This window comes from Schistocerca americana, chromosome 2, assembly GCF_021461395.2.
Source record: "Schistocerca americana isolate TAMUIC-IGC-003095 chromosome 2, iqSchAmer2.1, whole genome shotgun sequence".
Taxonomy (NCBI): domain Eukaryota; kingdom Metazoa; phylum Arthropoda; class Insecta; order Orthoptera; family Acrididae; genus Schistocerca; species Schistocerca americana.
Window position 1 is genome coordinate 526409058 of NC_060120.1, and position 72089 is coordinate 526481146.

Genomic DNA, 72089 nt, shown 5'->3' on the forward strand with positions numbered 1-72089 from the left:
TTGGTAAATAACAGAAATATATCAACCCGCGTGGCAGGAAATTATTGGAACACATTTTGAATGAAATTTAGCTTGATGTATATTACAAATCACTCAGAGCTACAGAGCAGGATGCTTAAATAGTGAAATTGAAATGGCAAAAGACGTAAGATAACAGCCAGGCATCTCCTACCTATCCACGAAAATGTGAAGACCGTGCCTTCTTTTATTTGCACAGATAACGCAAACATTAGCATATCGACTCTTTGGTCACAAGTTTCACACAGATTTTTTTTTTTTTTTTTTTTTTTTTAAGGGGTACTAAATGAGTCATATCACCGTGTTACGATATACTTTTATTTTCAGTGTCTTAATTCATAGTTTTATGACATGGTATTGATGATTTTATATTTCACCTAAAATGATGCTGTGAATACTTTTATGTAAGTACGTGACATTTTATTGTGTGCATGTTTTATTTAACATTTACTTGGTTGACAGATTCGGGACAGTGTAAACCCAAAGGTCAGTCATGTATTATTTTAATTGGTGTACAACAATTTGATGAAGATCAGTCAACAGAAACTTGTAGAGTAAATAATGAATTTTATCAGTGACTCACTGCGGTAACATGACATTTTTCAAACAATTAGGAGCTGTAGTGCACCAGTAGTGTTGCCTTCTTTCCCTTCCTCCTTCTAGCCACATTGCACCTGTGTTACTCTTTCATTTTTCCTAGAGGCCTTTGAAACTTTTCACTTTGCTCTGAACGGTTCGTTTTTTTCTTATTTCTTCCTCCTTATCGGCATTTACCTCGGTTCGGCTTTGACTTATTTGAATTATGTCATCGGGTGTCTGGCAAAAAATTTAAAAAAACCTTTAAGTTATTCTTTTCTTAGCTAACCGTTTTAGTTGACCATAGAATTCAGCTCTTCTCTTCATCATCGTATCTAACAATTTGTTTCATTCTTTCAAAGAATTCTTCATTACTTCTTAATTTATATTTTCCGTTATCATATTTAGGTCCCAAGTTTCCCTATATTCCTTCCCGTTTTTTCTGTTTAGCGTAATTGGTCTGCCTGTACATAACGACGACACTCTAGAGCATGAAGGGAATCTGGTTTAATGTCAGTGTTTTAGTGCAGGAATTTTGGAAATATAGACAAAATCTTCCCTTTATACAAGTTTCTAATTAATTTAGAAGCCACTTCCACATTTATCGTCCTTTCACCTAGATATTTACACTATGTAGCCCTTTTTATGCTGCAGAAATCATTTTCCACGTATTACAGCGCCTCTTTGACGTGGGTCATATAATGCGTTTACTGCAAAGGATGTACATAAGCCTTTTCTTGAACCTGGAGACTTAGCTGCATTACTGCATTTTCCATAGGGGAAACTAGGGATGCAAGACGATCTGCAGAAGCCAAGCAGTCAGTTCTAATAATATCCACGTTTCTCCCCAATTATACATCTTTTTAGTTTCTTCCTTCCCTTCTTCTTCTTCTTCTTCTTCTTCTTATGCATTTTTCCTCCGTTCTCTAATTACCTCTTTTAGTACGTAACTGAACAGCAGTGGAGACAATACTTCTTCTTTTCTTATATCAGTTTTGATCTGAAAAGCTTTGGAGGTTTTACTGCTTCCTGCAGTTTCTTCGAAGTGCAGCAAAACAGCTTACTGTAAAATCTAGTGAAGTTGAAGGTGACCTTCCAAAAAGAGCCCCTGTTTTATTCTCTACTGACGATCTTCAATATATAAAACTCCTTTCAGTTTTCTAATAGATAGTAACCTGCGTAAATGAAACTTCCTTTCTATCTGTGGCAGGATAACACTCTAATCTCCAGGGTGTTCGTCCCAATCTCTTTTGATATAGTTTTGTTTTCTACTTTGTCTCTATTTAATAAGTCTGGTCTCCTTAGCTATTTTAAGTGTATCTACAAGAGAAAAGCCAAAACTTTATAAAAAAAACTGTCCACCGAGACGCTGGATGCCGCCCGGTGGCGTTGCGGCCGCGTGACGCTATAACAAAAGTACGGAAGCACAGCAGACACGAACGGGGGATCATTCTAGCAGGTAGGAGCCACAAATGGGGAAATCCATTGAGATAAGGGACTCTGACAAAGGGCAGATTATTATTACGCAGAGCCTGTGAACAACTATCTCGAAAACTGCGAACTGGTCGAATGTTCACGTGCTACTGTCGGAGCATCTACGAAAAGGACACTGAAGCCACCAGTAGGCGCTAAATGGTTCGACGTCCACCACTCTTCACAGAACTTGGTGTTCGGAGGCTTGTCTGCTCCGAAAAGAAGGAAGGGTGGTCTGTGTGCGGCGCGGCACGTTACTTTTTACCGCCCTGCCAGTGTCCAGCAATGTTCATTCGTCTAGCTAAAAGCTATAGTAGAAAATACTAGACCACTACTGTCTACTGCAGGTCGCAACATACATAGAATTGTCCGGTAAACGGGATGTAACCAGGTACTGAAATAAAAGTTTTAATTCGGCAATGTAAATTTTCAGGTGTATTTTTACGATAAAGATCACAGTTAATACTGCCAAGTCCGTACTAAGTGTCTACACAATGTAAAGTTCCCACGCACACCACAATCACACACGTAGCCAGATTATGGTATTTACACCCGTTACCGAAGTTAATAGAGTTCACTGGATCGTTTAGTTATGAAAATGCTCGCTCAAATGTTGTGCACTCTGCTCTACACGTAATACCTGTTCCAGTCTTAGATCGCACAACACGCCACGCAGTTTTAGCTGACAGTCAAAAGCAATAATTTTGATATTCGGTCTGAAATTCTACACAACATCCACTATACCGTTCACTTAAATACACTTTGTACTACTTCGCGAACTCGTAATTAGCATTTTTCCGCGAGTTTACAGTACTTTCGTCGGAGCTGCTTTCAATCAGACCTTACTAGTTCGAACCCTCAGCCCCGACTGACTTAGATCACACCAAAGGCTTTGTTCCCAGCATAGATTGGCGCGACCCTGCATTTTTCTGACTGGCTGATATCACAAACAGCAAATGAGGTTGCAGTATTACCGCGCGCTAACCCGCGATTTACTTCAATGACCAATCGTAGTAAATCATTTCTTGCTGTGGCAATTGCTAAATAAATAAATTTAGTTAGGTATCAAATATAAAATTACTCCTTCCGAAATTACCGATTAATTTGTGTTCTACTCATGATTTAATAGTACCGTAAACTGACTGCAGATTTAATTATAATAATTATAATTATTTTATTATAATTATAACTGACTGCAGATTTAATTATTTAATTAATCATTAATTTAATTATAACATAACTTTACAACATTGTTTTGACTACGACTGCTAGCACTGTCCGTCAACTGCTGACCTCTGCCGCCTACTAGTACAACTACGTGCAGCTCTGTAACTCAGGTCCACGTCAGCTGGTGACATCTGTCGATGACTCATGCCTATAACGATATCGTCCTAACAAGTGACAGGAGCGATGCGAAGGCGCTACGCCTCATGTGGCATCTCTGCGGAAGAGCACAATGCTGGCGAACGTACAAGTGTTTCAGAGCACACCGTTGATCGTACACTTTTGAACACGAAGCTTCACAGCAGACCACCCCTACGTCCACCCTAACGTGTTTACAGGTTCACTCAGCGACATCGACAATTGCGATCGGAGTGGGCACGAGACCGTCGAAATTCGACCGTCGGGCAATGGGAACGTGTCGGTTCTTCGGGTCATTCTTGCTACAGTAGTCGACGGTCGTCTTCACGAACTCCATAATCGAGGTGAACAGTCGCACGAAACGCGCAACGCGCCACGGACGCTGGCTGGGTGGAGCAGTATTATGCTATGGACGCATTGTCCTGCGCTTGCATGGGACTTGTGATAGTAAATGAAGACACGCTAACAGCTGCGAACCACCTGTATCCGTTGAAGTATGACGTCTTCCCCGACGGCGATGTCTTCTTTCAGCGGTTTAATTGTCCGTGTATCGGAGCCAGAATCATGCTACAGTAGTCTGAGGAGAATGATAGTGAACTCTCGTTGACGTATCGGCAACCACATTCCCCTGATGTAAATCCCGTGGAACCGATCACGGTCGCTATCGAAAGCCGTCAACGCGTACGCAGATCAGTGGCTTATCGTTTAGGATAATTACATAACCTGCCCGTAGACATCAAGTTCCACAGAAATACCAAAAATTTGTCATATGCATGATACGCAAAATCAGTGATCTACATCGTTCCAGAGACGGACAAATAAGTTAGTAAGCAGATGGTCACAATTATCTACCTCATCAGTGTACGTGAACAGTTAAAATGCAAAAATGGCTCTGAGCACTATGGGACTTAACATCTGTGGTCGTGAGTCCCCTAGAACTTATAACTACTTAAACCTAACTAACCTAAGGACATCACACACATCCATACCCGAGGCAGGGTTCGAACCTGCGACCGTGTGAACAGTTAAAATAGTTTTAAATCATTTGTACCAAGTTGTTCAATAATCGAAAGATAAATAAAACAGACTAACGGAAGGTATTCGAATGATGTAATTCTAAGCAAATAAGTAAAAGTGCACCGTACTAAATAAAATGTATAACAGCTTTTGTGACTAACATTTGACAGATGAACACATGTAATGCACACAGAATGATGATGTTTGTGTACTTGCATACATCTTTCTATTCTGATGTGCGAAAACTGGGAATCGCTAATGCAGTGAGCATCTTATTCTATTTAATGCAAATCCGACATAATTTTGTAATGGACACAATATTTATGTCTGAAACTTCACATTTGATAAGCAATCACCTTCTGTTCCAAAGTCCGAATGGTTTTCGATGGAGTCGCAAGGAGTTAGAGTGGAGGAGGTTGTCTCCCAGCAAAGAGTCTTCCTTGCTGACGACTGGTGCCACTTGCTTTCTGACACGGCAGCTTGTTTTATTAGAAGAGCAGCAATCGAAAGGTACCTCACGGAGCCCTGGAAGTAAAAGCGTCACATGTGGACAACATCATAGCATGCACAGAGATTTACTTGATATACAGATTGAAGTATTTAGAAATAAATCAGGTATTCCTTGTGTTGGAGAAAAGAAAGGTCAATGTATCTGAGGATATAAACGTGTCTAATACTGTACGTTAACTTTGCGTGAATATGACTTGTGAATTCAATGAGTAAATAGGTGACATTTGTTCAACTGCGATGAAGAATTGTTTTACACGTCTGCGGATTTCCTAACTTCAACAAAATAACGTAGCTTGTAAAAGAAGGACGATTCGGGTTTAACTTCCTGTCGACATTGGCGTCGTTAGAGGCGGGTGTAGGTTTTAGGTAACTTATTCTTAAGCATTTGAAGAATTATCAGACAACATTCGTTGTAGATCACATCTAACACCATGACAAACTTTGAAACACTTTAAGCAGAATGTGTGCCAGAAACTTATTGCATGATGTGAGAAGAGAATAAAAATGTATAGCAATGTTGGTTGATAGAATCTGAAGGGCTTTTTCAGGTGCCTATCCTAATGCTTTTCTCTTTCCATGCATGACAGTCCCTTTTCACGCTATATACGAGGTTTGTGAAGTATATTTGCGTCTAGGTCACTCTAATGGTTATGCAGTGTATTCAATGATGAAAAGTGAAACCGGGACAAAGCCCATCCCTCTCGAATAGTACCAATGGGAGTGCTGGGTATAAGTCCCTTTTTGACAGCTTAATCAGCCTCGGCAGTGTCACTCTACTAAACTTCATGAGACACTGTGGGTGCAGGGTATTGGTTCAAAATACTTTCAATAAGCAACGCAACCCTTTTTTCCCTCGTTCAATTTAGGATGAAAATAAATGTGGAATTAGTTGTGTGACATCGTGGAACATCCCTGAATCAACACCTACTATACGACGTAGTTGTGATAGGTGGCGGAGCTATACGTTCCCTTCAAAACTGGTGTCTGTAACCGAGATGAATTCCAAGCAAAGAACTTTCATTGAGTTTCTTTTGGGGAAAAACTATAACATCGCAGGTACTCACTGGAGCTTGCAGAATGTCTACGGAGACCTTACAGTGAAGGAAATCACGATGAGTTGTTGGGTGCGGCGTGTGTCATCGTCGAAACGAGAATATGATCTCCTTATGCTGCCAGGCCATACAGAGCTGTGACTCTGCAATATTGAAACGGACGGACACACTCATTCGAGGTGATCAGTGGATCACACTCAAACACCTCGCCGCGCAACTGGACGTCTTCTGTTGGTAGTGCTCAGACATTCGTCCACCATTTGGGTACTCAGAGGTGTCTGCCTTCTGGGTTCTCGCCGCCTAACAGAAGAGTACAAAGAACAGCGAAGTACCATCCGTGCGGAATAGCTTGCACGTTACGAGGCTCATTGTGACAATTTCTTCTCGAACATCGTCACAGGCAGTGATATATGAGTTCATCGCTTCGAACCCCAATAAAACGGCAATCCATGGAGTGACGTCGCATCACCTCTCCTCCAAAGGAAGAGTTCAAAGTTGCCCCTTCAGCTGGTAAAATCACGACGAAGGCCTTCTGGGACTCTTAATGGTAACTCTGTTTGATGCCCTACCTCATACCGAGCGAGGTGGCGCAGTGGTTAGCACACTGGACTCGCATTCGGGAGGACGATGGTTCAATCCCGCGTCCGGCCATCCCGATTTAGGTTTTCCGTGATTTCCCTAAATCGCTCCAGGCAAATGCCGGGATGGTTCCTTTGAAAGGGCACGGCCGACTTCCTTCCCCGTCCTTCCCTAATCCGATGAGACCGATGACCTCGATGTCTGGTCTCCTCCCCCAAACAACCAATCAAACCTACCTCATGGTGCAACGATCAATCCTGAAGTGTATTGTGCTACCCTCAGGGATTTGAGGAAACGACTACAGCGGTTTTTTCTTCGTCATTGCAAGAATGCAAATGAACTTCTCCTTCTCCTTGATAAACAAGGCCTCACACATGTCTGCCCTCCCGAGAGGAGGTCACAAGGCTTCATGGGACGTTTCATCCTCATTGATCTTACAGATCGGATCTTGCACCCTCCGACTTCCACCTATTTGGTCCAATGAAGCATGCATTTCTCGGGAATCTGTACGATAGAAGAGTGTAGCACTCATTTGGCAAAGTGAAGTAAGTGGTCCTGTTTCCGCATCACTCGCTATGCAAGCATTTCGTCTTGATGCGCCCAGTAGTTCCCTCGCTCCCTTACATGCTGGCTAAAGGCAAATGGCGTGTGGTCCTTCCTAGCGTATAAGGAAACACGGCGGTTTGCTACGTCACAGTGGAGTGCAAGGTATAGGTGACGAATAACGTTAAAGCCCACTGCAACTTTGTTACCTATGATAAAGTGAGTGAGATCTGCACGACTCTTTATGCTGCACAGGCACGTGTGTCATTAGGCTAGGTGTTATCGGTCACTTTCGGCAAATTTCACGAAGTTATACGAAGTTTACTCTTTCTCTCTCTCTCGCACACTGAAACCGAGTCAATGTCAGTGGGACCGATTACGCGCTTACCGTGATCGAAACTAGGTGAACCCAAAAATAGATTCCCCCTAGTGACCAATTATCTTAATTTGGAAAGCTGTTTGCATAAGATTTATGGCCAGCACAGTAATTGCGTCATGTGTCATTTCACTCTGTATACCAACATGCTAGGGAAAGAATTCTGCTATCGAGCTACTGCCAAAGTAATGAGGGTAAATCTTATCTGCCTGTGTACTGTGGCGGACGGTGATAGCTACTGAAATGGTGCACAGTCTCCGACTGTGCCTTGGATAAGCGAAGGGTCATTGCAGCAAAATATTTTAGATATACAGCCACATAAAAAGGAAGGTTTGGGTTGAACGTCCCGTCGACATCGAGATCATTAGAGACGGAGCTCGAAATGATTCAAGGATGAGGGAGGAAATGGGTGTGCCCTTTCAAAGGAACTATCCCGGCGTTTGCGTGGATTGACTAAGAAAAATCTCGTAAAACCTAGATCTGGATGAGCAGAAGCGTGTTTCATTCGTAGTCGTCCCGAACCCGAGTGTACTCGGCCAGCCAATGCATCACCTCGCTCGGTTACAGCCCCATGGAGTCACAACCAAACACTAGAGCTGTCTGAATCATTAAGTTCCTATATCTGCAGTTGTTATCAAATAGGACGCAGTGAACATGTCCCACCAATAGTTTGTTCAACTACAATAGTTTCTGGAGTTATCCTATAACCCGAGATCGAAAACAACGTCCCAAATAATCTGTCTAAACTAACTTCATTCAGAGTGGACAGAATGCTACGCTAACGGACTTTTTTTTTTTCAATTGCATACAGAGACTACCTCGAACAGTCACACAACAATCAGCTGAAGTGTAAAAGTAGGCTTCTGCGGCCGTTGTCACAGTCGATAAAATTCGTCTGCGTTTGAGGCCGCATTGTCAACTATAAAATTCCGACGTTTCGGCAACTATTGCAGGACGCCATCCTCAGGGTGTATTGCTAACTGCTGTTAGTTTGCAAGTCACCGAAACGTCGGAATTTTATAGTTGACAATGCGGCCTCAAACCCAGAAGAATTTTACTGAAAATCAGCGGCCGGCCTGAGTGGCCGAGCGCTTCTAGGCGCTTCAGTCTGGAATTGCGCGACCGATACGGTAGCAGGTTCGTATCCTGCCTCGGGCAGGTTAGTTAGGTTTAAGTACTAATTTCTAGCGGACTGATGACCTCTGCTGTTAAGTCCCATAGTGCTCAGAGCCATTTGAACCATTTTTGAAAATCAGCGAAAGTGTCTCTGAGCGATGGAGAACCTAAATCATGGTGGCTGATTGGGACCTGGAATCTCAAGTAAGAGTCTACTCTCTTAACCTGGTGAAATTTAGGTCGGTATGCATTGGAAGATCAGTTTTTACGAGGATCGAATGAAAACTAATGCCTCCACTTTCGTTAATTGGGTTAGGATGGGAATATTTTGATAAATCCATCGCAAGAATAGTTCTTAGAATCTGATCTTTAATTGCCAATATTCACTTTTCCACACAATTACCTGCCAACTGGATACATTTCTGCCAACGGCAATTAAGTTTTCTGAAGCCGTCACGGAGGAACTCGACATTCTGTTTCTCGAATTACAGTTTCACAGTTCTATCAACGTCTTCATGAGAAGCATAATGACGTCGCTACAGATCGTCTTTCGCTATCGGGAACAGACGGAAGTTTAGTCTCCTGTCACAATTGAATGGAGAAAGGCGTCAACTTCATTCTCGTAACGCGAAAAGAGGAGTTTCTGCCAAATTTCAAGCATGTGCACTTTCATTTCAGGAGTCAGCATCCGGGATACCCATTGTACACAGATCTTCCGATAGCCAAGCAAAGCAATAATGTCACCCACACGTTCTTGTGAAATGCCGATTGTGCTTGCAGTTTCTCTCTGAGTGATACGAGGATCGTTCTGAATCAATCTGTCAACATTTTGCTAGTGAAACTCGGTGGTTGCTGTCACAGGACGTACAACTCTTTGTTGACGCAGGTCAGATGTTCCCGCCTCAAAATCTTTAAACCTACTCGCCAACGACGCACAGTAATCACATCAACACAATCACCATAAAATGCTTTCATTCTCTGATGAAACTCCTTTGGGGTGACACCTTCTGCTGTCAAGAATTTAATGATTGCACGTTATTTAAATCGCGTTCACCGACCGTCTGCGCAGGGTTCCATGCTTTACACTGTAACAACACAACCGTTCAATGGTAAGCCTTCCCGCCATTGGAGCTGTAGAGGAGAGGCTACGGAACAAGCCATTACCTGCCGCATACCAATGCTGACAACTGTTGAAGAGTTAAGAAGGTGGAGGCATTACTTTTCAGTCAACCCTCGTACACAAATTAAAATCTCTCTGTAGTCACTTATAAATACATCCATTCGCAGACATCGCTTTCTAAAGAATTTTAATCATAAGCCAAGGAGTACTTCACTTCGTTGCGGTTTTAAGAAATATTGTTGTTATTGGATAACTAAAGGGTATTAGAAATGGCAAAAAACAGTTTTCTTCGGAGACTGTATCGGAACTCCTTTTTAATTTACCTCACTGTATCTGTACTTTTATACAATCTGGTACTACACTAATGTGCAAAACGTAAGGATGAAAGTTACTTTCAGATGATGCGTCACTGCCAAGTAACACAGCTCGATTGAACTTGGACCGTACATTGAAATAACTGCTACTGTATAGTACTGTATATAGCGGAAAGAAATACATAATAAAACTAAAATGACAGTTTTATTTAAAGATAATAATTACACTGTAGGCACTTCTATTTACGATGGTCCGCAAGACATTACAAAATGTCCCCATTATAGCATGCACATGGACGAGTTCTCTGCTCTAAGATCGAGAAGTATCCCTCCACTTAAGCTGTTTCATATTTTTCCTTCTGTTGCAAGTGTAAGCATACGCCAAGCTGTTAGAAACTTCGAGAAGCCACACGCGAGTCCTTCCACATGATACATTTTCCTCTCACGCCAGCATTCCACTGCCCACTGGTAGGCTTCGCCTCTCACCTTTAGGAACTATGACAAACATATCTGCCTTGTAATACCTTTAATTCTGCTGCTACAATATTTTCAAAATTGAACATTTAATCAAACAGTAATTTCGGTTTATATATAGTTCTCATCAACTAACTGGAAGTTTTGCACTGCATACCTCAAAGGCTAGTTAATTGAAATTAATTCTTTACCATAAATTATGTTATTGCATAGTATTACAGTCGATAATCAGCAATAAAATGGAAATGAAATATCGCTGACATTTCTCGGATCGTATCCAAGTTTTGTTTCCTGTTAAGATATTTTATACAAATTCTGGGGTCCCGTCACGTGTTTTCTGAACACTGGCACGAGCTTGTTTCTCAGCTTCCATAAAATTGTACGGGAACCACAGAGGACGGATCTCTCTCACAGTAGAATATTCTGGCAAAACACTATGTATTGCAGTCTTCGTATAAGTCAGGTGGTAAGTGTTTCTCATTAAGTCACAGCGAGATCGTCTTCAGTAATTCTGCACTAAGAACTGATTTTGATCAACAAACTATGAAATCACCATTGCCGGTAACATGAGTCACAGCGAGATCGTCTTCAATAATTCTGCATTAAGAACTGATTTTGATCAACAAACTATGAAATCACCATTGTCGGTAACATGATACCGAAATCAGGAATACTAACTGCAACTGTAAAGTGACTATCAAAACCGCAACGAATGGATAGGTTTTACAGAGCTAATCTTTTACGAATGTAGTAAAATAAATCATTCAATGAAAAACTTGACTATCAAAACCGCAACAAGTGGATACGTTTTACAGAGTTAATCTTTTACGAATGTAGTAAAATAAATCATTCAATGAAAAACTTCAAGTGAAATTTCTGTGGTTTCACAAGATTGTTTTGTTGAAACGCTCACTCAAAAAAAAAGAAAAAAATAATACAACACAAATTCTGTTTGATAATAACAAAGGAGAAATATTAAAGCCATATTAATGCCAAATATTAATAATGCTCTATACAGTCGTTAAAAAATTACTGCAGTAGTGACATGCCTTTTGCAGTCGTTTTGCAAAACACATTGTTCTTATAGTTAACCAAACAATTAAGTCCAGATTGGGTAGAAGGAAAAACTCATCGTTTTTGGGGATACAACGAAGTGTCAGTATTGCATTATTTCTGTAGTGTCCAAAAATTAATGCTGAAAGTTACTTAACTACTAAGTAGCGTACACACATCAAAAAAAGTTTTTCATTACCCCAGTTCCCAAAACTCAGGAAGACAGAGGTTGTCTGATAATCCGTAGGCTCTTACTTTGTTTATCAGGCGACAGTGCGGAACTGTATCGAACGCCTTCCGGAAGTCAAGGAAAATAGCATCTACCTGGGAGCCTGTATCTAATATTTTCTGGGTCTCATGAACAAATAAAGCGAGTTGGGTCTCACACGATCGCTGTTTCCGGAATCCATGTTGATTCCTACATAGTAGATTCTGGGTTTCCAAAAACGTCATGATACTCGAGCAATAAGCATGTTTCGTAGAAAGCGTCAAGAACTTTGGACACAGTACGCTCATCGGTCAACGTTATTGTGACAGTGTACTCCTCTGCCATGTGGGTTTTTTCAGGGGTAAGTTAGGACTTCATTTTTATAGATGACAATGCGCAACCTCACCGAACTGTGTAGGTGAGGAAGATACTGCAACAAAAGGACATTCAGCCAATGGACTGGTCTGCCCGTTCTCCAGACTTAAATCCCGTCGTACACGTTTGGAATGCATTGGGCGGACGTATTCCAGTCCACACACACGTACCACCAGCCATTCAGCATTTATCAACCGCGGTTGTGGAGGAATGGAGCACCCTTCCTAAAGAACACTTTACCAGTCTTGTGATCAGCCTGGGAGCACTACGCAGAGCATGTATTACCGTACTTTGCCGTCACAAATCCCACTAAGAACCCTGTCCTGACATTCTAAATGTTGAGGGGACCAAGACACATCGCGTTGACTTCAGCGTACATGTTCAGTTTCAATAAATTAGTCATTTCTGTTCGTTTAATCGCTTACTTTTTTTAGCTATCTTCTGTCCTATCTGTAGGATTTCTTTGTTTCTATGGCCCAAGTTTCGTGGAGCAATGTCCCTTTGGTGTGATACATCATGTGGAAGTTGCTTTCTTCCACCCGTTTTGTGCACAAGTGTGTTTATGATAACTACTCATGTGTTTTGATTACCTGAACGTCTTGAAAATGACCAAACGGTCGAAACCGCAATAGTGGATATTGCAATACACACATGGTCAATGGCGGACATGAAGTTTTCAAAAACCCCTAGGGGACTGGGAGCCCAGTGGAGCATAACACTAGTAAGTGGACTCCTCTTAAGCTTAACTGATAAAGTTAACACGAAAATTGGTGTCATTTCCGTAATTGTTTTAGAAAATCGTTACATGCAGATTGACTGTAAAGAATGAAAATACGTGTTTTGTAGATAATGTCAGATCTTGTAAACTTTTGTAGATCGTTTCTAATTTCAAGTCAAGCACCGTCTCTTTTCCAGATTAATATATTCAGGGAATATGTGACATGTTGTGTAAACAGGACAACAATGTGAGTGGCGTGCCAACTTCCGTTTTTCATATCAAATCAGCTACATAAAAATGAAGTAACTGAGATGTTCAGTTGTGGCATGAACAGTAGATGCAACAGTTACAGATAATTATGGGGAATGTTCAAATGTGTGTGAAACCTTATGAGACGTAACTGCTAAGGTCATCAGTCCCTAAGCTAACATACTACTCAACCTAAATTATCCTAAGGACAAACACACACACCCATGCCCGAGGAAGGACTCGAACCTCCGCGGGACCGGCTGCATAGTCCATGACTGAACTATGGGGAATGACACTTCCAGGTAAGACCTGACTTGTTTTATTATTTCTAAAATTTTTCAACGATTCTCATTACAAGAGAATGGCACAATATGATAAAAACTGTAGGTTTATACTTTCGGTTCATACACACCGACAGGAGCTCAAAATAGCAAATCCACGTACTTAGATCAGGCACTTATGAATTTCAAATGGTTGATGATTACATATGTTAAGGTAATTACAGTTGGAATAAAATGTCATACTAAACTAGGCTACTGGCGTATATTTTTAATTGCCTACATATAGCATACAGCATGGATGTTGGCACCTACCTCAAATATGTCAGAAGTGATCGTCGTCTTCATTTGTCTGCCATTCACATTTGCTTTAACTGTCCGAAACCGCTGAAGAAGATCTCGTGTACTGTGTAACATCGCTATGTGAATGTTTCCCCGTTTCAGTACAACATCAATTATCTTCCAAATAAACGTCAAATAACTGTTTGGAAAAGAGTAGAATGTGCGATTGGGAGAAATAATAGTTGCTCATATTGTTAGGGTTAAGAATGCGTTAGTAAAAAATCTGAGTTACCAAGCAAATGTTACTCATTGTCTCAAAATAGTTACTTACTTTATTTCCTTGCTTTATGAAGGTGAAAACTCGTATTTTATCAAATATTAAAGCGAGTACTGACAGTTGCAGCCATCACCATATACAAGGTGATAATGGAGAAGTGTAAATTTGAAAGTAAATACTTTAAACCACGTCCATGATGTTTGCAAGTCACCACTTCACTATATATCGAAAAGTTGTAGATTCTAAACCAGCTTTAAAGCCACCTTGAGGAAAGGTCTGAAAACAATTGCACAGACACCGTCCGCAAATCGTCACACATTCCGGGCTGTAAAACCGAAAAATCTGGCACTTTTGACCTACTTTCGCGCCCAGACTTATGCAGAGCCGCTCCTTTACAGTTGCAGGCCGCAGTTCGTGAACAGGCAAATTTAATGTAAAATATATACGAATAACGTTTTTTGGTCTGCAATGCTCGCTCATATGTGTAAACAAGTCTATTTCTTCTTATTTTACAACCTCATGTTTATCGTATTTCCACGATTAACATTCCTGGAGGTACCTCATAATGGTCTTCAACTGTTTTCAGACCTTTCTCGCGGTGGCTTTAAAGCGGGTTTGCCGGCCGAAGTGGCCGTGCGGTTAAAGGCGTTGCAGTCTGGAACCGCAAGACCGCTACGGTCGCAGGTTCGAATCCTGCCTCGGGCATGGATGTTTGTGATGTCCTTAGGTTAGTTAGGTTTAACTAGTTCTAAGTTCTAGGGGACTAATGACCTCAGCAGTTGAGTCCCATAGTGCTCAGAGCCATTTGAACCATTTTTTTAAAGCGGGTTTAGAATCTTTCGAGCCAAGTAAGCAGCAGGAAAATCTCTCAGCTGTTATAAGAGCTCAGCGTGTAGACCTATTGATTCACATTCAATATGTGGCATACTGTTGTGCGTGTTGTCAGAGTGTTTAATTATTTACTTTTATTAATTAATTGATTAAGGTAACAAAACTTCGTGTCTGCTTGTCACATAAATATGTATTGATTTGTTCTGTTAGAGAATTCAGTGAGCTATTCATTGATGCCCCACAGTGTCTTGCATGAGATTGTGTGTAAGAGGTATTATTTTCATACATTTATCATATTTATGTAACTTTACCCTGAGGTATTTTTTAAAGCACTGGTTGTTTCGACGTAAAATTTTCTTTTTAAAAGTGTGTCTGGAGTTATTATGTAACTACTGGCTGCATGTGTCTCCTTTATGCTGATAAACATTCGCGGCGGTATTTCACCATTTTTGGCTCCTCATGCAGAGTTAAAAATTAGACTAATCCTCCACTAGCCAGGTGTCCGACAGCTTCCTAACAAGCCACGAACCTAATCAATACTGGATATGTGGTGGGTGTTAGAAAGATATTAAAGTGTTGTAAACAAAATGTTCGTACACACATCCACATCGGTATTTTTCAAACCACTTTTCTTGTTTCATCCGAGACTGGAGCACAGGAGGAATGTTTTCAGTAAGTCTCCACGTAAACTTGAATTTGTTCAAGTATATTTTAATGGAGGTTGTATGACGTATCGTCTTTTAATGGAGATTATGCGAGGTATACTAGATGGGAGGAAATACAGTGTCGCTTGGATCCCAGGAGATTTAACAACAAGTAGATTTAACAGAAAACCTCCCCATGATGAGCAACGGCACTCTTGTAGCGTATGATACAATCATATGAGTGAATATTTTTTTGGCACTCGTACTTACTAAATAAATCCACGACAATGAAACCACTTGTCATCAGACATCAATTTTCTCTGTTAATCCTTCTGGCAAGTGCCTCATCGAGACGACAAAAACTCAAGAATTAATCAGTGAATCGAGTGTGAGGTACAGTAAGCTATATTCTATCAGTGAATCTCAGTTTGCCTTTCCGACAGCTACTTCAGTGTCGTCACTAAGCTGCATATCACTCTAGACACATAGATCTAGGTGTGATATGATTGTGACTGTTTCCATTGGCTAAGCACTAATCTGCCATTTCGAAATTCATGCAACGAGTGAAAGACGGTACCACTGCTCAATCTTAGGCACTGAAATGATTTCATCATTCTACCTTTCTGTGCAGTGTAACAACTAGATGATTTTACATATGAATTTGATGCGTATTTCATTTTGTGTACGACTGTACCATCCTAGTTCTGTAATCAGATCGTTATAAGCCATTCTCATTCAAACAAAGGAGGGAATATACCAAATTTCTAAGTTCGTTGCTTGAGATAAGTAAACTAATAATGGATAGAAGCGTTATAATGTTATTTAGTACGTACAGAGCTTTGTTAGTGATCAAATAATAATAAAAATGTATTAAGGTAACAATGGACAAATAAGTGCCCTTAAATGTATGAAACTAAGGCCAGCTGCAACTGTAAGATTACATCACATTCAAAAACCGTGGACAGAAATGTATTCAGGGTAGAAGATGTCCCACGAGAGTGCCACCTTATCCCTCAACACACAAAATTAGAGAGGTTCAATTTCACATGCAGGCATACCAGCTATCGTTCTTCTTGTGAACCACACATGACACGAATAGAAAAAGTGAGAAGTGAGACTGGAACACGAAGTACCCTCAGCCACTCAGCGGACGTTAGCTTGTTCTTTATGGATGTAAATGTAGATGTAGATATTGCTTTCAGGTAAAGTTCCACATTATACCGTAAAGCTAATGCACTGTACCACCACACCTTGATATCATATTCTTGTACAGCACCATACAATACCACCCAGCTAATGCACAGCTCTATTCTGTCTGTGTGTCACATTCAGGCACAGTGTCATACATACAGTATTATCCTGTATGTAAGGATGCTACTCGCAAAGGTCAGCCTCCGTCCATGTCACAAAAATCTTCTAAAGTTCACCTGTTCACTTTTAATTCCAAACTTTTCGATGCGTGTAACTCCAGCCATTCACGATTATTTTGTGTCTTGTCACAAGGTGTAGGGTATATGTCAGGTGAACGGCCGCTGTGGCCGAGCGGTTCTAGGCACTTGTGTCCAAAACCGCGCTGCTGCTACTGTCGCAGGTTCGAATCCTGCCTCGGGTATGGCTGTGTGTGATGTCCTTAGGTTAGTTAGGTTTATGTCCTTACGTTGTTAGGTTTAAGTAGTTCTAAGTGTAGGGGACTGGTTACCTACGGTGTTAAGTCCCATAGTGCTCAGAGCCACTTGAACCGTATGTCAGGTGAGTGTACATAGGATCAACTATCTGTCAGATGAGGTGTTCCCTGCTGAAATTTTGGAATTTGTATAAGAAGCCTTAAATCATGAATACACATTTCGCTTTGTTGAACAGGAAGAAGGAAGCACGCTGAATATAAAAATTATATTCGTCACTTCACAATAAAACTGCAAGGATTTGACCTCTTGTGCTGCATGTATTGCCCTTGAAAACCAGTGGCCTATGATCGTAGTCATCTCCGAAGACGTGTCAGATACCTCTGCAAAATTTTGTCTCCTGTGTTGGATCCATACTACAGAAGTTATCTGTGGAGGAAATATCAAGAAAGAATATTTTATGGATACTATATGTCAGAACAAATACCTATTAATTACAGTAAAGGATGCAGCTCGCATCAAACCACAGGAAGAAGTAACTGTTGTTTACCCCAGAGCATCAAGTGAATCGTCATTATAGCAGTGTATGTCTATGAATGCTTACGAAAATTTTAACCCGTGTTTAATTTGATTCCTTCAAAAGTTGGAAGTGCTATTTATTTTAATGAAGACAAGATTCTCGTTTTATATGTTTGCCATGGAATATATATATATATATATATATATATATATATATATATATATATATATATATATATTATTTGCTTACATCATCCCTATTCTTTAGGCTGCTAAGTTTTCCAAATGATTGTCTTCTATATGCTTTAACTCCAGGTTCGATTGCACACATATCAATTGGAGCATTCATAAACTTATATACGCCATCCATAATCTCCACTTGTCAAGAGTTTATATTTATGGTAGTAATACTAGAAGACAAACGTATATCACACATACATGCACTTCTATACTCCTCATCCTCATCAAGGATACATGCTTGACAACACCATCAAACAGTGGTTAAATATGCATTCACCATAGATTGAGTCTGTTCATGGCGGTCTGAAATGCAATGTACAGGCCACACAGAGTAATGGGAAATGATAGAAAAAATTCTGCCTCCTGCTAAAATACACGAGACGCTGAATCAGGGAGCTAGTCTCCATGCTTAATGGTGGTGGTGGGGGCTTTAGTGGAAACCTAAAATCTGGAAACTGTTCTGCAAGCTGCCTCGATTTCCACTCCAACATCTTAGGAGATGAGTCACAAAACATATCGCCATACTGATTTTATTTCTGCTGCTGCTCGGGTGTGTCATCTGCATCAAGATAGATTTATGCTGACGGAGAAATAAAACTAAACGAAGGACGTGCAATACACATACAAACACAATAGAGGTAATGGCTTAGTATTTGCATCTGACTGAGTCAGTCAGTTATTTATTTCAGAAGTGGTAGGTCTCTGATAATGTTTCGTGATGGTGATCAAGGTTTCACTATGGTGTGCAGTGCACAAGTGGTGTTCATCATGGTGGTTGGTGTGCCTGGATGCTAGGGATGAGTAATGGAGGGTAGGTAATTCCAGAGCAACGGAAACTGGAACAACTAATTTCGACTGGCAATGTTACAGTCTATGCTAATGTACACAGATGAGAAATTTAGAATTGCAATCTTTCGTTTTGGACGTCATAAGCGATCTCATTGATAGCAATCCTGGATTGTGACATTGTAGGTCTGCTATCTTGGACTGCCAACTTGAACTTTAAGCTTAGTGGCTACCTTGGATTTTGTATGTAGCACAAGAAAAATACTTGCACTGTGACATCAGGGAAATATGACGTAGGATACAGATGTGTTGAAGCTGAGTAGTTTTTGGTAGCAAAATGGAACATTTCTCAAGGCTGTGACATTGCTTCTATTAATAGCCTGCGTATTAGCAAACTCTATATGCGAGTGTTGTAGAACATGTACTGTTACGTTAAGTTTGTGGTCTGGCCTAAAGCACTCGTGAAACTCAACTGCTTGATTTTTACTTGGTGTACTAGGCGACTTGTCATAATTTTTGCTGTTTGTTTAGACTTTTGTTACGATTTCACCGTAAAGTGGAGCAGTTTGTTTTAGTTTCACTAAAACCTGGGTATTTTGTTCTAGCGGTACTGCAGCAGGGGCTTTCTGTTGGAATTTTACTGTAACATTTTGACGAAAAGATTAAAGCTTTATGTAATTTCTACTGATCAATAAAGTAATTGTTCAGTTTCCCACCATACACTAGTTTACATAAAAGTTTGAATTTAATCCAAAACATGTCAGAGTACCTGCCATAAAAAAATTCCCTGAATCTTGAACGGCTCTAAATTTTACATTGTCAGAAATATTTCACAACAGTGCATCATATTTCAGTGTCCCAGAAAGCAGATGAAGTACCCCCACTTCCCATGCACTGTGTTTTACTACTCATCTCCATGCAGATGCAAGCCCGCACATGTGCAGCTGTTTGTCAGAAAGGGACTTAGAAATGCTATGGAAGCTTGGAAGCCTGTAAATAGAATTTCACTACCCCAACAACTGGTTATGATTCTGAAAACTTTTTCATATTGCTCACATTTTCAGAATCCTTAATTTCACTGTGTGTAAATCCGCTGAATATGTTGGACATCTTTTGTGTGACGTAAGAAAACATACATTTTGTGTGACGTAAGAAAACTTACATTTTATTAGAGGAAACGCTTTGAGCCAGCGTGAACACTAGATCGTTTTCCGTTTATAGTGCGGAGAGTTCGGTGTATGACATACGTTGATATCAAGTTTCCAGCACATCAAGGCCTATCTACAGATAAACGCTATGTTACTTAACGGACAATACCAACAGTTATCAAAGAACGCCTGTTGTCATTGCGATACAGGTAGTTGAGAATCTGTGACATGACAACAACAACAACTAGTACTACTACGACTACTATTACATCTAGATGGAAAACTGTTTGAATAGTTAGTATGAATCCTACTACCTTACTAAATTCGCAGTGGGACCAACTGTATGAAGCTACCGAATGAATGCACCACTACAGAAACCACTAGCACTCCACCAATTCCATCACACTAAGTATCTATCTTCATGACCTATTAGAGTGCGTTTTCCTGTACGACAATTGACAGTGGTATAAGGCTTAAATCATGCTATAGTCATTTGAGGAGCAGTCAAAATGGTATCTTGTTAGTCATAGAATTTGTCTGATGTATATGTATCTGTGACAGCTTTAGATGTCAAATCTGTAGCTGCTCTTTAAAGGAATTGAGTAAACATAGCCGGCCGGGGTAGCCGAGCGGTTCTAGGCGCTACAGTCTGGAACCGCCCGACCGCTACGGTCGCAGGTTCGAATCCTGCCTCGGACGTGGATGTGCGTGATGTCCTTAAGTTAGTTAGGTTTAAGTAGTTCTAAGTTCTAGGGGGCTGATGACCACTGCAGTTAAGTCCCATAGTGCTCAGAACCATTTGAACCATTTGAGTAAACAGGTAATGCCACATGCGTCATTAAGCTATGGAGAATCTGCTGTGGTACTGTTTCGCCTGCCAACAATCATGAGCCTGTATGTAGAATGCAGTGTGAATATTAATAGCATATCACGCTATCATGAGCATCTCAACTTTGCCCGCAAAAGATTTCCTATGCAAGCAACTTGCTGAAGGGAGCACACACGGACATGTATCAGAAATGATTTGAAAATTTAGTGGAAAGGTGTAATGTCTATACCATTGTGATAGAAGTATATCCAGCAGATCAAAGCAACTAACATCATTATTTGTGGAATTTTCTGCTTCCTACTTACGACGATTTTGAGTCTGTCATAAAACAATGGATAGTACTGCCTCCTGGAAGAAAGACATCTACAGATTTCCTTCTCTTCTACTAGCTGTGTTGTTCTCAAGAAGTACATATCACTGACGTCCATTGTTCAACTTTTGAAGGATTATATGAACCGTCTCTCAATGATTCAAAACTTTAATTGCTGAACAGAAATATGATGACTATTTCATGAAAATTTGATGTTATATACCTTCAGGAAACTACCATGGGTTTGTGTCATGAATAATTCTCGCTTTGTCTGACGTAAAAGGCATACCAACACAGTATAAAACACATGATCATACTATTTTGGCTTATCATTTTTTATACTCTTGAAATGTGTACTTCGATTGTGGCTGAAAGTTAATCAGCCAGACCTTTAGATTCCTTAAATGCCTTCTACGTTGGCTCACTATGGGATAAACTTAGGTTTTATACTAGACGGACACAGGAAATGTTTCACCAGAAGATGCAGAAACTGAGCAACCTTTGTTGTATGTGACTGTTGAGACGGTAGAGTTCACATCACACTATGTTTACACCACAGTGGCGCAGAAAACTTAAGTGTGAACCATCATGTTTTATCAATAGATGGTTCAAATGGCTCTGTGCACTATGGGACTTAACTTCTGAGGTCATCAGTCCCCTACAACTTAGAACCACTTAAACCTAACTAACCTAAGGACATCACACACATCCATGCCCGAGGCAGGATTCGAACCTTCGACCGTAGTGGTCGCGCGGTTCGAGAGGAGGAGGAGATTACTGTTTAACGTCCGGTCGACAACGAGGTCATTAGAGACGGAGCACAAGCTCGGATTAGGGAAGGGCGGGGAAGGAAATCGGCCGTGCCCTTTCTAGGGAATCATCCCGGCATTTGCCTGAAACGATTTAGGGAAATCACGGAAAACCTAAATCAGGATGGCCGAACGCGGGATTGAACCGCGGTTCCAGACTGCAGCGCCTAGAATCGCTCGGCCACTCCGGCTGGCCATCATGTTTTATCATTTCCTGCTTCAATTTCCAGGAACTTTCACTGCAAAAGACTGTTTATATGTATAAAATGAATTGTTCTGAGTGACTGACTGACGGACTCATGATCACCCACCTAAAACAACTAATAATAGACACATGAAGAGAGTGCTGGTCCTATTCTGTAGGCATCGTTTAAGAAGTTATTTTCTTTAAAATTCCACCTCAAAGAGGATGAAATAGAAAATTAGATGTTTCTTTTTTTTCAAATATGTCCCTAATAAGGCAATTTTGAAGACAAAACTACGGAAAATGATCTGTGTTTTTTGGTCAGAAATATAGAAACACGTGCATCTTCATGATTTCGCTGCGTAAAGAGTGTTCCACAAAATTTCGGGTGTGGAGCAGCATAAATTCGGTTTCTTCTTCTAATATTTTGGCTGAATACCGTCCAGCCATCTTCAGAATGAGCCGAGGTGACTAACGCTCCAGCACTTGCTCCGTCCTTTTAAACTCGAGTTCTGAACCACTGCGTATGCTACCAAAGCTACACAAGGTGCCAGACACGTTGATAGGCGGCAAAGAGGTGTAACATACGTATGGAAATTAAATCTGTGGCTGCGCAGTCGATCCACACGGTGATGTCGATGTGTCACAGAGAGCTGCACCGACGCCACGTCTTTGCGGTTTAATTACAGAAATTGCCGGATTCCATGATTTGTCCAAGCTGAAATCTCTAACTCTATTAATTAAATTCGTCGCATATCGAATTTCAATTGCTTCTTTCACTACTCAGTTGGCGACGAATTTGATTAATAGAGATAGCGGCTTCATTTTGGACAAATCATGGAATCCGGCAGTTTCTGTAAATAAATCACAAAGACGTCGCTATGGTGCAGATCTCCGTGACACATCGATATCACTGTGTGGATAGACTCCGCAGCCATAGATTTAATTTACATGCATATGTTACACCTCCTTGCCGCCTATCAACATCTCCGGCGCCTTGTGTCTTTGGCTGCATACGCAGAAACTCGGTCCTCGAGTTTAAATGGACGGAGCAAGCTCTGAAGCATTAGTCATCTCGGCTCGGTATGAAGATGGCTGGACGGTATTCAGCCGAAATATTAGAAGAAAAATCTGAATTTATGCGGCTGCACGCCAGAAATTTTATGGAACAGAAATAAGTGTTTCAGTATTTTTGAAAATTCGCCCCCAAAGAGGTGAAATTGTGATGAAATTTTTTTAAAAATAAATCCTTATCAAAGAATTACTAAAGCATTTTTAAAGCTATATCTATGTTAGTGGAGCTTGATTTGTCACTAAGAAATGAAAACTAATGGCTTTCAGCGTTTTAGGATAATTCGGCCCCTAAAAGGGTGAAATAGAGGATGAAGATTTTTATGGAAATAATACATAATGAAAGCATTTTTGAACATAATTCGATAAAAATTTGTATTTGGCTTCTTGGGTAGAAATAAAAAAAAATATGTCTTTCTATGCTTTTGGAAAATCAAGCCCGAAGGGGATGAAATAGGAACTGGGTGCTCCACTGGCTCAGCATTGTCCAGCTGAAGTCGCTATGCATAGGAACTTGAAATCTGAAGAGGGTGTTGATCTTGTATTGCTGGCATCATTTAGGAAGCTATTATTCCGAGATTTGACGGCTAAGGGGGTGAAGTTCGGGACAAAACGTGTTTTGAAAATATGTCGCTACTATGCCAATTTTGAACTTAAACTACGAAAATTGGCATTTGGTTTCTCCATCAGAAATAATGAAAATAAAGCGTGCTTCTGCACTTTTAGATAGTCAAAAGACCATGATTCTGCCAGCTTCACTGTCACGAGAAGTTTACAAGATCTTACAGTTCGTGGACAACATAAAAGTTCGACTAAACAAAAAGAGTGTGCACAGACCACACGGTCTACGCGAGCGAAACATTGGGCGCTAAGTAATTTCATTATATCGCAGCAAGTATCTTAGAATGTGTTTGAGAGTTTATATGAGATTTTTAGAGTCTTTATTGTAAGGTTTAACTACCAAGATCCAGCAGTATGGAGGTATTGCTTCTGTCATCTAACTGGGTGGATGCGCCGCTATACAGAACGATCCGGAAGAGGCATGAACTTGCATTGCACAGTACCTCTCGCAGCCAGCTGATGCTGGTCAATATCTGAGCACAATGTGTTTATGAATGTGCCGCTCTTTCCTGGGCCGCAGGCAGCAGAACAGATCACACTCAATTCTGTACCACTGGACTGTATGTTCAACATGTCTTCACTAGACGGCGAAGCGCTCAGTTGCTGATGGCTGTGGCAGTGCCTGTGGCTCTTGTGATTACTGCTTAGGATAAGTGTGCTTGGTGATAAATGAGCTGATGGCAGAAATGTGAATTGGCTTCGGCAAAGTCACGTTAGTGCATGATTTTATAGTTGCCATATTTTGTGACGAATTTTATAAATATAGTAAATAAATCCGTTTTGTTTGGCTCTTGAGCCACTGCACTGGTCTTCCACAAGGAGAACGCATTTGCTTGTTTATTTCCCTTCAACGTGATGGCGTGGCTTGCAGCTGGCAGTGGCGCAGCATTCCCAACGGTTAGTGACAGGGCTCCAGAGAGTGGCATTCGGTGCTCTGCAGTGGTTGTAGTAGTGATGGTGGCAGTGGCAATGGCAGTGATGGTGGTGGTGACAGTCCAGGTGGTACTAGTGGTGGCAGCTTTATTGGCCGTGGTAGTTATTGCAGTTGAGGTGTATCTAAACAGACTGCAAGAGATTCAATGGGAGATCAAGGGGCCGGGCCGGACTGTAGTGGCTCCATATTTGTTTAAGTGAACATATAAACAGTACATGCGATCTGACAACTGGCATGGAAGGAGATTTGTATAAGCGCAGCACAAGTGCACAGACATAAACTTAGAGCAAGTTAGATTTAGGGTAACAGTTGTTGAAACTGTGATGTCAGAGGGATGGAGGGGAAATTGCATAAACACGCAGACAGCGGTGTTTTAAACTTCAGCCTTGTAGGAAAACCACGCTACGGATCGGAAGAGATTATCTTTGGTTTCCGGTGGCTATGTGAGTTGGTGAAAACTGCCAGTCTTGCTAGCGAGATGAAGGCAGAGCTCCCAGACAGCAGCATCGTCGACAGGACCGATTGCGGACCTTTGGTACAGAGCCGAGTCGAGGGTCTTAGTCAGAGGCTCAGAAGATTCTGCGACCGTATAGGCTGCAGGTTCCTCGACTTGCGCCACAGGGTGGTGGGGTTTCGGGTTCCGCTAAATAGGTCCACTACACACAGAGGGCGGCTACACGGGTAAAAGGGGCTGTGTGGCGTAAACTGGGTGGTTTTTGTTAGGTTAGACAGTCTTGGGAAAGATCAAAAAGGGCTCCAGTCTCAAAGAAACGAGGAGAATCGACCAAACAACAGTCGGTATTGTAGCTGTAAATTTTCGTAGCTGTATTGGCAAATTACGAGAGCTTCAAGCGCTGATTGAAAGCAATGAAGCTGAAATCGTTATAGGAACAGAAAGCTGGCTAAAGCCGGAGATAAATATTGCCGAAATTTTTACATAGGAGCAAACCGTGTACAGAAACGATAGATTAAATAAAGTAGGTGGTGGTGTGTTTGTGTCTGTTGGTAGTAGTGTATCTTGTAGCGAAGTTGAAATAGATAGTTCCTTCGAATTACTATGGGTAGAGGTTACATTCAACAGCCGTACCAAAATAATATTTGGCTCCTTCTATCGATTCCCGACTCAGTAAACTTGAATCTCATCACAACTAAGTACCACACTCATACGGTTATAATTGGTGGAGACTTCAATCTACCCTCGATTTGTTGGCGAAAATACATGTTCAAAGCCTGTGGTAGACAGAAAACATATTCCGAAATTGTACTAAATGCTTTCTCTGAAAATTACTTTGAACAATTAGTTCATGAACCCACACGAATTGTAAATGGTTGCGAAAACACACTTGACGTCTTAGCCACAAATAATCCTGATCTAATAGACAGCATCACGACGGATACAGGGATTAGTGAAGGTCATTTTAGCGAGGCTCAAAATCATATCAACCAAAAGCACTAAAAATTAACGCAAAATATATATATTTAAAACAGCAGATAAAAATTCGCTTGATGCCTTCCTAAGAGAGTGCCTCCATTCCTTCCAAGCTAATTATGTAAGTGTAGACCAAATATGGCTGAAATTCAATCATACAGTATCGAAAGCAATAAATAGATTCATACCTCATTAGTTAACAAGAGACGGGACTGATCTACCATGGTACACAACACACGTCAGAAAACTGTTGCAGAAGTAACGAAAAAAGCATGCCAAATTCAGAATAACGCAAAATCCTCAAGACTGTCTAAGTTTCGAGGAGGCTCAAAATTTGGTGCGGACGTAAATGCGAGATGCTTTTAATAGTTTCCACAATAAAATATTGTCTCAAACTACGGTAGAAAACACAAAGAGATTCTGGTTGTACATAAAGTACACCAGTGGCAAAAAACAGTCAATACCGTCACTGGGCGATAGCGATGGAAATGTTACCGATGACGGCGCCACTAAAGCGGAGTTACTAAATACAGTTTTTCGTAATTCCTTCACGAGAGAGGACGAAGAAAATATTCCAGAATTCGAAACCAGAACAGCTGTTAGCATGAGTGACATAAAAATTGATATCTTAGGTGTTGCGAAACAACTCAAATCAATTAACAAAGGCAAGTCTTCCGGTCCAAATGGTATACCAATCAGGTTCCTCTCAGAGTATGCCGACACAATAGCGCCTTTCTTAGCAATCGTATACAGCCGCTCACCTGACGAAAAGTCTGTTCCTAAACACTGGAAAGTAGCCCATGTCACACCCATGTTCATAAAAGGAAATAGGAGTAACCCACTGAATTACAGACCCATATCACTGACCTCAATTTTCAGTAGGATTTTGGATCATATACTGTACTCGAACATTATGAATCACCTTGAAGAAAATGACTTATTGATACATAACCGACACGGATTCAAAAAATATCGTTCTTGTGCAACACAGCTAGCTCTTTATTCCCATGAAGTAATGAGTGCGGTCGACAAGGGATCTCAGATCGATTCCATATTCCTAAATTTCCAGAAGGCTTTTGATACCGTTCCTCACAAGTCTCAGTGGTGTGGCTGGATTCGTAATTTCTTCTCAGAGAGATCACAGTTCACAGTGATAGACGGCAAATGATCGATTAGAACAAAAGTGATATCTGCCGTTCCGCAAGGTGGTGTCATAGGCCTTTTGCTGTTCCTCATTTATATAAATGATCTAGTTCAATATCTGGGCACTCCCTTTTTGCAGATGATGCTGTAATTTACCGTCTAGTAAAATCATCAGACGATTAATTCCAATTACAAAATTATCTAGATAGAATTTCTGCATGGTGCGAAATGTGGCAATTAGTACTAAACAAAGAAAAGTGCTAGGTCGTCCACATGGATACTAAAAGAAATCCAATAAATTTTGGGTATACGATAGATCGCACAAATCTAAGGGCTGTCAGTTCGACTAAATACCTAGGAATTGCCATTTCGAGCAACTTAAATCGGGAAGACCACATAGACAATATTGTGGGAGGGCGAAACAAAGACTGCGCTTTGTTGGCAGAACACTTAGAAAATGCGATAAACTCACTAAAGAGGCAGCCTACATTACACTTGTCCGTCCTCTGCTGGAATATTGCTGCGCCGGATGGGGTAGGATTGACGGAGGACATCAAAAAAGTGCAAAGAAGGACAGCTCGTTTCGTGTTATCGCGCAATAGGGGTGAGAGTGTCACTGGTATGATACGCGAGTTGGGGCGGCGGTCACTGAAACAAAGGCGATTTTCTTTTCGGCGAGATCTATTTACCAAATTTTAACCACCAACTTTCTCTTCCGAATGTATAAATATTTCGTTAACACCCACGTACGTAGGGAGAAATTATCATAAAAATAAAGCAAGATAAATCAGAGCTCGAACGGAAAGATTTCAGTGTTCCTTTTTCCCACGCGCCATTCGAAAGTGGAATGGTAGAGAAGTGGTATGAACCCACTGCCAGGCAATTAAGTATGAATTGCAGAGTAATCAAGTAGATGTAGATGTAGATGTAGATGTGGAAAATTTACCATGAGGATGGGATTCCAACGATAGAACAAAGATGATGTGAAAGCCTTACTTTCCACAAGGGATCTGGCAAACTTGGAAGCTATGGCAGTATCGAAGAAGTTCACCATCTTGGATTCTTGTGTCATAGACTTGTGCCAGTAATCCGAGGTCAACTATTTTGAATCGTTACCTTGGTTTCTGGCGTCATAGGGCTCAGATTAGACGCCACAGGGCTGTGCAAATATCCCCAGATCCAACATACTGGATTTTCGAGCTGTAGGATAATTCCTCTTCCTGGGCGTTTGAATTTGCCACCAATTTACACTAAGCCTAACCACCCTACTTCTACAGGAGTGGAGGAAAACCTACTTCATAAGAGTGGAAGAAAACCCTGCTATTTCGAATGTCCCACCAATTTGTCAATTTCCTACAGTTTTACAGTTAGACAATTTGGGGGAGAGGAAAATCTGGCAATGATGGGTGAATTCATAAATAATGTCACAGGGACAAGGGGAAGAGGGAGGGGGAGGGGGAATGGGATGGGGAGGAGGCAATCTGGTGGCAGAAACTCTACGAGAAGTGGCTTAACCACTCTACTTCTAAGTGACCCAACTCGATGGTAAGCACAAGCACTGCATTTGTCTCTTTACAGCCCTGGCAGCAAAGGGGCGCAGATCGTTTCTGTAGAAGAGCGTTCTGCTTCTAGTGAATTCCTTGCTTACCAACACTGTATTTGCTAGTTATTACATTACGAAGAGTATATTTTACAATAAGTATTATGTTGTGAATGTTTTTAGTCCTATATTTGCGATTTATTAGCCACAAGTTTTATAATTTTATATAGTGAAGCGTAAACACTAGTTTTACCAATTCGAGTTCAGATATATTTTCATTGTAAGCTCGAGTGGTGTCGCCATAATATCGTAATTCAGCTTTCAGTGAAAGAAGGTGCACTCGTTATCATCTATCTCAACATACTGCAGTAAAATTTATCAGTTTCTCTGGAGAAACTTTATCGTTGCACTCCTTTTTTACTATTCGATCGTATTTGTACGCCTACAACGCTTCCACATCTCATTGGTAATTCATGCCCTGATACAGTTGAGATGTGCAATTGTTGTGATGTGTTTTACCTGATGTAAGACTGCCGCTACTTACAACTAAAGTTGATGTGAATGGAAAGACGAAATGTAGCTAATGACATGGCTCTACTGATGTCCAGAGTGAATGTTCAGACAGAGTTCATTGCTGCATTACTCATTTATTAGCAGCGAGACAGAAGCATTTACATATCCAGTGTATTGCTTCAGTATCTGTAATCCTCCGGTCTGCTGGCTTTCTTCCTGAGTGAGTTGCGTTGCAAATGGGCTTGGTCCAGCGAGTCAGCGGCGGCGGACTGCGAGTCGCCGTCGCTGCTTTCGTCGCTCTGTGACTGGTCCTGGTCGCTGGCGACTTCCTCACCGGCGACCTCGTCGCTTGCGACCCTCAGAGGGCAACCGGGATAGTCGTTGCGACACTTGTTGGCAGACACTTCCTCCAGCCCTGCAACACAAGGTAATTCCGCTCACTGTCGGCACCACTGCACACATCAGCAGGAAGCTACAGAGGAATGAAGATCGATCAGGAGGGTCAGAGTACCAGGTCCGTGACCACAGATGGGGAAGGAACTCTGGACTCTACACATGGATAGTAACGATAACAGCGGTGTCGCGATGTGATTTACGGAATGTGCTAGTTGTGGACGCGAATTTCGCTCCACTACAGCTCACTGAAACATTCTATGGTTGTCATTTACTGTGCAAAACTGAAGCTTTTATGCTGTAAATATCAGAGACAATTACTTCTGAAGCAAAGTGGCAAAAATTGCCCTTATGAAGAATGCAGAAGTAAAGAAAAACTTAAATAGTGGCAGTTACATTGACGGAAAAAAAAATCGCAATACTAGAAGGGAGTTGTGTGACATAAGCGGAAGATGGGAGGCATGTTTATACTTCTTAAAGATGAAGTTCATTCAAATTTCGCGCCAGCTGTATAAAAGTGTTACTAGAAGCGGCACTATGAAAATGCATTTCAGGTTTGCTTTAAATACAAGCTGTAACGGTATTGAGCGTTAGTTAAATTGAGAATGGTCGTAGTGGATTGATGTTAGTCAAGAATGCTTTAAGGCGATAAAGATGCCATTATTAACACCTAAGTTTGAACGACGTCGTGCTATAAGGTTACGAGAAGCTGGATGTTTCTTCTGCGATACTCCAGAAAAACTTGGCAGGAATGAAGCCAATGTGTATCATCCCGGCAGCGTTGGTCACCAGACTGTGCGATCGCAAGAATACCGTGTTCCAGACGGTCATGTGGTACCACTGGGAGCAATGACCATTTTGTTTGGCGTGTGGGTTTGGTGCATGGTACTGCATCTGCAGCAGTAATCTGAGCAGCTGCTGTCACCACAGTGACATAAAAAACTGGTACAAAACTCTTATTTGAAGAACAGTTCCGAGCCAGACGCCCTATGGCGTGTATCCCATTGACCCCAAATCACCACCGTCTGCATCTTTATTGGCGTCAAGCGAGAGTGCATTGGAGGGCAGAGTGGAGGCCTGTTGTGTTGACTAATGAAGGCCGGTTCTGTCCCGGTCCCAGTGATGGCCGTGTGTTGGTTGGGAGGAGGCCAGTTGAGGACCAGCAACCAGGCTCTCTGCGTGCTACACACGTTGGTCCTAAATATAGGGTTATGGTCAGGGGTGCGGTTCCGCATGTCAGCAGGAACTCTCATGGTTATACTAACCACGCTGACTGCAAAACTGTACATCAATCTGATGATTCGACCTGTTGTGCTGCCATTCATGAACAGCATTCTAGGGCGTGTTTTCCAACATGATAACGCTATGTGACATTCCGTCTTTGAAATCAGACATGTCCTACAAAGTGACAACATATTGCCTTGACCTGATCGATCACAAGATTTGCCTCCAATCGTGCAAAAATGAGACATCATCGGATAACTATCCTAGTGTCATCCACAAACAGCATTAACCGTCCCTGTTTTCACCAACCGAGTGCAACAGGCATGGAAATCCATGCTTGAATTCAACATTGTGGTTACTAATGTAGCACCGTTTCATATTTTCAATCGCTTATCTCTCGCATACATTAATCTATGATTCTTCAACCTTAATCACTTTAGAATCTTACCTAGACAAATATATTCCCGAAACTTTATTTCTCAGCATTAAATATCTTTTGCTGTTGCGATCTTTTTCCGTCAGAGCGTTAATGAGGAAGTAAACCAATTATAATCCGAGGATGACAGAAAGAAAAGGTAAAGCTGTCACTAAACTAAAAGTTTTTTTGAACACCATAGTGTTTACCAAGACATGGTCCTATTGGTGACGGTATGTCCCAGCCTTCTTCCAACTTCTTAACAGATTCAGCCAGCCAATTAACGGGAGACTTAGAGCTTAATGTGAACTGCGAACTACGGTACACCTACAAAAATCTAAATACCGACCAGGGAAAGAAACCATCACATTTTGGTCAGTTGTCCGGAACGCCACACCCGAGCCATCATCCACACGTTACGTAGATTATAGACACAATAAGTCAAATAAGGTCTAAGATACCTTTTATTTTGCGAAATGTTCCACATATCGAAACGTAGTTTCCAGAAAATGTTAGAGCTTTGAGGGAAGTTCAAATGGTTCAAATGGCTCTCAGCACTTTGGGACTTAACTTCTGAGGTCATCAGTCCCCTAGAACTTAGAACTACTTAAACCTAACTAACCTAAGGACATCACACACATCCATGCCCGAGGCAGGATTCGAACCTGCGACCGTAGCAGTCCCGCGGTTCCGGACTGAGCGCCTAGAACCGCTAGACCACCGCGGCCGGCTTTCCCGCAAGTATTTGGATGTTACACTTAGTAATGTGTGATTTATGCTACAATACTTACACATTTTACAAGCGCACATCCGCATGTGGCAGTGGTTGGTGAACTTGTAGATGTTACCCTGCTTGTCCTTGGCGCATACGAACCTCGGCGACGGCGGGCAGTGGCTGGGACACGGCATCAGAGTCGATGTGCGGTACGCCTCCGCGAAGGCGAGGGCGCCCAGAGCTGCAGCAAATCAACACCTCACAACACCTCGGTGGCGACTGCTGGCACGGAGGCTAGCACGTGTTCCGTGCCACAGGCGTCGGCAATTCATGCGGCAACGAACACAGTAAAACAAACGACGCACTACGAAGTAATCATCCGAATGCGGCGGAAATCGACAAATTTAATGCACATGTACAGACAAACTAATGATTACAAATGCTGAATATCTGGAGCTTTATCCAAGAGGCAGAGAGTCACCATCTGAGCAATGACCCGCTGGTCCAGTTCTGGTCCTTAGATTCTCAAAATCCCTAAGAGGTTGGAAAGCCCTGTGCTTAATGCTCCAAATGTCCTCAATTCATAAGGTATCCGGCGACCGTTGTGGCTGAGGTAGAGCTTGAAAAGCAAGACGACCAGCAGTAAAAAATTCCCCGGTATGAGAGCGGGCCATATCTTGCTGAAATATCAGCCCAGGATGACTTGTAATGGTGGGAAACAATACGGAACGTAGAATATGATCGTCGTCCACCTTTGCACAGTCACGACGTTTAAATACCTGGGTGTAACGTTCCTAACCGGTATGATATGGAACGAGGAAGTGAGGACGGCTTGTAAGGCGAGTGGTCGACTTCGGTTTAGTGGGAGAATTTTAGGAGAGAGTGGTTCAACTGTAAAGGAGACAGCAGGTAGGAAGCTGGTGCGACCTGTTCTTGAACACTGCTCGAGTGTTTGGGATCGGTACCGGGGCGGACTGAGGAAAGACGTCGAAGCAATTAAGAGGAGGGCCGGTAGACTTGTTACCGGTGGGTTCGAACAACACGTAAGTGTTGATGCTTCGTGAACACAAATGGGAATTCCAGGAGAGAAGGCGACGTTCTTTTTGAGAAACACTACTGAGAAAATTTACAGAGGGCATTCAAAGCTGATTGCCGAACGTTTCTACTGTCCCCTACACACATTGCGACTAAGGATCACGAACATGGAGTACGAGACGTTAGGGCTCATAGGGAGGCATATAGGCAGTCGTTTTTCCCTCGTTCTGTTTGCGAGTGGAACAGTAAAGGAAATTAGCAGTGGCACAAGATACCCTCCGTCATCCTCAGTACGGTGGCTTGCGGAGTATCTATGTAGATGTAGATGTAGATGTAGATGTCGATGTAGATGTAGATGTAGACGTACCATTGTGGTTTAAGTGCGCCGCAGTTGACAATCAAAGGCGTCCTGCTATGAAAAGGAATGGCACCCCAGACCATTACTCTTAGAGAGCGACAGTCATGTCAGTATCCCAGTTAGAACACATCACTCAAGACAGTCCTACCCAACTCAAGAGGTCGCAGGCCGAAGACATGTCTGGAGACGCCTCGGGCAGCGGCAGAACGACATTACCGTAGTCCGCCATATGGCCCTACACCCCCAAGTGATGGTCTGGGGTTCCATTTCTTTTCGCACCTCGACCAATTAGGTTGCCATCCGCGGTACCCTTACAGGACATCGACTTTGTTCTAGGCCCCGTTTTGTTGCCCTTAATGGTGAGCTACCCTTGGCTGACATTTCAGCTTGATAATGCCCTCCCGCACACGACGAGAGTTTCTACTGCTTGTCTTTCTGCTTGCCAAGCGCTGCCTCGGTCAGCAATGTCGCCGGAACTTGTGTTGAGGACCCATTCGCGCGTAGTATGGTACGATATTCCTCAGGAGGACATCAAGCAACACTCTCAACCAGTGTGAAGGCGAATAACTGTTTGCGTAATGGTCAGAGGTAGACCAACGCCTTATTGACTTCTTCAATTTGTGAAGCTCTTTCTCGTGAATAAATGAGAGAGATTTTTTTTTTCTGGAGTTGTAATTATTTGTTTGGCTGTGCATGTATATTACATCTACCGATTTCCATCACATTCGGTTAATACATCCGTGTTACGCGTTTCTTTCTGTCTTACAGAGTATTGCCTCATTTCTCGAACATACCACCGTGTCGTGATTCTTGACGTAACATCCATCCCTGAAACCCCGCGCTCCCTTGCGTCGAATTGTCAGTGGCGCCCGAAATATCACGTGGCACTCCAGTTGGAAAATTTGTGAAGCCTTCCAAAAAAATTATGGTTAACAGAATTTTGGCATTTGAAGTGCATTCGATTTCGCGCAAAAAACTTTTTTCGTACTCTAACCCTTTTAATTCAAATTACGAGAAAAAATGTGAAATATTGTGTTTCTAACATCGTGATTGTTCTGAGAATATGAAGACATATCCAGTGAACGGTGGTAAGGAGTACTGGATGAGGAACACAGATCTTGCGGGTCTTTGGTGTGACGTCATAAGCGCGTGACTGCGTGAGAGATCGCTCTCTAAGTTTTCATCTATTTTTAGGTTTCAGATATATATTTTAACTGTTTTTGTGATAATATTTACTATATAAGTGACTTATTAGTGGTTTCTTCATTCACCTCTGCATTTCTTGTGTTGTGGCCTGATATTTGAGAGTGTTTCGTATCGAGCAACTTAACCTCTTACCCGTGTTTACATTCCGCGCTGACCAGTTGCAGATGTAGCGGCGCATCGAAAGCTAAGTACTAATTAATTGTTTGTGTATAGTAGTTTATTTAGGAACTTTAGTAGTCTTCAACCGGTGTTCTTGGTGTTTTCCGGTGAAATAACTTCAGAAGAAATTTTTGCGAACTGCTTTCAGTTTCGTTACTGTCATTAGACGTTTGATTTTCTTTCTGTGTTAGTATTTTGTTATATTCTCATTTGTTGTTGATTAATACTGTCAATAATAGTAGTTACTTCCCTTGTAGAGCAAGTTTGTGATAATTGTAGTCAGTTTTTAACATCTTCTTATTGTAGTAGCGGAACTTAGATAAAGTTGTTTTCTTGTTTCAATAATTGTAAAATTTTACCATGAGTGAGAAGTGTGGGCTTTGCCGTAGGTTCGTGAGTAGTGGATTGCGGTGTGAGACTTGTTCGAAGTATTTTCACTGGGGGGAATGCAGTGGGGAAGCCAGTGGGCATTCTGGTGAGATCCTCTCCTGGAACTGCAGGTTATGTAGCAAGAGTAAGTTGATAGAGGAGCAGGAGCGTAAGATCTGTGCCCTTCAGGTGCAGTTGAAAAACGCACAGGAGGAGGTAGATAGGATGAGGAGGGAGAAGGGGGTTGGGGAATGGGAGCTGGCTGTTGGCAAGAGATCTGCTAGGAGAAGGAGATTTTCAGATAGTTTTACTATTGGTGTTTGTAATAGATATGACCAACTGTCAGAGTCTAGTGGAGAGGAATCTATAGTAGCTGTAGATGTAGGAAGTATGCAGCAGACCTCAGCAGTTACGGTGGCTAGGACAGTTGCAAAGTCTAAGAGAAAGAAGAAGGTTCTGCTGTTAGGTAGTTCTCATGGTAGAGGTGTAGGCCAGCTGTTGCAGGAAGTTTTGGGGAGTGAGTACCAGGTCACCAGCATTGTGAAGCATAATGCAGGATTGGCTCAGGTGACTTTTAACATAGGGGGGTTATGCAGGGATTTTACTTAAGAGGATCAGGTAGTGATTGTGGGTGGGGCTGGTAATAGTATTGATAGGGATGGGGAGTATGACATAGATGGTGACCTGGAAAAGATAGCCACTCAGACTGGCAACACGAATATGCATTTCGTGGAACTGTTTCAGCGTCACGATCGGCCTCATCTTAATACAGCCGTCAGGCGTAATAACATGAGACTTGGGGGTGCGCTGATGACAGAAGGCATGAGTCACATTTCAGTGGTGTCGGTGGAGTCTATCAGTAGGACGGGTTTCACTAGACATGGCCTGCACCTCAACAGGTATGGGAAGGGGAGGTTGGCAAAGCTTATAGGTGACAGCATAGGTGGGGTTGGTGGGATCACTCATGGGAAAATTCCGGTAGTTGTGGGTGTTAGAGCTGTACCTTTTTTAGATTGAAGTCAGCTGATAGGTATTCCTGCTTAAGGGAAGTCACTAACAAAGAAACCACTTTCTACAAAGCTTGGGTATCCGATTAATGAGGGAATTAGTATATTTCATCAAAATATACAAGGTATTAGAGATAAAGTTAGTGAACTGCTTATAGATGTTGACTCTGAAATTATTGGTATATCTGAACACTTCTTAAATAAGGAGATAATTCAGAGGCTTCCTTTACCAGGATACAGGTTGGCTGGCAGCTTTTCTAGGAGCTCTTTGCGGTGTGGGGGAGTAGCCATGTATGTGAAAAACGGTATCCCATTTGAGTCAATTGATGTTTCAAAGTACTGCACTGAAAAGGTGTTTGAATGTTGTGCAGGTGTGGTTAAATTTAGTGGAGCTAAACTTCTTACTGTTGTTATTTATAGATCCCCAGACTCCGATTTCACAACATTTTTGCTAAAGCTAGAGGAGGTTCTTGGTTCACTTTATAGGAAATACAAAAAGTTAGTTATATGTGGTGACTTCAATATTAATTGTATAAGTGATTGTGCAAGGAAAAGGATGCTGGTAGACCTCCTTAATTCATATAATCTTATGCAAACCGTATTCTTTCCAACGAGAGTGCAAGGGAACAGTAGAACTACCATAGACAATAATTTTGTTCATTCCTCATTATTAGAAGGGCATTCTGTTAGCAAAAAGGTGAATGGCCTTTCAGATCATGATGCACAAATTTTAAGTCTAAAAGATTTTTGTGCTGCAACACATGTTCAATATAGTTACCAACTTTTTAGGAAAGCTGATCCAGTTGCTGTACAGACTTTTGTAAACCTTATCAAGGAACAAGAGTGGCAAGATGTTTATAGTGCTGATACAGTAGACAATAAATATAACGCTTTCCTCAAGACTTTTCTCGTGCTCTTTGAAAGTCGCTTTCCGTTAGAACGTTCAAAACAGGGTACTAGCACAAACAGGCAGCCTGGGTGGCTGACTAAAGGGATAAGAATATCTTGTAGAACAAAGTGGCAATTATATCAAAACGTTAGAAACAGTCAAAATCTAAATGCAGCAGCCCATTACAAACAGTATTGTAAGGTGCTTAAAAAAGTTATTAGGAAGGCAAAAAGTATGTGGTATGCAGATAGAATAGCTAAGTCTCAGGATAAAATTAAAACCATATGGTCAGTCGTAAAGGAAGTGGCTGGTCTGCAGAGACAGGTCGAGAATATAGAATCAGTGCGTAGTGGGGATGTCCGTGTTACTGATAAGTCGCAAATATGTACAGTACTTAATAATCACTTTCTGAATATAGCAGGTGAACTAAATAGAAACCTAGTCCCAACAGGGAATCATATAGCGCTCTTAGAAAAAAGTGTTCCGAGACTGTTACCTGAAATGCTCCTCAATGATACTGACAAGAGGGAGATTGAGTTAATAATTAAATCACTAAAGACCAAGAACTCTCATGGATATGACGGGGTATCTAGCAGAATACTGAAGTATTGTTCCACGTATGTTAGCTCAGTACTTAGCCATATCTGTAACTTTTCCTTTAGGAGTGGTCGGTTTCCTGACCGATTAAAGTACTCGGTAGTGAAGCTACTTTATAAAAAGGGAGACAGGGATAATGTTGACAATTATAGACCTATTTCTATGCCACCGGTGTTTGCTAAAGTTATCGAGAGGGTTGTATATACAAGGTTACTGCAGCATTTAAATTCACATAATTTGCTGTCAAATGTACAGTTTGGTTTTAGAAATGGCTTAACAACTGAAAATGCTATAGTCTCTTTTCTCTGTGAGGTTTTGGACGGATTTAATAAAAGGTTGCGAACGTTAGGTGTTTTCTTTGATTTAACGGAGGCTTTTGACTGTGTTGACCACAAAATATTACTGCAGAAGTTGGAACATTATGGAGTAAGGGGTGTAGCTTACAACTGGTTCGCCTCCTACTTCAAGAACAGACAGCAGAAGGTAATCCTCCGCAATATTGAGAGTGGTAATGATGTTCAGTCCCAATGGGGCACTGTTAAATGGCGCGATCCCCAGGGGTCGGTGCTGGGGCCACTGCTGTTTCTTATTTATGTAAATGATATGCCTTGTAGTATTACAGGTGATTCAAAAATATTTCTGTTTGCTGATGACACCACCTTGGTAGTGAAGGAACTTGTGTGTAATATTGAAACATTATCAAATAATGTAGTTCATGATATAAGTTCATGGCTTGTGGAAAATAATTTGATGCTAAATCACAGTAAGACTCAGTTTTTACAGTTTCTAACCCACAATTCAACAAGAACTGACATTTTAATCAGACAGAATGGGCATGTTATAAGCGAGACGGAACAGTTCAAGTTCCTAGGCGTACGGATAGATAGTAAGCTGTTGTGGAAAGCCCATGTTCAGGATCTTGTTCAGAAACTAAATGCCGCTTTATTTACCATTAGAACAGTATCTGAAATAAGTGACATTTCAACACGAAAAGTAGTATACTTCGCATATTTTCATACGCTTATGTCATATGGTATTATTTTTGGGGTAATTCTTCTTATTCAAAAAGGGTATTTTTGGCTCAAAAACGGGCTGTTCGAGCTATGTATGGTGTAAGTTCGAAAACCTCTTCTCGATCCCTATTCAATAGTCTGGGAATTTTGACATTGCCCTCACAGTATGTATTTTCTTTAATGTTGTTTGTTGTTAGCAATATTAGCTTATTCCCAAGAGTTAGCAGCTTTCACTCAGTTAATACTAGGCAGAAATCAAATCTGCATGTGGAATGCACTTCCTTGCCTCTTGTGCAGAAAGGAGTGCAGTATTCTGCTGCATCCATTTTCAATAAGCTACCACAAGAACTCAAAAATCTTAACAGTAGCCCAAACACTTTTAAGTCTAAACTGAAGAGTTTACTCATGGCTCATTCCTTCTATTCTGTCGAGGAGCTCCTGGAAGAGCTAAAAAATTAAGCAAATTCCAGTGTTACATTCTTGATTTTCTTTATTTAAACTAACGACTTGTCGCCTGAATATGTTTCTTATATTTCATTTTATCTATTTCTACAATCGTGTTATAATTTCATGTAATGACTCGTTCCATGACCATGGAGTCTTCTCCCAAATGTGGTCCCACGGAACAATAAATAAATAAAAAAAAACAACCGTGTTACGTGTTGTGAGTCATTCATATTCATCTATGTTGTGTCTAGACAAGACAGCCTAGACACAATGAGAGGAAGCCGAAAGGCACGTGCTAAGTTAAAGCAGGATTGCGTGAGGTCTGAAACAGGATACGTAATGAATGCTATAAAGAAAAGTACGTAGCTTCTGGAATACTTAACTTTAATCCATCCTTTTGGTATATCTGGAGATTGTGGCGATACAAGTGAGACTCTTTAGATACATGCAATGTTACTAATGGCGCCTTGCTAGGTCGTAGCCATTGACTTAGCTGAAGGTATTCTAACTATTGGCTCGGCTAATGAGCAATGCTTTATGCATGTAGTCGCTAGCAAAGTCGTCCGTACAACTGGGGCGAGTGCTAGTCCTTATCTCGAGACCTGCCTTGTGGTGGCGCTCGGTCTGCGATCACACAGTGGCGACACACGGGTCCGACATGTACTAATGGACCGCGGCCGATTTAAAGCTACCACCTAGCAAGTGTGGTGTCTGGCGGTGACACCACAATCTACATCTACAACCACATCAATACTCCGCAAGCCACCTGACGGTGTGTGGCGGAGGGTACCTTGAGTACCTCTATCGGTTCTCCCTTCTATTCCAGTCTCGTATTGTTCGTGGAAAGAAGGACTGTCGGTATGCTTCTGTGTGGGCTCTAATCTCTCTGATTTTATCCTCATGGTCTCTTCGCAAGATATACGTAGGAGGGAACAATATACTGCTTGACTCTTCGGTGTTCTCCAAACCTGAACTAAACCCCGTACCGAGCTACTGAACGTCTCTGCTGCAGAGTCTTCCACTGGAGTTTATCTACCATCTCCGTAACGCTTTCGTGATTACTAAATGATCCTGTAACGAAGCGCGCTGCTCTCCGTTGGATCTTCTCTATCTCTTCTGTCAACCCTATATGGTACGGATCCCACACTGCTGAGCACTATTCAAGCAGTGGGCGAACAAGCGTACTGTAACGTACTTCCTTTGTTTTCGGATTGCATTTGATTAGGATTCTTCCAATGAATCTCAGTCTGGCATCTGTTTTACCGACGATCAACTTTATATGATCATTCCATTTTAAATCACTCCTAATGCGTACTCCCAGATAATTTATGGAGTTAACTGCTTCCACTTGCTGACCTGCTATTTTGTAGCTAAATGATAAGGGATCTATCTTTCCGTGTATTCACAGCACATTACACTTGTCTACATTGAGATTCAATTGCCATTCCCTGCACCATGCGTCAATTCGCTGCAGATCCTCCTGTATTTCAGTACAATTTTCCATTGTTACAACCTCTCGATATACCACAGCATCATCCACAAAACGCCTCAGTGAACTTCCGATGTCATCCAAAAGGTCATTTATGTATATTGTGAATAGCAACGGTTCTACGACACACCCCTGCGGAACACCTGAAATCACTCGTACTTCGGAAGAGTTCTCTCCATTGAGAATAACATGCTGCGTTCTGTTATCTAGGAAGTCTTCAATCCAATCACACAAATGGTCTGACAGTCCATATGCTCTTTCTTTGTTCGTTAAACGACTGTGGGGAACTGTATCGAATGCCTTGCGGAAGTCTAGAAACACGGCATCTACCTGTGAACCCGTGTCTATGGCCCTCTAAGTCTCGTGGGCGAATAGCGCGAGCTGGGTTTCACACGTTCGTCTTTTTCGAAACCCATGCTGATTCCTACAGAGTAGATTTCCAGTCTCCAGAAAAGTCATTACACTCAAACATAATATGTGTTCCAAAATTCTACAACTGATCGACGTTAGAGATATAGGTCTATAGTTCTGCACATCTGTTCGACGTCCTTTCTTGAAGACGGGGATGACCTGTGCCCTTTTTCAATCCTTTGGAACGCTACGCTCTTCTAGAGACCTACGGTACACCGCTGCAAGAACGGGGGCAAGTTCCTTCGCGTACTCTGTGTAAAATTGAACTGGTATCCCATCAGGTCCAGCAGCCTTTCCTCTTTTGAGCGATTTTAATTGTTTGTCTATCGCTCTGTCGTCTATTTCGATATCTACCATTTTCTCATTAGTGCGACAATCTAGAGAAGGAACTACAGTGCAGTTTTCCTCTGTGAAACAGCTTTGGAAAAAGACATTTAGTTCTGTTTCAGTACCATTTTGGTCACAGAGTGTCCTGACATTTTGTTTTGATTCACCTACCGCTTTGATATAAGACCAAAATTTCTTAGGATTTTCTGCCAAATCAGTACATAGAACTTTACTTTCGAATTCATTGAACGCCACTCGCATAGCCCTCTTCATACTACATTTCTCTTCGCGTAATTTTTGTTCGTCTGCAAGGCTTTTGCTATGGTTATGTTAGCTGTGAAGTTCCCTTTGCTTTGGCAGAACTTTTCTAACTCGGTTGTTGTACCACGGTGGCTCTTTTCCATCTCTTACGAACTTGCTTGTCACATACTCATCTATCGCATATTGTACGATGATTTTGAACTTTGTCCACTGATCCTCAACACTATCTGTACTTGAGACAAAAGCCGTCAGGTACTCTGTAATCTGCTTTTTGTCACTTTCGCTAAACAGAAAAATCTTCCTACCTTTTTTAATATTTCTATTTACGGCTGAAATCATCGATGCAGTAACCGCTTTATGATCGCTCATTCCCTCTTCTGCGTTAACTGTTTCAAATAGTTCGGGTCTGTTTGTCACGAGAAGGTTTAATATGTTATCGCCACGAGTCGGTTCTCTGTTTAACTGCTCAAGGTAGTTTTCATATAAAGCACTTTAAAAAATTTCACTGCATTCCTTGTCCCTGCCACCCGTTATGAACGTTTGAGTCTCTCATTCTATTTTTATTAGTGGCTCTACGATAAACTGAGAAACTGCAGCTTTATCTCTAATTTCAGATTTTGACTAATGACGTCATAGTCAGGACGTGTATTTGTAAACCGTGGTAACGTCAAAAATACGGTTGCTAGTAGTAGTAACGTGTGCAGTGTCCGTGCCAGTAAAATGCTTTCCTGTGAAGATTTGTACAAATCTGAGGATGATACGGGTAAGTACGTCTCAGACAGGGATCCTAAATATGTTCCCGAACGCAAATATGCTCAAAAATTATTCTTAATGAGGCAAATAGGAAAAGATCTTTAAGCAAGTAAACAATTTTGTGTTCATTAGAATTGTTGACGTGAATTTATTTGACATTGTGTGGCAGAAATGTTAAGGACCAGCTATAAAATTGGGCTGAATAGTGGATTAATTTTTGAGGCTGTTATACCTCATTATTTGTGGAATTGGTAATGCAAATATTAGTATCATAAACTGAAACAATGAGAACCCTAAAATTTGTATTTTTCAGAAGTTTCACAATAGAGGTTTGTTAATTCGCCCAGAAAGTAAACAGTGGCAAGTCAGAGCTCCCAGCGTGCCAGAAAATAATGTTAAGGGATAACTAACATAGTTTCAAGTATAAAACTTTGAACGGAATTCACGATTTTAAAAATATTCTAGAAATATTTGCAAAAAGAAATGGCTTATCTTAAATATAAGAGAACACTGGAGTATACTTGAAGTATTTTATTCATGAGAATTTGTTGTGAAACTCTACTGTGCTGCCAGCCGGGGTGGCCGTGCGGTTCTAGGCGCTACAGCCTGGAACCGCGCGACCGCTACGGTCGCAGGTTTGAATCCTCCCTCGGGCATGGATGTGTGTGCTGTCCTTAGGTTAGTTAGGTTTAAGTAGTTCTAAGTTCTAGGGAACTGATGACCTCAGTAGTTAAGATACATAGTGCTCAGAGCCATTTGAACCATTTTTTGAAGCACTCGCGGCACTGTTTCGGCCTTTGGACCTACAGATCCTAAATGAGGCACTAGTCGGCCACCAAATGACATCCCACTCTAATCGCAGTAAAAGTATAATGTAAACGGATACATCCAGCGATGGCTTGGATCAGCATCTGGCACTGAATCTTGATACATCACAGTTTCTTAACAATTCCTTCACAGACTGTAATATAAATAGTTTTATCACATACATTTATTCCTTTCGCAAATATCTTTCCTGGTTTATGATATTACTGAACAATAAATTATGAGGAATAGGTAAATCGTAGTAATTAAATTTAATTAAATTGGAATTTATTGTAGTTGCAAAGGAAAAACACGAAATCTCAAATAGGAAAAATAGCTTCACGGAATTGATATTGTTGTGCCACGTAGCAGAGGCTTTCTTCAGCAGGCAGTGAGAGTGAATACAGGAACTGGGTGGAAGCGTATGGTAGTATTGTCACGGTTCCATACAGGGTCAGCTGAGACAGTTCTCACGATCCATAAAACCACCATGATGCTCAAACGATCCCCGCTGTGGTGCCTCAGAGGTAAAGTCTCGTACGCTTGCCACGTTTGTTTAAACAGTCTTTCCCACGCCTGAATAGCTCGACAGTTGACATAATTTCGTCTACACAAGACATACTCTGTACCAGTTAAGGTTGTGCACTCAAAAGAAAGCCGTGTTTTTGTGAACAAGAATTTCTCTGAAGTTCTCATTGACATTTGTTGTAACTTTGATGACCTTATGAGCACCTAAATGCCTCTTTTATTAAAATAGATGGTCTGCTATTGTTGGCTGTTATTAAATTTCAAGAAATAATTTCCCTAGTGCAGTGTCGACCAGAGCATTGTGTTGCCCGTCCGCGATCACACGACATTACGACTCGTAAGTTTTTTTTTTCTTGCTTGCTACGATACACTGTTTGGCTACTTAGACATAATTACTTATTCTAATTTACTGTTTCGACCAGTTCTAAGGCACTCCTATTCGTATATTCAATTTTTATTTACTTGTTATTTAGAACCGTCCCGCCAGTTTCTTACGTTTAATTGTCGTGGAGTTGCATAAACGTTTGGACAGTGATGGCTAAAGTAGTACAATTTATGAGCTAACTTAAGCAGCTGCATAGCAAACTGTCATTGTCTAACAAGACGCATCACACTCTTAGATTCAACAGCTAGGAGAAAAAATGTGGAATGGTAAAGCAACAAAGATTTCAGAAGACTGCTACGTATCTTACACATCGATCACAGACTTTGGGATGTGCTGTATGTTTTCCAAAACTCAAAATCTGCAAACATAAGGGAAGTTGTACAACGTATCGTGTCTTTGCATCTTCCTAGAGGTAGTTCATGAAGATGAACTGTTGCGTAAGCTGTGAGATGATACTAAGGCGCGCCTGGCAGTCAAGGCTTGTCAATAACTTCATTCTTCACGTCTGCGTTAGTCTTATTCCTTAGCATAATTATAATCGCCAGTTTGGGATGGTTTCAGTCTTCAGCGATCAAAAGTTTGTACGGATCAAATGTTACCTCAACATGTTATAGCTACTTCAATAGCTACATTGATCGGCCGCATAACTTTCAAACTCTCGTTAATAATGACCAACACGTTTCTGACAAAACGTAAATATTGTATTAACTACAGATCCTTTTTGATGACGTGCCCAATAAATTACGAGACATAATAAATTAATACTTCTTCAAATTCTCTTTAAAGTTGAAATGTTCGCTTGGTGGCCTCGGTTAACTTTCTGCTTTTTCTGCAGTGTCTTTCGAAATGTGTAGAGATACCGTACAACAGACTGCTTTACCCACATTAGCAATTGCTTTACTCGGTGATACAGTGAAAATGAATTAGAACGCGAAGCAAATAAATAGTCTTCTTAGAACTTTACTTTCATGACACGCTGGTGTAAAACAATAACTTTTGCAACAGCTGTATCCATACACGCTTCAGCAAGTAATTTGGAAAACTAGCGTGGAACAGAAGGATATCCTTGTAACTTAGCGAAAGCTTAAAACTAAATTCCAGAGTTGGACAAAAACTAAAATTCAGACCCTTGTATTCTCTGTCCGGTCTAACAGCTTTCATCAGCCAGTACTTCTTCTTCTCAGAAGCTCATCTGGAAAACTTGATGGTCTAGAATATCTGACAGAAAGTACACTGTGAAGAGATTACCTATCTACAGATCTGTATCTGTACCCAAAATGAATTTGTCATTGTGCAGAAGAGCGTAATTAGTTCTGCAAGTCACGGTGGTTAACAAGGAGCGTAAAAAGAGCTCCTTTCTAGTCAAGTACGATGGACATGAATAATTACAGAGGAATTTCAATTCTAAACGGGAGTTCAGAAATCTCTCCTAGTAACGATGAATATATGGGCGGTGTTGGTACATTTGTGTTGAGACTTCACTGTTGAATTTTTTAAGAGATCTTCAGAGAAAATATGTTCACTGGATGTGTTAGGCCCTAAAATCATACACAGCACAGCACAAAGAACCAGTAACATAGCCATAAATAATTTCTTCACAGATCGTTCCTTACGTGAGAGGCACACTGTGATAACTTGTTAACGCCCTGTGAGACATGAAGAAAAATATTTTAAAATTGAAGGAACTGAAGTAACAGTCATATTACGAAGAAAAGAAAGATTTATAACTGTCGTTCTAACTGCAGTACAAGCATGTAAGGCGTTCCTTAAAGAAGCACAGCAAATAACTTCGTTAGCTTCTGTTTTTGTTCTTGTATCTCAAAATATGTAAGCGGTACCACTAACTATATACGAATCACCACCGAAATATCAAACATGATAAAATTTGACCTGTATGATAATATGAAGAACAGGATACCTCTTTGTTGAATTTCATGTTGCAAAGTAATGAAGAATGTCGTCAGACATGCTGATAGATCACGGTACAGAAGACAATGTGCTACAAATTGTTCAAAACTATACCATCCTTTTTGAATTGTGTATAAAGGCAGAAGATAGGTGTTCAAGACGTGTCTCGCGAGTGCGAATGTAACCGTTATCCAGAAACCGATCTGTAGCACTTACGTGATCTGATGCTCCAAGAAATTTTGTACGATACAACCACAGGAACTCAGAATCTGTTATTCGATAATAGAAGTATTAAGACTTATTGAATATCATGTAAACTGCAGGCCCCGATACGTGAGTGGTCAGCGTGACGGAGTGCCGTCTTACAGGCCCGCGTTAGATTCCCGGCTGGGTCGGGGATTTTCTCCGCTCAGTAACTGGGTTTTGTGCTGTCTTCATCATCATTTCATCCCCATCTGGCGCGCAGGTCGCCCAATCTGGCGTCGAATGTAACAAGACCTGCACCAAGGTGGCCGGACTTGCCTCGCAAGGGGCCTCCCGGCCAATGACGCCAAAGTCTCATTTCCAATTCCATGTAAATTTACGAAGATCAGTGCACCACGTATTATTGTTGTTCTTAGTCAACTGTAATTTTTAAACGATCTGTTTTCAGTAAGAAGTTTATAATACATGGTACTACACAAGTGCGTAAAAAGGGAAGAAAATGTTGTGTCATCAATCACACGCCGAGTCGCATACTATCAAATCGTTTCGAACTTGTTTAAAAAGGCTGTAGACAAAAATGTATCCAAATGGTTTTGATACATAGGCTGCTTGTAGTAATTATCAAGAGAGAGACAGTTCCTCTTTTCGCGTATGAAGCAATTTATATCAATGTGTACCACTGAATGTGACAAATAATTCAATATCTTTTTCCTTTCTTCTGATTCACGCGTGTCATTGTGAAAGACGTGGAATATACTTAAATAGTTCAGATTTTTCTATTGTAGCTGAAGGAAAGGTAGTGTGCGTTACGTAAACGGTGGCATATTAAGCTTTGGCTCAAACACTACAGTGTTATGCTGTACGAACCCTTGACAGTGCTGATGATGCTAACGTCGAGTGCGAACGTTAAGTTCTGCGATACTCTTGTAGCAATTTGATGAGGATATGTACAGAAACCCTCATCAACAAGAATGCTGAACGATGCATCAACATCATAGTCTGTTTCACTGGACAGTTATGCTTCAAACGCGTGCCGCTCAGGTGTTGTTATTTAGATCTTTCATCAGATCGTGTGCCACAAGAGTAAATAAAGTGCAAAAGAAAGTGTTAAGTTTTCTGCACTTAAATGTTGAGAGGTACATCCATTGTCAAATGTAAATAGACAGACTGCCTTTCATCATATACCTATTATGATGAGCATCAATTAACTGTCGTTTTGGGAATTTAGTTATTTCTATATCCTGTAGTAAATTGTTTCCTTTTTAGGATTCCGTGCCTCAGCAGGTAAGAAGGGAAACATTATAGCATCACTTTATTCTACGTCTGCCTGTCTGTCTGGCCGAGTGTTCAAAATATTTTTTCTCAGGAACGAGTAGAAGTACCAAGCTGAAACGTCTGTCACATATGTGTACGGTCCCGTCGAGATGGAAAATCGTGAAGCTTCTAAGCCAGTACCATCAAAAGATGTATGCCACATGTTTTGATACCTGTAGACTTGGTCATCAAAACCTACACGGTACTTCTCGCTCACCTTGAATTATGAAATTTGGGAAGAAAGAAAGTTTCACACTTAAAGGAAAAGAAAAAGTACAGAAACTATTAATTTGTAATTATATAAACGAAGAAAATTTTGGAATTTGTTACCCGTCTGTCTGTCCGTTCGTCTAACTGTTAAGGCACATTTCTCTCAAGGAGGGGTGGATGAATGTTGTTGAATATTATGTCCCATACTAAGGTGTACTTTCCCTTGACGGTGCTAAAATCCTCAGCTACTAAATAAAAGAAATCAAAAGGTGCAGTCACTTGCGTCACAGATTTTGATACTCGCCAACTTGCTCTTAAAACGTATGAGGTACTTCCCTTTGGTCCATAATTCAGAAATTTGGCAAGAATAAAGCTTTGACACTGGAAGTAAAACAAAATAATCATAAAATTATTAATTTCTGTTTTTTTTTTTTAATGCGACTAAATTTTTCTTTTGTCATTATCTGCCTTCGAATTTCATGGAAGCATTCTCGAAAGTCTCCGGTCGATTGTTGCCAATATCGATAACACGAAAAGAACTTCGAAATCTTCGATTGCCAAAAGGGATAAATTGTCTGAATACATCATTAAATTTGTACAGTAGATTCAGTGCGCAAGTGCTGCTCGCACCTTGCCGACTGTTTTATACGCATTCTGTAAATTATGGGGTAATTCACTCCTTAAAGAAACAGCTTCGACTCACATCTTCCGCGTGATCTCAGACACCATGACATTAAATGTTGTACTGATGACAAACATAGGAATGAAAGTCATTCTGGGCTGACCGTCTCTGTAGGTGTGTTGCGTGTGTGTCATTGACGTTAAGCTCTTCTAATTCTTAATAATCCTGACAAGATAATGTTTTACTTACACAAACGGTACTGAATGAGAGAATACTGTAGAAGAATTCGAATATGAAAGGTTAGTGTAGTTCATGAGACGAATCAGTAACATACAGAGCTCTTACTGAAAGTATTTACGTTCTGAAGAAGGGCTGATGTATGTAATATTGTTTAAAATATGACCAAGTAAAGGAGGCTGGAGATAGTGATGTCTCATAGAGAATGGCTCGAACTATAGGGAACATAATACAAAAGGAGCTTGAAAACTTGTATACAGAACCTACGAAGGAGGACATACAGAGCTCGTTCAGAAAGTACTTACATTCTGAAGAAAGGCCGATGTATGTAAAGTTGTTTAAAGTATGATGAAGTGTTGGAGGCTGGAGACATTCATGTCTCATTGAAAATGGTTCAAAGTAAAGGAAATTAAAAGCGAAAGGAGATTGAAAATTTGTATACAGATTCTGTTAAGAAGGACAGCTCCCAAAAATGGTCTTATTTGATAAGAAAGAAAACCGGCCTATTAACCTTTTCTTGTAGTGTGCAATATTATGAGTTATCACAAATTTCATGTGGTGTATGTGTGCGTGTGTGTGTGTGTGTGTGAGGGGAGAGAGAGAGAGAGAGAGAGAGAGAGAGAGAGAGAGAGGCGGGGGGGGGGGGGGGGCTAGAGAGACAAGGGCAGGGGAGTAAAAGGTAGCAAGAATACGGAAAAACATAATATTTAATTCCACAGTCATCTAACATAAGTTACATTGCAAAATTACGGAATTTTCACTTAGTTAATGAAACAGGAAAGTGCTTAGTAGAAAGTACAACAGAAACATCACATCAAAAAAGGGACCAACTCACGAGACTTTTCAAGACTTTGTAACAGTTTAACGTGATTAAGTAAAATTTAATGCACTGGTGACCCGTTTGGTGTTATGAACATAAGATTTTAACTTACCGGCGAAAAGCACCAACGCAACTTTCATTTTGTGAGCTGTATCCGCGGAATGCTACTCCACGTGCTGCCTTTATATAGCTATTCTCGGTATCAGTTCTGCTTAGTGTTAGAAACGTTATCGGCGAGAGCTTCCGTCGGGTCATGTTTCTGTCTGAGACAGCGGATTGTGACTCAAGAAATGTACGTCGACAAGGAAACTAGAGAATGCCGGTATTGATCGGAACATGTGACGATGTTAAATAAGAAAGGTAACGTATGATCTACGACGTAAGTTTATACCTGTACGTTGTTTGTACTGAACCAGTTACGAAGACATTTAGTACCTGGTCCTTTAAAATAAATAAATAAATAAAAATAAAAAAACTGCTGTTGTCTCTGGCCAAACACTTTCGATTCATCGTGCATTATTGTTTCCGATAATCTTAAGTAAATAAGTTGCATAATCAGTGCTTCTGCTCATAACTACATTTGTAACGCCCGAGCGTTCTAAGGCGCTGCAGTCATGGACGGTGCGGCTGGTCCCGGCGGAGGTTCGGGTCCTCCCTCGGGCGAGGGTGTGTGTGTTTGTCCTTAGGATAATTTAGGTTAAGTAGTGTGTAAGCTTAGGGACTGATGACCTTAGTAGTTAAGTCCCATCAGATTTCACACACTTTTGAAATTTTTTTTTATTTTTGTAACGCGAGCACGTTGTTTCACAAGACGGAGCTACATCAAGGCAGAAAGTTGGTGCTTAGGATGCATCATGACGTTTCAATACATACCTGCGTTGTAACCACTTGAATTACATAGGAATCACGTCTGCAGTGAGCAGAAGGTTTTGTTGCAGCGAAAATCACGAAGGATGTGAGCTCGACATGGCTGACATACTGTACGTTCCTTAGTACCCATCCCCCATAACATCCCATGTTGCTCAACGTTGTTTGAATTGCGCGCCAAAAAGAAGGCAACCAATCAGAGACTGTGCTCGACATCTATTGAGCCCAGAGAGCATCCCAGAGAGCATCCCAGAGTGCCCCAGAGTGCCCCAGAGAGCTAAAACACCAAGAAGAATCGCTTCTCGGCTTTTGGCAAGATCAATGTGTAGTATTCGTGGCCCTTAAAGGGGCCGATTTTGAGAACTGCTTTCAATGATTATATAAAGTACAATCACCCACAATGCGACAATCTTCCAAAGAAGAAGGACCACTAGCCTTCACCCATAAGTGAATACTACAATCGGAATTTATCTTACAACGTCTACGACAAGACAAAGACAAACTCCCTAGCGGTAAAAGGTAGGAACCCTCACTAGCAATAATAATCTCAGAAACAGGTATAGTACGGTAAGCAAAGATTTCACGAGTTGCAAAGGATTCCAAACCGGCTCTCCCTGCATTGTTACAAGCAACGAAAGCAACTGTTATCCATCCGTTACCCAAAGTGGAAGAAGAAGAAACTTTCATTAAAGAAAATTTTAACTTCGCACCACAAAATAAAGTAGGTCCATGAATAAGAACAAATTGAGTAGCTTTACCTACTCCCCTTACTTCGTTCTTTTTACCCTTAGCAGAAGATGTCGAAGCACCAAGAGTGCCGTCCACATTGACAAGTGATTTGTAAACCAGCATTCGCCGGCGGTGTCATTTTTCATTGGTCGCGTGTGAATCTTCATGTTCCGTCTCAGTGCTACAGCGCATTATCTTCGTGTTTTAGAAGTTACGTTTTACAATAAGCTCAGTGAATGGTAGTAGCGAGCAACTAGGAGTGGAAGTGTCAGGCATCCAAATAAACATCATTAACATTAAGAAAAATATTAAATTAAGCAAACCATTATATAATTCAAATAAGTGCCAGAATTGTACAATAAAATGAGGAAAGAAACAATCATGTCCTTTAGAATTAAGTGATAATACACTCAACAAAATTTCGCCTCCGGCCATCAGTCCTGGAGGCGTCGTCCCACACAATCTGTGTTTAGGTTCACGCAGCCGCTGGCCTTACTGAAACATCCTGAAATGCACTCATTACATTACAGACAACAATTTTAACTGAGAACCAGGGCCAAGACCACAATTTATTAACAAGTATAAACATCCAGAGACAATGAATACAGAAAGAGCTCTACAATGTCACACCTACGCCAGCAAAGCGAAGTAATTCAACTTAAAATATGTTAATAAAAACAGTAAAAAGTTATTTACGTCTAAATAGGGCAAGTAGTTCCTTTTAATGATCAGAAAACTTTGCAAAACAGTTAAGACGTTTGAGCTAAATTCAAAATAATTAGCTAGCGAAGATCCTGAGAGCTCAAAATGATGATAACAATAAATTAAAATTTTGCTATGGAGCCGACAGTCTTACAAGGGGAACACCATATCTGTTATTCACGTTTCTTGATAACTCGTAAGTATGTTGTAGAGCAGTGGTTCCCAAACGAGGGTAATTAATTAACCCTGAGGGGTAGAATGAAATTTTGTGAGGGGAGAAACTGAAAGATTTGGTTCTGTTTCAGTCACGAAACCAAATTACATTTAAAGGGTCAATACTGTTATCACAATATTGTACTACTCTAATAGTGATTATACAAGTTATCAAGAAACACTTTTTTTCAATTAGTAGCGTTAATGCGGTGAAGGTTACAGGTTCCTCACATAGTCCATCCATTACACAGGTATGACGTGCTTCCTGCCTACATCGCAGATGATAAGAGTGTGACATATATGTAACAAATGCTAAATATCCCAAGAAAATATCTTCTCCCAGTACCTTCAATGGGCCACAATTCGTTTCCTTATCCGCTTCTAAGCACAGCAGTATCTACATAAGGGACTATTATCGTGCAGTACACAGTCTTATTACTATTATTACTACTACTGTTACTAATAGTGGCTGTGCTCAGACGCAAAGCATGAGCAGCCTGATTGATGTCTACCAGTTTCTGCCAGTTCAGAAATAAGGAGTGGAACAATCAATTAATTTATTAACAGTAAGTACAGAGGACATATTTCAACTTCTCTGATTTTAAATGAGGTGCAGGTCAAGCAAGTGCGGTAATGGAGAGGAAATGCAGGGGAAATTTGTTTTGTTACAAATGTGTACCCTCACTGTGGATAGTTAACTTTCTCATATGAGAAGAAGTTGTGAGTAGGACTTACGATGCATCACACACGCACACACACACACACACACACACACACACACACACACACACACACACACACACACGTCATTCATCTTTCCGTCATCATTTAAAAAATAAAAGTGTTCCAAGTAAAGTATTTCATTCCACGGTTTAGTTACGTGCTAAATTTGATCAAATGTGCTAGAGGGGGAGCAACAGACAACAGGGAAGAGGGAGGGGGTAAGGCGGGGCTGCTAGCTAATGTCTCATAGCACTCAGGGTAATGGCCTAAGAAAGATTAGGAACCACTGCTGCAGAGGGACGTGTCCTCAGTACCTGGCTGACGGCTTTTCATGCGATCGACCCCAGTTCGAAAGAAAACTGATGTTTACGTTTTACACATACCGCCTACACCCATGTTTCGACCTAAGACAGTGTAGCTCAAAAGCAGCTCTAAGCACTATGGAACTTAACATCTGAGGTCATCAGTCCCCTAGACTTAGAACTACTTAAACCTAACTAACCTAAAGACATCACTTATAACCATGCCCGAGGCAGGATTAGAACCGTAGCAGCAGTGCGGTTCCGGACTGAAGTGCCTAGAACCGCTCGGCCACAGCGGCCGGCAGACAGTGTAGCGCAGCTGCCAATGTTCACGACTGCCATGCTCAAGGTACAGCTTCAAGTCCTGTCTGAGAACGTTTTTTAAATTTTGTCAGATATAATGTCATTTAATAGTATATGCCATGCAAATTGATCCAAGAACAGTCATTTCCGCCATAGCAATTTCGTTAAAAAAATCAATCACTACAGCACACTTTCTTCATATGTGTTTCTCCGAAGAGATCGCAACGATGGGAAGCTGCGGAAGGATTCCATATACAGACGAAAGTTCTGATCCCTAATTTTCAGTTCTACTACTAAATTAGCACAGATCAAATCTACTTCCAGTACCAATCGACGTACAAATAATGCCTTGCGCAGAAAGGAGCGAAAATCGTCACTGTGCAGAGAAGAGATTGGAACAAGATAACTCATTCCTTCACAGCACACTATACACTGTATCAGGAAAGCCATACCGTTGTGTTTGGTTACAAAACGATCTGGGGAATGTGGACGGGTTGTTCAAAAAACGGTTGACGCGCTGACTCACAAATTTAAAAATGTAATTGTGACCTGCGCTAAATAAGGTTACTTCACAAAAGTGCTGTACGAAGCGGTTTTAAGACCCTTCATTTTTCAGTCCCTGGAACACGGAGAATTTCATTACATTATTGATTCTTGGGGAGAGCGGACTGATCAGGTACTTTAAGATCCAATCTACACTCCTGGAAATTGAAATAAGAACACCGTGAATTCATTGTCCCAGGAAGGGGAAACTTTATTGACACATTCCTGGGGTCAGATACATCACATGATCACACTGACAGAACCACAGGCACATAGACACAGGCAACAGAGCATGCACAATGTCGGCACTAGTACAGTGTATATCCACCTTTCGCAGCAATGCAAGCTGCTATTCTCCCATGGAGACGATCGTAGAGATGCTGGATGTAGTCCTGTGGAACGGCTTGCCATGCCATTTCCACCTGGCGCCTCAGTTGGACTAGCGTTCGTGCTGGACGTGCAGACCGCGTGAGACGACGCTTCATCCAGTCCCAAACATGCTCAATGGGGGACAGATCCGGAGATCTTGCTGGCCAGGGTAGTTGACTTACACCTTCTAGAGCACGTTGGGTGGCACGGGATACATGCGGACGCGCATTGTCCTGTTGGAACAGCAAGTTCCCTTGCCGGTCTAGGAATGGTAGAACGATGGATTCGATGACGGTTTGGATGTACCGTGCACTATTCAGTGTCCCCTCGACGATCACCAGTGGTGTACGGCCAGTGTAGGAAATCGCTCCCCACACCATGATGCCGGGTGTTGGCCCTGTGTGCCTCGGTCGTATGCAGTCCTGATTGTGGCGCTCACCTGCACGGCGCCAAACACGCATACGACCATCATTGGCACCAAGGCAGAAGCGACTCTCATCGCTGAAGACGACACGTCTCCATTCGTCCCTCCATTCACGCCTGTCGCGACACCACTGGAGGCGGGCTGCACGATGTTGGGGCGTGAGCGGAAGACGGCCTAACGGTGTGCGGGACCGTAGCCCAGCTTCATGGAGACGGTTGCGAATGGTCCTCGCCGATACCCCAGGAGCAACAGTGTCCCTAATTTGCTGGGAAGTGGCGGTGCGGTCCCCTACGGCACTGCGTAGGATCCTACGGTCTTGGCGTGCATCCGTGCGTCGCTGCGGTCCGGTCCCAGGTCGACGGGCACGTGCACCTTCCGCCGACCACTGGCGACAACATCGATGTACTGTGGAGACCTCACGCCCCACGTGTTGAGCAATTCGGCGGTACGTCCACCCGGCCTCCCGCATGCCCACTATACGCCCTCGCTCAAAGTCCGTCAACAGCACATACGGTTCACGTCCACGCTGTCGCGGCATGCTACCAGTGTTAAAGACTGCGATGGAGCTCCGTATGCCACGGCAAACTGGCTGACACTGACGGCGGCGGTGCACAAATGCTGCGCAGCTAGCGCCATTCGACGGCCAACACCGCGGTTCCTGGTGTGTCCGCTGTGCCGTGCGTGTGATCATTGCTTGTACAGCCCTCTCGCAGTGTCCGGTGCAAGTATGGTGGGTCTGACACACCGGTGTCAATGTGTTCTTTTTTCCATTTCCAGGAGTGTATGTAGATGAAAGTAAAGCGTGCACTTGGCTCGTAAAAAGTATGCCATCCAAATGTACTCCTGTTTGCTAACACTGTGATGTTTATTTTTAGACGTACGCTAGAACAGCTACGAAAAAAATTCAAAATGCTTCCAAGTTTCTATAGGCTAATACAGAAATCGCTTCGAGTGATGATTCCATAAAAATACTTTCTTTAATTCTGCATCAATTTAGTGAACCTGACTTCACAGGAATGATCAAATACGCGTATTTCGCGATGACGTTGATCGAAGAAAGAACAATTGAATTCAGACGAACTATGTTGTCCGGCTTTGCTTCTGAAAATCTGTGGGGCTGAAAGGTAGTAACTTTCGTAAAATGTGCGTGGTGCTTCACGAATTCGTGTGTCGGTAGCTTCTGCGATAAATACCATATGGAATTCTTTTCTCGCTCGAAACAGGCGATGGGGAGTAAGACGATTCTGTAATCCACTCTTTAACAAACACATTTTAGAAAATTTTGCTGTAATGACTGAGTTATTAATAAAATTTCTGCAGCGGAAACGACTATTTCGGAATCATTTTGCTTGACAAATACTATTTAAATATACTGTGAATGATGAAATTAAAAAAAAGACGGTACACAGGCAGGATTTGAACCTGTCCTACCAGCATGGTCGCTGCCTCGGCGTTACAATCACTAGATCGAAACAAAGCTATCGTTACGTTATAGGAGCTACGCACGAAGATTTAACAACGATTCTGTTGGAAACTAGGAGCTGTCGCATGGGGATCTGCTAACTAGGTATGAGGACAGATCCCTCTAAAGCGTATCCAAGACTCATTAAAAAACGTGATTAACAAGTCTGATGCTCCCCTTTGAGACACATAAACTCACATTCTAAGCTAGAAATAATTAAAAGAAATCTTTAAACATGCAAGTATATAGTTTAACACGTAAAAGTCTTAGGTGGAAAAACAAGCCGATAAAAAATTCCAGCTCCCAGACTTACTCTGTCACATAAGAAGCGTAAAAATTTCTGCAAAGATACTCGTCTAAACTTTCTGTAAAACGAAGTCAAACAAACTCGTACAGCCAGAGGTATGCTTCCTACAAAAGGCAAACATTATGGGTGAGTGTTCAGATAGCCCACCAAATTCACTTGCTCCTTGTACCGGTCAGGCTCAGACAAGAGAGCCCCTGTACGTTTCCACAGCCAGACCACTAGTGCTTCGAAAGACTGCTTGCGACCGGTTGTGCCACTTAGTCCACTGCATACTGTGACAGAAAATTCCCTAGCTAGAACGCCCACTTCTATTTGCAACACGATACTGCTCCAGTACTCAGCTCTCGGCTAGTGCACGACCAGTGTTGACTTTTCCAAAGCGCTCCGCTGTGATGCAAAATAGAGATTGAATGCATCCGACACGACTGCCGCATTCAAGCTTCATGGGCGGAAAGGCCGCGCTCCCTCGGGAGACGCTTCTGAAACAGTTTCTGGGCAACCAGCATAAATATCTTGCATGGAAGCAGTATCGAATATGAGGTGGTACGGCTCACTTACAACAGAACTTTACGCTCTCAGAAATTCAGTTTGAGATAAGACTCCTCAGTTTACTAGTTGATCTCAAGGGTCTCCACCCACAAAAGTTGTGAAGCGGACTAACCAGAGGATTCCGAGCAAAGGGGCTCAAAGCAATAAATGCAGCTCATATACAGGGCATTTTTGACACTGAGGCAACACAGCGAAGTGGCTGCGCCTGTAGTAGACATCCAAAATTAAAGTGATTCCTCTAAAATGTACTCCCCTTCTACAAAATTGTGAAGTCTATTTTCAAAGACAGGTAAAAAAATCTAATTACATAAGTACAAAATTGCGCTTATCTGATTGAAAATAACAGAGAAATAAATTCGCGTGTACACTCTATAAAAATACAGTCAATAGTGCATTTTCAACGGTCGTCGACAGTTTCAATGAAATGATCCGTTATACCTTATACCCTTCCAAAATTTCTGCTAAAAGAGAAGTTTTTGTGAATGTTAACGAACTCTGTTTTTCAACATATCTTTTAAAACAAAGTTGTTCGTGGAAACAACATTGTGCAAAACGTCGAAGGTATTTAGACACCTTGCACAATTTATGAAATACCCACTTACCACACGGGCGATCCGGGCTCAAATCTACCTTTACTTACGTTTTATTTTGGTTCTTAATTGTTATAGAAACGACAACAATTGTAAGTAACGTTAATGACCTAAGACATTATCAATTAAATTACGAAAAAGTATTTTTTTGTTTCAATGTTTGTATGATAATTATTCTTCTGGTGCTAGTCTGAAAGACATGAAATTGACAAATAAAAGTTATACGGTAAAAAATCTTATACACACTTTAGAAAATGAATATTGTTTGTAACTGAGATTTTTATGTTAATTAGTCGTAACATTCATTTCATATATAATTCTCCTTATTATTTAATTGATGACGTTTTACTGCATTAACTTTATTTAAAAATTTTAATCATTTTTAAAACAATTACAAAACTAAATATAACGTAAGTAAACGTAGGATCGAACCCAGGTCGCCAGAGTGGCAAGTGAAACCGCTAAAAGCACAGCAGTTTTACTGTGCTGCCACACCATAAAACTTTAGTTTCGTCTTCCTCCTGTCTAGCTAGTGCGCTTTACAACTTTCATGAGTGAACACCTTTGAGGTTCCTGTTAAGCTACGAATTCTTATACAGAAGTGAATTTGCGAGACCATAAGGTCCTCTTGATAATAGGAAAAGATCTCAGCAGAAAGGATGGCAACAAACGGAGACACCGATGAAATGCGACTCGCATCAGTTTAGTGTGTGTGATAATCCGTAAAATATTAGATGCAGAGGGACTGAAAAACTGCATATCAGAAGCTGGCAATCTGAATGTACTGATTGCCGGAAAGTAATAGGTGAATGGTCACAAATTAATCTACTGAATTGGGTACACGTGAAGAAGGAAGATCGACTTCGAACTTTCATCTAAATATCGAAACTAGTTTACAATTACAATATATCTGGATGCTACACTTCTGACAATGTGCTACACAACATTAAAACAAATTTTCCAACTTCCCAGACAGAAATCGCATACGTTATTCATGAAATTCGAGTAAGAACAACAACTTTTTTACAACAGTACCTGAGAGAGGATGGCTCAAAATGGCTCTGAGCCCTATGGGACTCAACTGCTGTGGTCATCAGTCCCCTAGAACTTAGAACTACTTAAACCTAACTAACCTAAGGACATCACACACATCCATGCCCGAGGCAGGATTCGAACCTGCGACCGTAGCAGTCGCACGGTTCCGGACTGCGCGCCTAGAACCTCGAGACCACCGCGGCCGGCTGAGAGAGTATGCCTAAGAGCCAAACTGACATGGTCATACTATTTCCCAGACTACGCAGCCAATCTTCAAGAGTATACTAAGGTTCAGTTTTGAACAGACCAAGTTACTTATCGTTTCTGTGAAAGAGTGCTCAAGCTGTAGTTCCTAACATTACTGGTTAGTACGCTACGTACTTACGTATCGTCTATAAGGTTCTTGATGATTATATGGGTAGGACTGTAGGTAAAAGGTGTTTTGTATTACATAAGCGAAGAGAAGACAGGACAGTTCACATGTTGAAGACCATTATTAGGAACTGATTAAGTCATGCAACCATTCCAATCATTCACACATCGTGTTCTGCAAATACGGTAATGTAGCAGGGCTCTCATGGATTCGGAAAGGGTCCAGCTATGTGTAACTTTCATTACCACGGTAGAATACATACCCAGATGATTGGCATATGCAACAGATGTCGAATCACTGATTTGTCATTTCGGAATATGATCTCATGGAAGGTGACTCCTGACGTACAGAAGAGCAACGATATATACATAAACAGGCTACATCTGTAAAATGTCGATAGTAGTTCTGTATAAGGCCTACACTCTCCCAAATTTTTTAAAAGTTCGGAGGTGTCAGTTATTTCACTTTCCTAAATATGATGTGCTACTAACAGACCTTGATATTGGCTAATGAATAGCGGAAGTACACAAGCTTTCTGTCTAACCATTTGTGTTAGCAGTGGTGTGGAAAGGCGTTCAGACACAAAAAGTAGGGCCCTGCCTCACGTTCTCGGTAATGCTGCTACAGACAGTGTTACAGTACATAGAGAACAGACATATTCGTAATTCCCACTTTTAAAGAACACTTTTACATGATGGATAAAGTGGAAGGAACTTCTGGAAATGGAGGAATGCAGGATTAAGTTTCTCATGAACGATCAATGTCTTTGACTTTCAATTCTGATGAGATTTGATATTTATCAAACTTCAAGTTCATTGAGAATTTCAGGAGTCCAAGAATAAAAGCAAATTAGTAGTGTTATATTTGTCATATATATAATGATAAGTCCATTAACGGTTTGTGTTTTCACGATTTATTCAACAATATCCTCTTGGTTTGATCAGAGGATTAGGCAACGGCCTTGCTGCAGTGGATGGACCGGTTCCCGGCTGATCACAGAAGTTAAGTACTGTGGCGCGTGGCTGGCACTTGGATGGGTGACGATATGGGCCACCATGCGATGTTGCCATTTATCTGGCTGCCCTCAGCCTCGTGAAGCCAGTTGAGGAGCTACTCGACCGAACAGTAGCGGCTCCGGTCGAAGAAAACCATCGTAACGACCGGGAGTGCGGTGTGCTGACCACATGCCCCTCCTATTCACATCCTCAGTTGAGGATGACATGGCGGTCGGATAGCCCCGATGAGGCACTTGTAACCTGAAGATGGAGTGCTTGATCAGAGGATTGCGAACACACAAGGAAAGGTCTACAGAAAAATATTGCCACAAAAACATGGGGTCACCGTTTTGAAAACATTCTAGATGTATTTTGATGAGGAACCAGGCTTGAATTATTCCGGATGGATAAAGGATCGATTGTGTAGCATCATATGACAGTTTTTGCTTCAGATCCTTTCAGGCTATTACAGAAATTATATAACTAGGAGCGAGATTGAAAGAGCACTTCCAGTGAATTAGCGTCAACGTTATGAAGGTCAGTATTTTCAGCATTCGACAAGACAATTACAGTAGTAACGAACCATAACTGAGTTACACAGGTGGTAGAGTGTGGACTACTTCTCCTAATTCCCGGACAATGGTTTGAGATCCTGTCACCTTTGTAATACTTCGTAAGTAGGCTGTCTAGGTTTTTATGTTCACAACGCCACGTAGTGCTCTATATGAAAATCACTGACTGTGATGTATCCAGCATGTGACTGGTTGGCATTGTTGCAATATTCGCTCATGTAGTGTTGGGCAGTTGAATGTGAACAGCACGTAGAGATGTGCAGTTGGAGGTGAGCCGCCAGCACTGATGGATGTGGGGAGAGAGATGGCAGAGTTTTGAGACCGGTCGGTCTGGACGTGTGTCCGTCAGAAAAAGGAAATTTGTAAGTCTGGATGTCATGAACTGTTACATATATATATATATATATATATATATATATATATATATACTTAATTACTTATCGCGAATGGACCCAGAAAGATCACGCAAAGCTTTCTGACGTCGTTTCTTCCATACTTCTTTCATTCGTTCTCCATGTTTCTTTTTCTTTCTTCTGTCCATTTTGTTCCTGGTCTCTTTAGTGCTTCCTTCTCCGACAATACAATCCACTTTTCCACCTTATTTCTAAAAGTTTTTCTATCTTTGACATCTTTAAGTTCAATATTTGCTTTTTGTAAATCTAATTTTACTTGGCTAATCCATGGTGTTGTTGATTTGACTTTTTCTATGTAAGTGAGAATTCTGTTGGTGAGTCGTGTGGGGGGAAGTCTAGTGACATGTCCATAAAATTTTAATCTTCGCCTTCTTATGTCTGCTGCCAGGTTTGATATAGTTTCTGTGGTTCTTCTTGATTGTATCCGGTATCCTTCTTCTGTTAATTTTGGACCTAAAATCTTTCTCATAATTTTGCGTTCTTCTTTTAGTATTTTTTCTAAATCACATTTTGTGTGGCGTGTGAGCGTTTCACTAGCATATAGTGCTGCTGGCTTAATTACTGCGCAGTAGTGTCTGATTTTTGTGTTCGAGGAGATGCATGTTTTATTGTATATTTCATGTGTCATACCATATGCTCTCTTCATTTTCTGTTGTCTGATCTTCTGTGCAACTTTCTCTCCTCCAGTTGGCTCCAAAATTTCACCTAGGTATTTAAAATGTTTTACTCTATTTATTTTTCCATATTTTGTGTTCAAACTGTGTGTATGGAATTTCGTACTGGAAAATTCTGTCTTTTGAAACGAAATTTGTAAACCTACTTTATCCGCGCATTCCTTAAGGATCTCTATTTGTTTGGTGGCGATTTCTTCATCATCTGCAAGTATGGCCAAGTCGTACGCGAATGCTAAACAAGATATCTCCACGTTGTCTTTGGTTCTACCAAGATGGATTGGTTTCCAGTAGGATTGATTTTTTAATTCATTTTCCCATTCCTTAATGACTTTATCCAGGACTATATTAAACAGAAGTGGAGATAGCCCGTCACCTTGACGTACTCCAGTTTTTATGAGAAAAGGTTCAGAGATTTCTCCCCTGAATTTAACTTTAGATACAGTGTCTGTCAGTGATTCTTTGATAAGCCTTAGTGTTTTGGAGCCAAGTCCAAGTTCCTCTAAAATGTTAAACAAAGATTACCGGTCAATTGAGTCATAGGCTTTCTTAAAATCTACAAATGTACAAATTGTGGGGGCATTTCTGATTGCTTTGTGTTTTAATATTGTCTTTAAATTAAATATTTGTTCTATGCATGAGCGACCGGGGCGGAAGCCTGCTTGATAATCACCAATTTGGCGTTCCAGCTGCTCTTGTGTTCTTTTCAGCAGGCATGTTGAGAGAATTTTGTAGGTGACTTGTAAAAGTGAGATTCCCCTGTAGTTATTGACATTTGTTCTGTCTCCTTTTTTATGTAACGGGTGAATAAGGGCACATTTCCAATCCTCTGGTAATTTTTCTGTTTTTCCCACATTTTTGTTATTATTTTTGTGAGCTCTTGCAACGTCTTTGGTCCTAGGTTTTTTAATAGCTCTGCAACAATGCCATCTTCGCCAGATGTTCTATTATTTTTTTAAGTTTTTAATGTGACATTTGATTTCTTCCTGTGTTGGTGGTAATGAATCCGGTTGTGCGTTGGCACTGATTTCTTTGGGAAACCTTAAACTAGGTTCTGGGCAATTTAGTAGGTTAGAAAAATATTGAGCCAATACTTGACAGTTTTCCTGGTTTGTTAGGGCTAATTTACCATCTGGTTTTCTGAAACATAAATTTTGAGAGATATATCCTCGTATTTTATCTGCGAAAGTTCTGTAGAAGTCTCTTGTATTATAGTTTTGGAAATTTTCTTCTATGGCATCCAGTTGTGCCTTTGTGTACTTCCTTTTTGCTTGCCTAATAGATTTTGAAACCTGTTTTCTAACCTTGTTAAGTAAATGTAGACTTTCTTGTGATTTTTTACTGTTATATTCTTGAAATGCCTTTTTTCTCCTTTCCGATGCATTTTCACAGTCTGAATCCCACCAAGGGTGTTTGAATATCTTTTTCAAGGGAATAGTTTCCTTAGCTATTCGCGTGATTTTAGAATGAAATTCTTCCCATGTGTTTGCCTTTTCCTTCTCCCATTTTTCTTTTACTTTAGATTCTTTAATCTTCTTGGTGTCATATTTCTGTATTTCTGTTTTCTTCTGATGACTTCTTCGTGCTGTAAACTTGATTTTAATTCTAGTTAGGTAATGGTCTGAATCAATGTTTGCTCCTCTGCGTACTTGGACGTCTTAAATTTCTTTTTGTACTGGGTATGAAATAGCCACATGATCTATTTGAAACTCGCCAATTTGTTGTATAGGAGATCTCCATGTCTCTTGTTTTCTTGGACATTTTCTTAGAGATGTTGACATTATCTTCAGGTTATTCTGCTTACATAGTTCGACGAGCCTTGTACCATTTTTATTGGTAAATTTATGTGCAGGATATTTGCCTACGGTTTTTTTTTTTTGATTTTCTCTCTACCAATTTGGGCTTTAAAATCGCCGAGTAGAACTTTTGTATCATCTTTTGGAATCTTGGCCATTATATTCTCCAAATTTTCCCAGAACTTTTCTGTTTCTATGGGGTTTTTCTTGTTGTCTCCGTTTGTGGGAGCATGAACATTAACCATTGTGTATGTTTTGTTGGCACACTGTAAGCGCATCGTCATTATCCTATTATTTACGGGAGTAACTTCCTTGATGGAGCTGAGCACGCTCTTGTGTATGATAAACGCCATCCCGAGAAGGGGGGCTCCACTTCCGATTCGTTTATCCGTCTTGCTCTTAAAGATGCGATAGTTGCCCTAATCTGATGTTTCTTCATCTGTAAAACGTGTCTCCTGTAAAGCTAGTATTACTATCTTTTGCTTTTCAAGTTCTGTTGTAAGGTTTAGAAGTTTTCCTGGTTGGAATAATGTATTTATGTTAAAGGTTCCAATGTATGTAGGTGTTTTAAGTGGAAGTTTGCCAGAGAGCTCCGACTTTCTCTGATGTAATCGTGTAAATCCAGGTTCCCCAGAATCCGAATTCCTGGTTGCCATCTGTTGATGGGTGGATTGGTTACCACCTGGGGTAATGTTGTTATTACTTGCACGAGTCATACTTGCTTGTAATCAAGTTGGTCCAGTGTTTCCACTGGGTGTTTAGAACCAGGGATTGTTAGTTTCTGGCGCATTATGACCAGCCGCACATTGTGTGAACAGACGCTGACCAGGATGCCGATGGTTCCCACTTCAGACGCGTCCTGGATTTGGGTGTTGACAGTGCTTATTGTAATGGCGGCACTTACTCGCCATGACACAGCAACGCCTTCGGGTTCTGTGGTTTTTGAATGAGTGTGACCCTTGCCAAAAGTCACCCTCCCACACACTCGTGATGCTGCCGCCTCGGTCAGGGACTGCTTATTTGGGTTTCCCCTTATTCGCAGCTGTCCACCATATCTGATGGATCGTTCGCTATCCGCCACCTGCGACCCGCGCTGTACCTGAGGCTCGGCTAGGGTATATATATATATATATATATATATATATATATATATATATATATATATATATATAATGAATTTTGAACGCTATTAAGGTAAATACATTGTTTGTTCTCTATCAAAATCTTTCATTTGCTAACTACGCCTAATAGTAGTTAGTGCCTTCAGTAGATAGAATCTTTCATTTAGCTGGCAGTTTTGGTGCTCGCTGTATTGCAGTAGTTCGAGTAACGAAGATTTTTGTGAGGTAAGTGATTCATGAAAGGTAAAGGTTATTGTTAGTCAGGGCCATTCTTTTGTAGGGATTACTGAAAGTCAGATTGCGTTGCGCTAAGAAAATATTGTGAGTCAGTTTAGTGATGACCAGAATAAGTAAAGAGAGAAATGACTCAGTATGTTCAGTTTTGGTCAGCTGTTTGAAAATGCAAATAACGTAAGAGGTTTATCAGCACAGTCATTTATAATTTTTCTTAGGGGACGTTACATATAATTTATGTATAACTTGTTGACTCATTTTGATATCTCTGAAGAGCTCTTAACTCACTCACAAAAGCAACGAAGGAAGATTAATAGTTAATGTCTGGTCGTCGATGAAGCCGTCCTTCATGGAGTAGAACCTCTGTTTGAGAAAGAATGGGGTAGGACATCGCCGTTCCCTTTTGAGGGAATCACCATAGTATTCAGTTGAACAATTAAGGAGAATCACAGATAACCTTAATGTGGGTGTTAGGGTGTAGGCTTGAAGTGCTGTCCTTCTGAATACGAGTTGAGTGCCTTTCTACTGTGCTACCAAGGTAGGAAAGGTCCCGAATTGTTTAATCATGAATGACTTGCAATCTATAATGAATATGTTTCGTGACCGAACAAAGGCCCTTGCACGTTATTACGTTGCCAGTACTTCTGGCACAGATGGTGTTAGTGTTATTGTTTCATCCAATATATACGTTAGTGAGATTAGAGTCGCTACTTCATGAATTTTTTCAATGTTTCGTTGGATTCTGAACTGTAGTAATGACAACGTTCTCACGTTTCTTGAAATGTATCATTTGAAGCTTGCTTATATTTTTAAATACTCCACGCAGGGCAATTTCAATATGTAATGGGAAAGTTACTTAGGCAGCAAACATATAGAGGCACAAAATTTTTAGAAATATGAAGAAATAATTTAAATAGTGTAGAGCTAATCTGGAGGCCAATGACATCTGAATTTTTCAGAGTTATATAACACGTATCAGGGTATTTTATTTCGGGTTTGCAAATTAGGCAGAGACAAAATGAGAATATGTTTTTAGCACTCTCACAATGAACACTTTCACAACAGGCACTTGCAGTACTCACTTACGAACACCTTTGATGGAAAATGCTGAGTTGTTGGATTCTGCGATTTCTGAAAAATGTGTGGCGATGTGCTCAACCACAACTCACTTCCTGTGAGGAACTTCAGATGGTTAACACACCAAAAAATGAAGTAGTTTATAGGAACTTCAGCAAGACAAAAACCGTTATTTCAAAAAATTCCTGCAAAATCCGTAGTTCCAGAGAATTGGACTTCTACAGAAATCGCCAGCAGGAATGACATCTTCCTAGGCCGTTACCCAAAATTTTAGGATTAGTCGCCATAGATCTCTAGTGAGATCTAAATTCAGAAGTGCACAACCATTCGTCAACCATCTCCAAGAGGCATTAGTTAGTTCGGAATTGTGATTGTGCTTATTGGGCCCAAACCAAAAAGCTTAATATCATATACATCTACCATGATCCACCACACAAGGTTGGAAAACCAGAAATAAACCGTATGCAGGGATTAATGTGATCCTCTCACAGCAGAATAGTCGGAAAAATTTGATTCAATAAATACTCACATTGAAGAGAAAAATTTTGTGAGAGACTAAGGTGGCACAATTTCGATTGCTGTTTTGTCCTATAAATGATTCGATTGCTTAATCCGAGCCTGATCTATGGGTATTCGCTACGGGATTTCGACGCTGTGAACTACGTCGTAGTCATGTTTCGACAACAGCCTTCTGCCGTCAGTCCTGTAGGTTGCTGCGAGTCCAACATGGCCTATTGGAACCATCTAAGTCGGCAGAGGCATCTGAAAAAATGAACAGTACTAAAAATAGATGCCAGAACATATCTACTATGGAGTGTAAACGTGTGAAAGTGCATTGAAACGACGTCCTGAAAGGTTAATTAATACAACAGACAAAATAACGGAGGGCAAGATTTAAATGTTTGGAGGATTTTATTGCTTCCAACAGTCCATAATAATTACCAAATCAAATCTTACAATTCGAGCAAGCGCAACAACACACAAGACTCAATTTAAATTCCACATGATGCTAACGTTTCTTTAATATTTGACTGCTTGTGTTTATTATGGTATTTAATTAACAATTCTGGTATTTAAAAATTTCTAGGAACTGCCGTGTTTCAATGCGTGATAATTTATTTTCATGCCAAATTCTGTAATTTTCATGCTGTTTCATACACTACCACAAAGTCATTTCGCGCTATTGATCTGACGCAAATAAAATGTGCGTTGTTTTCTATGTTTGAGTATGTCAAGTTTTAGTGCGCCTTAACATGACACTTAGCAAGGTAATTGCTAAATTAATGGGAGATGTTGAACATAACACACATGCTGGCGACGTCTCAGCCAAGTAAAAGCTATTTGGTCACGGAAATGTAAGTGCGGGTTTGGCTCGTGTAGTCAAGGCAAAAGGTGGCAGATTGTATAGCAACGTGCACCAAGCAGTTGCCGGCGAGAGAGTGGCCACCGACGCGTAGTGGGAAATTTTTCATACGCTGCAGGGATTGCTTGCTGACGGTTAGCTATCTTGACAGCATGGTTTCAGAGTACGTGGCTCCAAAGGTGGCATAATTCGAAACACTGCAGAATATCTTCTAATTCCAACATTCTGGAAGGCATGGCATCAACATGTCTGACTTGAAATGTTCACAAAAATAAGTTATTGCACTACTCAGAAGAAAATAACTATTTCAAATTACCAACACAGTTAACTGAAAATTAATCTCCTGGCCAGCACAACAAATGACAATCCCGAAGGAATGCAAGGTGAGATCTACCCTGAAATAAGAATGACTTACCTCTTTCTCGGCATGATGTTTATGTGTCTGGAATACTGACGTTCTTCAAAACAAATACATATCAGCACATGCAGCAGGCAAACGAAAATAAGCCACTCACTTACAGTTTCTTTCTTTTTGTTTGTAAGAAACAATCTGTGACGTTGTGTGTCGTAAGGCGTAATGCACACACTACAAAATATTCAAAATTTTATTATAACCCATGGAGGAGGGGCTTACTTTAAAGAAAATCATTCTTTAAAAATTAAGCTCTGGTTATTGACATAAACGAAGGTACAACATAAGAAGACTCTAAAAACTGCGAAATTCTCTCATTGGAAAAATTAAAGACATTTCAACCAGTTGCTTAGTTTGTAACATAATGAAAACAAACAGATCAAATTAACACTAATCACAAAAGTTACTAGTTATCAGAGGGACAAATTATTAGTTCTGACAAACAAACATTTAGTTCTTGTTCATGCCTTCGTTAGCTTTAAAATACATCCAAAATTTTCTCCATCGACTTAAAGAACGAGAAAGTATTGTAAATGAGATTTTGTCTCCATTATAATGTATTCCAGACCGTTTCTCCTTGATTCACAATTAAAGGTGAAATGCTTACAGCAGCAGGAAACATATGAGAACCTTGCAATGTATTTATCAGTGGGCGAGTATTTTGTGTTTAGTTTAGCGGAATGGACCTGTGGCGAGTAATTTGCGTTTAATTTAAACGAATGCTTTTTGCAGAACGGGGAAGAGTAAATACTATTTGGGGTTCCTGCTACCGTTCTAATTAAGCAGTAAAGTGAATTTAACAAGTTTTGAATATTGATATTATTCTATTTTAACTTTTTTAGTGAATTATTGTAGGGCCAGAGTTTAAACAATTTCTACAAGTATACGGATACTCTGAAAATCACACTGAAGTGCCTCGCAGAGCTTGATTAAATAAACTGTCAATTCATTCTAGTCAAAACTTTTGTGCCTTTTTTCACTATTATCTATTCTATTAAAACTTATTTGTATTAGAAAATTCGAATTACACGCCCATGTTTGGATAATACGAGTGAAGGATCATAATCTGTAATGAGTTTAACTGTTCGGACCGAAAGCGGACATGTATGACTCAACCATATGATTATATCGAACCACAGCTATAAATTGAGCCGTGCATCGCTCAACTACCTGCCATGTTTAATCTCATTTCAGGAATTTTATTTAGTAAAAAGCATTAGTACCGGTAGAATGCAGTGGTAGGCCTTGGCGGAAGTAAAACAAGGCTACGGTAGGGTTCTGAAATTGAAACAGGTAATGTTCAGGCAATTCGACTAGGTAATAAGATACTGAGTCTGTTTTGTTATTTGTACGACATTATAAGTGTCAATAGTTCAAGCAGAGAGGCTATAATGTATACACCGGCAACAGATGAAAGAAGTCTCTGAAAAGGAGAAATGTTTCACATGTAATATATATTGAAGCGTTAAGCACTCTTTACTGAAACCTCATGTCTCGATTGTAGCCCTTTACAAGAGTGAAACAAGAACGACACACAATTCAGACAAGAAGAAAATAGAAGTTTTGAAACGTGGTGCTGCAGAAGAGTAGTAAATGGGTACGCAGAGTGTAGGTGGCATGTTTTTATTGCACACCAATTTCTGAGGAATTAATTACGTTAATTTTATTTTCATACGAATTAATTACATAAACTTTATTTTAATATTTTATTAATTTTATTTTAATTTGTAATTAATTTTTATGAAAATTTTCTGGTATGTTTTAATGTTTATTTGATTTTCGTAAAGAAAACAAAATTAATGCAATTAATTAGTACTAAAATAAAATTAATTTCATTAATTAGTCAAAAAAGAGTGTCCAATTAAAACATGTCAACTGCGCACAACGTGCCCACTTGCTATTCAGAAGGACGCTGAAGGTGAGATCGAGTAAATAATGAAATAGTGAATCGAAAGGGAGAGAAAACGAATTTGTGACAAAACGACCCCTAACAAAAGCACCGTACGTTGTTGCAGCTTCCATACCCGTTCTATTATCGCAACTTGGTAAGGGTCCCAAAAATGAGTGTGTGGTCCGACAAGCCGCAATTTTGCCACTTTTATAAGGCTTTAACCAGCACTACTCGGGGTATGTTGTTCATATTTTAAGTGTTTCTGTGATATTTCGGGGATGTTTTTATTACATTGACTTGGATGCATCGTGTGAGATGAGTTGATTCGATAGCTTCTAAGTAATAGAAGAATAATAGTCAATGTGGCGATGGAGGGAAGTGAGGGCGTTTACAGTTGACGAGGAAGACCAAGTCTTGCCCACAGCGGGCAGGTTCAATTAGATGCAACGCGGGCTAGCCATGCAGAAGTTAAGTGGTTTCCGAGAGTCTGGTAAACCAGAAATATGCGTGTGTAGTCCTGTGAATCTTGGAAGGTGGTAGTGTCCACAGCATACTCATCATGAAGTTGTGGAAGAAAGCGCTACATTCGGTCACCTATAATGTTCTCGTTCACATTGCGCCCAAGTCAAGGAAATAAAAGCATCACCGCAATACCAAAGAACCGCCTCAAGTCTGAACACCACAATCAGAACAGTGCTGGTTTAAGTCCTAAAGGCCTTCCCAAAATGGCAAAATTACGACTAGTCGGGCCACACTATAAGACACTCGTGTGAGTGATACTTGACAAGTTGCATTAATAGAACAGGTTTACAAGAAGCAACAAAGTACGATGCTTTTTGTCGTGGGATCGTTCAGCAGACTCGTGAGGGCCAAGGGGATGCTTAGACCCAGTGGCAGACCCGACAAGAACCCCACTGTGCATCCCTGAGATATTTACTGTAAACGTTACGAGCGCGTACATTGCTTCCTCCTGCAAACTGACAGTCGTTACTCCCAAGCACCATTTGCAAATTGAACATAGAAGGAGTGGGTTTGTTTGGGCTCAAAGTAAAGTCCTCCCCCACAAGTTGGGACTCGTGAACTATAGGTATACACTCATGCTCATAAATTAAGGATAACTGCAGAATGTGGTGCCATACAACGTGGCACTATACAAAACTGGCGCTAATAGCATAGGCACATAGGGATCAAACACAACACAGATCTGTAAGTCCACGGTATTGGTGATAAGTTGAAAAACCGTCCCGAAACACATGTTCCACAAAACGCCACTGTTCTCTGCGTATGTACCCTGACATCAATATGGGATATGATCACTATGCACACGTATACAGGCCGCACAACGGTTAGGCATACTCTCGATCAGGTAGTCGAGCAGCTGCTGGGGTATAACCTCCCATTTTTGCACCAGTGCCTGTCGGAACTCCTGAAGTGTCCTAGAGGTTTGAAGATGTGTAGCGATACGTCAACAGAGAGCATCCCAGACGTGCTCGATGGGGTTTAGGTCTGGAGAGCGGGCAGGCCACTCCATTCGTCAGTTGTCTTCTGTTTCAAAGTACTCCTCCACGATGGCAACTCCGTGGGGCCGTGCGTTACCATCCATCAGGAGGAAGGCGGGACCCACTGAACCCCTGAAAAGGCCAATATACTGGTGCAAAATGACGTCCCGATTCATCTGACCTGCTACAGTTACTCTGTCATAGACATGCAGAAGTGTACCACCAATCATAATCCCACGCCACACCATCAAACCACGAGCTCCATACTGGCCCCTTTCACGGACATTAAGGAGTTGGTATCTTGTTCCTAGTTCACGCCAGATGAAACCCGGCGAGAATCACTGTTCAGACTATACCTGGACTCGTCCATGAACATAACCTGGGACCACTGTTACAGTGACCATGTACTGTGTTCTAGACACCAGGCTTTACGGGCTCTCCTGTGACCAGGGGTCAGTGGAATGGACATTGCAGGTCTCTGGGTGAATAAACAATGTCTGTTCAGTCGTCTGTTCATTGTGCGTCTGGAGTCAACTGCTCCAGTGGCTACAGTGAGGTCCCAAGCAATGCTACCTGCAGTACTCCGTGGCCATCTGCGGGCACTGGTGGTGAGATATCGGTCTTCTTGTGGTGTTGTACACTGTGGACGTCCCGTACTGTAGCGCTTGAAACGTTTCCTGTCTGCTAGAATCGTTGCCATAATCTTGAGATCACACTTTGTGGCACGCAGAGGGCCCGTGCTATGACCTGCTGTGTTTGACCAGCCTCTAGTCGCTCAAGTATTCTAATCCCCATAACGTCATTAACCCTAGCATTACCAACGGGGGGGCCTCGTAGGCCCACTGACTCAGTTTTTCTATGTTGTATCCACACCCTTTGATATATGAACTTGAAAGCAAAGGTAATTGTTCGTTATTGAATGTACTATTGAGTCATTACAGAATTTCGGAATAAAAAGGTAATTAAAATTCATTTACTTGATTTAATTCTCTGTGGGCCTTAGAAGCCCACCCGTTGGTAATAGCAAGGAAAGATTTACGAGGTTGAGTCTCTCGTTTCAAATTCTTACCATGAAACGAATTTTGGCATTGTTGCCTTCGGACATATTATTATGAAGCGGACCATTGTTATTTTCAGTGTTTCTGCTGCTGTTGAACCAGCAACATGAGTAGACATCGTTTACGTGATAGTTCCATTGAAAGAGTGCTAGAAGAAGTTTTGAACGAATCAGATTTAGAGGAAAGTGAAGTGGATGATGATGTGGAAGAAATTAGAACTGATTCATCGTCTGAGAATGAAGATGAGGTTGAA

The 72089-nt window shown here is 41.1% G+C and overlaps 1 protein-coding gene across 1 annotated transcript; it reads right to left on the reverse strand.

Moving 5' to 3' along the window:
- Nucleotides 1–29257: 29257 nt before the first annotated feature.
- On the reverse strand, nucleotides 29258–49388 carry LOC124596520. Its single transcript, XM_047135686.1, has 3 exons — nucleotides 49356–49388; nucleotides 31967–32131; nucleotides 29258–29558 (listed from the first exon to the last, which is right to left on the reverse strand). Exons 1-3 carry the CDS (start codon nucleotides 49381–49383, stop codon nucleotides 29323–29325), a joined length of 429 nt encoding a protein of 142 aa, XP_046991642.1. The 5' UTR covers nucleotides 49384–49388; the 3' UTR covers nucleotides 29258–29322.
- Nucleotides 49389–72089: the final 22701 nt, after the last annotated feature.

Bases quoted from the DNA above. Each gene is read 5' to 3' on its own strand.
- LOC124596520 (XM_047135686.1), bottom strand. From the start codon at position 49,383: ATGAAAGTTGCGTTGGTGCTTTTCGCCG. The intron at 32,132-49,355 runs GTAAGTTAAAAT...GATTTGCTGCAG, and splicing joins TGCGTTGGTGCTTTTCGCCG to CTCTGGGCGCCCTCGCCTTC. The intron at 29,559-31,966 runs GTAAGTATTGTA...CTTGTGTTGCAG, and splicing joins GATGTGCGCTTGTAAAATGT to GGCTGGAGGAAGTGTCTGCC.